We start from the raw sequence: 72089 nt of genomic DNA on the forward strand, positions 1-72089 counted from the left end.
GTAGGGTATATTAGGGACGGCACAAGAGGAAGGCTAGTGGTAGTACCTCGTGCCCCTTCCAACTCCACCAGATAGGGAGCAAATAGAGTATGAAGCATAAGAAAGTAAAAACGAAAAATAAAATCAAAATGTTCATTAATTGGTTAAGGAAAGAAATTAAAAAAATGAGGAAATGAATGACAAACTAAATGAAAGTATATAAGAAAAATCAAGTCAAGTTTTAATCACTTGAAAATACACCTTAAGACTTTGTGATGCTACATGCTTGGATAATTTAATTGAATGTTTGAAATACTACATAAATTTTTTTTTGGTATTATTAAAAAGAAACTTCAGATTTATCGTTCACGATCATCTTTGAAATCTGAAAGTTAAATAGATTTATAAAAAGAAGAAGAGAAGGATATTTCTATTTAGGCAAAATAAATTGATCTTGAACTATCTTTCTACTTGCCTAACTTTGTTACATAATGTTCTAATACTCGTTAAAATATCCTCCAATTTGTATCAAAACTCAATATTAAACATAAAGATTCTGAATATGCTCTAATGTTATTGAAATATGTGTTTTCAATCTTAGTGATTTAAGATGAGCTACAATGTAGAAGATACATATCTCAAATTATAATTTTAAAGTTTTCCTGAAAATTCTTATAAAATTCAGAATCTGATTTTGTATAAAAGCTTAAACTTAATTAAAAAATGCTTATATCATTGCATCTTTGTAACTTTAGTTATATGCTTCAAAAATTGCATCATTCAGGAGAATAACTCAATATGATTCCTAGATGAAAATTATAACTTTAAAAAAAACAAAATTAATTTTGATGTTTTGGTTGATTGCTCTGATACGCATCTGAAACATATCATTTCTTATCTTTAAAGTGTATTAATATTGGTCTAAATGATGTGTCTTTCAATGATCTAGATTGCAAACAAATGTTTCTAAATATACGATTTCATTTTGATGCTAAGAATAATTATTGTGTTTCATATACACATTGCTGTGAATCTATGAGTAAGAAGTTAAATTCTATAAACATTCATTTAAATGATCTTCTATATGCCTTTCTGCATGATTGTTGCTTCCATCACTAAAAGAAAAAGCTATTTTAAAAGAGTGAATGATCTTGAAGCTAGAAACATTTCAGCTCACTCAAATAACTCTTAAAAGAAAGAAAATGTAATTGCTTTTGAAAGAAATTGAGCTTCAAATGAATTATTTTCTGATTAATATTTCAGTACATTTTCTCAAAGATTAAGAGGAAGCATAACTTGTTCTTGAAAGATGAAAAAGAGTGATTGCTATAAATTTGGAAAAACTCTAGATCACTTTACATTCTTGATATCATAGAATTTCAGTTTTATTCATGCTTATCATTAAAATCTGAAATTCAACAAAAAGAAAAGAATGATTAAAAATAGAATGATCAATTAAGGGGGAGAATAATGTGTTGAATTTTCTTGAGTATCTCTTATGAACATAAATTTAAAAGTAGCTGCTACATATAATAGATCTATAAATTTTAAAATGCACCTAATCGGCAAATCAGCTGTTCTGAAAATTATTTGAATACGAATTCCATCTGTCTTTATTAGAAAATCTATTTTGGAATTCACTAATGAGTTCTTCTTGGCTTGTTCTTTAGAACTTCAATTTTGTGCCAATTCATTTTTATATGTATCAAAATGTGCTTCTTTTTAAAGGAATAAAAGAAAGTCTTTCAAAGAGCTCTAAAAGAACTTTCAAAGCTTTAAATATTATGTATGCTCTAAGATTTATCATAAAGTGCATGAATTCATGTTTTTGTATTTGTGCCCGAATGCTTTTATTATCATACAAGAACTTTGAAGCCATTAAGAATTAATGATCCAACATGAGAGCAATTTAATTAATTTTTAGAGTAAAAAAAAATATAACATCATTCGTGCAAAAGATCTTAAATGAACAAACTTTCATACTTGTTATTAAAGAGCTTTCAAAAAAAAAAATAGATTTCCATTCGTGCTTTCTTTGAATGTCATTCTTGATACTTCTTAAATTAATTTGAAAAAGATTCCACCTACACTTGATTTGAAAACTATCTTTGGAATCACATTCGATGTGCTCTCATTATAATTTGCTCTGAAATTGTCTTAATTGGCTCTGATCTATGCTAATTAATCTTATTCTGACATTATTGACTTGAGTTACATGATTCATATTCTTGCAATAATTTGACATGCATTAACTAAAAATCAGAGTACAATAAGAAAAAGAAATATTTGAGTGTCATTATCTTTGTGCTTAATGTTTCATTATCTTGCAACCTTTTTGATGTTGTCAAAAAGGGGAAGAAATAACTGAGTATATGCTCATAATGCTTTATGTGTTGATTATGTTAAGTTGATTAAATCTAAAGCATTGTCATGAAGTATATTTTCAAGATATATGTTTTCTACTCTATGCAACTTAGCTATGCATTAGTTCTAGAGCACAATATATCTTATATTGCACATACTCCAAGTTTTGTCATCATCAAAAAGGAGGAGATTGATGACCCAAAGATTGATTAAAGATTGATTTTGATGATCATAAAGCCTTGAAGTATAATTACTAATGTTTGTGTTGCAAGAAGAAATATAATTTATTTTGCAAGGAACATAGCAAGTTGGAAAAATACAAGAAGGTCTCAAAAGCTCTCAAGAAAAGTTGGAAGAAAGCCACACTTCATTGGCCCAAGGTTCAAGTTCAAAGGATTCAAGTTAGGAGAGCAAACTCCAAAAAAAATTCAAAAGAACAGTCCTCGAGTCGACTCTTGGAAGTTCAGAGTCGACTCTGGCACTCTAAAGTTTCAAGGAACAATGCTCGAATCGACTCCTACTATTCACGAGCCGACTCCCGCAGAAAAGACAGAAAGATAGAATGATGGAATTGAGACCCTATTAGCGAGTCGACTCCAAAAGGTCGCGAGTCGACTCCGATGCTTGGCGAGTCGACTCCTAGAGAAAAACAGTCTGAAAGGCAGAGAATCAGTTTCGGAGACCCTGTGAACGAGTCGACTCCAGATGTTTCAGAGTTGTCCCCTAAGTTATCCGAGTCGACTCCTAGTTTGGCCGAGTCGACTCATGAGAGAAATACAGAAAGTTGGGTTTCTGTAACCCTGCGAACGAGCCGACTCCTAAGTTTCTGAGTCGTCTCCAGCTGTTGGCGAGTCAACTCTAGTTGAGCCCGAGTCGACCCCAGGACAAGACATGCACTTTAATTCAAATTTGGAATAGTGGCCAAGTCATCTCCAGTGAAGCACGAGTTGACTCCAGTAACAACCGAGTCGACTCCAGATCGCGTGAGCCAACTCCGATCCCAACGGATACATTGTCAGAATGTGCAGACGGGTCATAACGGCTCTATTTTTGTCTCTAACGGCTAGATCTTTGTTCCCACGCCATCCAAAGCTATAAAATCAATAAGAGAGCTAGGGAAGAAGTTAAGGAAGTGGAAGAGAACACATAGGGAAGAGATTCAAAGAGATTTCAAGAGAAACCTCCCAAAAGCACAAAAGGGCCATTTAAAGCAAAAGAGAGAAAAGAAGAGCATCCGAGTGAATCCCAAAGCTTCATCTCTAATTGTGTGCTGCCTCAGTGATCTTCTACCTCGTGCGAAATTAGAAGAGGGTCAAGTAAAGAAGAAGCCGAGTTTCCTCATCTACAAAACTTGTTTGAGGGCTTCTCTTTACTCTATTTGTTTACATTGTTATATCTGCTTGTTTAAGAAGCTTTGATTTGTTTTAAACTCTTGTTCTAATATCTTGTAACTTAATTCAATCAAGGGATTGAATCAAGGGGTTAAGGTTTGTTAGTGAGCCAAAGGAAAAACCAACAGTATAAGGTTTGTTAGTGAGCCACAGAAAAAACCAACAGTGTAAGGTTTGTTGCTTAGCTTCCACTCCATTCCTACCATTCATATAGATTAAAATTGATCATACAACTATAAATTAATTTTAGATCAATTGCACCCTAAAGCCATAGTACGATTCTCTAGCTTAATTTTCCACAACTTTACTTGTAATTGCCTAGAGCTTAAGTAAGTAGCATCTTATCATCCCGCTGCATTCAATTCAAAGCAAAAATTAGAAAACATAATTTTTAGAAAACCCAATTCACCCCCCCCCCCCCTCTTGGGTTGTCATCTTGGGCAACAGAGGCTAAAACAGGGGAAGTTTGGGCACGTGGAAAGAAAGAGTCTTGTTCTGATGGATGAATGCGTGAAGAAAAGGAAGGCTGGGATGGGATGCACTGGGTCTTGGAGGAGAGCTTTTGGAGTCGACTCCGGAAGATGTAAAGTTGACTCTGATTGGTTGTGGACTTATGAAATGGTGCAGTGTGGCTTTAGGCATCATCCAATTGAGTTTGACTCGACCTACATACATTAGGCTCTAAATAATTCAATCAAACTCGAATTGCCTTTAATAATTTATTATAATGCAATGATGAAGGGGAACATATTTTCTCATGTTTAAATTTAAAGTATGTGCATAAAAATAATAATAAGTGCTATGTAAAATAGATTAATTTATACATTCTTTAGCACTTATCACTCGGCCGGGGCAGTATGCAAAGTGAGAAAGGAGTTTTCCACTCTCGAACTAAAGTCGAATAAATCTTGACATATGACAGACAATGGGGTTTGATGAGTTATCCATGACCTCCATCTTGTAGGGATCTACGATAGAAGAACTGTATCATACAATAACTGCACCTAGAGGTTCATTCATTCCATTCTGCTGGGTTGCCACTATATGCTGCTAGGTCTCACTGGTGGATGTGAGACTCAGAGAAATTATCTTGATGGTCAATGATCCTTGGTGAGATGAGTTAGAATTGTTCCAATCCATTGAAAGAAGTTTTCAATGATATTATGATAAGAATCACAATATGTCTCACTACCACACAGAATAGAACCTATGGGGTCACACACATTAGAGGTTTTGACCGATTCGATGGTTGGATTGTGATTTGGAATTACAATAGTTTATGATTGTCAATTTGATTGATAATTGGTTTAACCCACTAAAAGTTAATGAGTTGAAAAAGGAATAATTGCAATTGAAGTGCAATTTGATTAAATCAATTAGACTTAATTAAATTGGGCTTGACCTTATTAGAAGGTTTAAGGGTTCTGCTTGGAGTAGGACTCGTAGAGTCCTAATTAGATTAGGACTGCAAATTACAAGAGTCCTACTTGGAGTAGGACTCCTAGAGTTCTAATTAGTTAGAACTGAAAATCTTAATTGAAGAATCCTAATTGCAATAGGACTTCTTATTAGATAAGGATGAAGAATTCTAATTGCAATAGAACTCCTTATTAGATAAGGATTAAGAGTTCTAGAGCCCGTGATTGAGTCATGAGTGGATTAGGCCACTTAATCCTCCTTGGAGGAGGATTCACGCAAAAATAAAAGGAGGGGCGTGTGCCCCTCATTTATTTTATTTATTTATGGATTTTTTTTGGGGGAGTGCGTGAGAGGAATTCCCAGGGGGCTTTGGGGGCAAATCTAGACCGTTGAAAGGAGAAAGAAAAAAAAGGGGTCGTAGGCCTCATATTTTTCTTCTCTTACGGCCGAACTCTCTCTCACTTTTTCTCTTGGGCGTGGCCTCCTCTTCTTCCCTCTCTCCTTCTTCTTCCTCTTGAGAGCAATCAAGAGTTGATTGTTCAAGAGAAATTCAACCATCAAAAGTAATCTCTGCAAGGAATCTAGCACCCCGGTAAGATCTAGGCACTTGGATCGGTTCTCTTTCTCGTATGGATATCTATAGAGGCCGGACATGTGTGCGGCTTCAAGCTAGCCTTTCAAGATTAACACGATCATTAGATTGCGGTGAAGATCTATCCACACAAGGTAAAGATACGATCTTTTCCCTCTAAAGTTTTAATCTTAATCTATCTACGAACGGTTTTAAAATACATTCATGCGATGAACAGAACCGTGTATGCGTGTATCTACAACAAACACCTTCAGTATGGTGTACCTCATCTCGTTCTTTTCACTGCCTCTAAGTTTTCTTTTCCGTGTATCTACAACCCTCAAGATTTGCATCTCGTCAATAGCTGGAGGCCAACCAAAGCCACCAACCCACTTATTCTGCTTTACTCTGGCTACGCCTGCATGCATGTGTCAAAATTTAAGAAAAATGTTTGAATTTTGGGGTCCATTATAAAGTCTTGAAGTCAGGACATTTCAACCAATGAGATGAAGGTTGATCCTGGCCTAGCTAATTGACCCTCCCTACCTTGTTCATCCTATATTCACTTCTTAAAGAAGAAGAGTAATCCTAGCCTTCTCTTGGGAAAGGCTACCCGTGGCATGGCAAGTCAACGTGTTATCCATCAGCATGCTCCAGCCAGGGAAATATTTGTTGTGTAAATCCTGATGAAATGTTGGCAGATGTGGTGATGCTTCACATAGCACTACAAGAAAAAGGAGCTTTGGCGATGCTTTTTGAGGCTTTTACCGACGCTTATAAGCGTCGGTAATTTTCTTCCCGACGCTTTTCAAAGCGTCACCAAAGCGTCGGCTATGTCAGAGTGGAAAAAAATTGCTGACGCATTTGAAAAGCGTCGCTAAAGTTATTTTTAGCGACGCTTTTAAGCGTCGCTAAAGTTATTTTTAGCGACGCTTTTAAGCGTCGCTAAAATTCCTTCAATTAGCGACGCTTTAAAGCGTCGTCATAAATTTTTTTTACAGAAAAAAAATATAAAAATACCCAAGAAAACCGCCGCCAAAGCCATCGCCGTGGCCGCCGTCGCCTCCTCATGATCCCCGCCATCTCCGCCTCTGCCGCTTCTGGATTGTCCGCCGCTTTTGGTTCCATTCGAATCTGGGGTGTTCCCAGTTGGGCTTCAAGATTTCCACCATTTTGACGATGCTTTTGATCATGTCTTGGCAGTGGCAGACGGGTACCCTTCCGGCTTCGACCTCAAGGCCTTGTCGTCACCACCACCCGGCCTCCAGACCGGGATGCCCGTCGAGGGCCTCCAGGGCAGGGCCGGTGTATCATTAGGCTATCCGCAGAGAAGCCTCAGCGGCCGCACGGGGCCGGGTCCCAGCCAGTCCTCCATGGTTCTCAATGTCGAGCCTCTCATGGCTTTCGGGCCTCCTGACGAGCTCTCGTGCGTGACAGGCGATAACAGATCGTGCAGGGGAAGAGTCGAGATGAACAGCAAGTGCCCGCCTGTGAAGAAAAGCAGCGGCTGTAGTGAAGGGGCAGTGGACCCTCGAAGAAAAGCAGCGGCCTGCACTCTTTCCCCTGATGCATTCCTTTTTTCTTGCATCCTCGATCCGATGTCATTCTAGATCATCATGTACCAAAAGATTATATCAACCTCATGAAACCATTAATTAATTAACCAATTGATTTTCATCGATCGGGGGAATTAATAAACATTCGTCGATTGATTCCACCCATTTTTTTTCTCCGAGAGAGAGAAGAATTAATTCTACAGAATTTGACCTACTGATGGATATGTGTGGGATCTTCATGTAGATTGTTAGTGAACTGAGGAAGTGGTCGCATAATTAATGAGACTCTTCTTCCCATCTCTTCCCCGCCCTGTTGCTGCTGCTGCTGCTTCTTCTCCCACTTCGACTTCCTACAGAGAGAGAGAGAGAGAGAGAGGCGATTGGTACCTTGGCGGGGGAGAAGGAGGAGGGATCGGGGGCTTGGGTGGCCTGAGAAGGCATGAAGCCGACGCCGGAGAAGAGGGAGGAGCTCCATCGAACTCCATCGACGCCGGAGAAGAGGGATCGGGGGCCTGGGTGGCCGCTCTCTTTCTCTCTCTCTCGCTTCTTGGAAGGAACCTAATCAAGAATCGGGAGGGGGTTAGAGATTTGTAAGGGAGGGGGTTTGAGGGATCGGGAGAGGGGAGGGGATTTGTAGAGAGGAGGGGGGAGGGGGCCAGCGGCGGAGAGAGAAGGGGAGGGGGGCGGCTGGATGGGTTAGGGATCGGGAGGAGGGGAGGGGGGGATAATGGCCTCCGACGACGCTTTCTAAAGCGTCGTTGGGAGGGAAAAAAAAAAAAGGATTTTTGCTTCCGCCGACGCTTAAAAGCGTCGGCCCAAGCTACAGGGTGCGACGACGCTTATAAGCGTCGGCGGAAGCCAGACTTCCTAAAAAATTACCAACGCTTCTACTTAGCGTCGGCAGATAAAAGTTGGGAAAGATAGTTTTTCTTGTAGTGTAGGGTGTGTTTCCGAAACATTATGCATCTTCTAATCTCTCTTCTTTCTCACTGGTACTTTGTCTTCCAAGAATTTCTTCCATCTTCTACTCTTCAACAGTGCCCACAACAAGGGTACGTGTATAGTAGTGGTGTTGCACTCTATTTACAGATGCCTTCATGAATTGATATAGCATGCCTCTATTGTTGATATGAAGACTTAATCCCGCATTGCTGAAGATAGCAAAATGATGGGAATCAATTAACAGCTGCCAGACACGTAATGGGCGACACAGTTGGAAACTGTCTCTTTTTGAGTAAAGCTTTACTTATGATGAGGATATTAAACTGTGAATTTTACCGTGGCAGGTGGCCTAATTGGTGTGCTGCTCTCTCACAAGATAGGTGTGAAGGCTTTAGAACCTGGCTTGGCTTCGCTTGGCTTGGCTTGGCTTAGCTTTTAAGTAATGCCCATGGACCAACCACTCTAAATTCTATCCATGATAGAAGAGAGAGAATTCATAACAAGTCGATCACAAGACGCTCTGATCTGAGGTCGATTTTGTCCTGTAGAGTCTTTATGACTGTTTCATAAACAGGATTTACATGTTTTCTCCTGACAAATTGTCACAATTTCCATGATGTGTAATTAAGGTATGAAACCTACATGATTAAGACCAGCTTTTCTTGTTTAACACGTGTTTATCACACAGTCACTTGCTACAGTTATTGGTCATGCTCAAACTGGATGACTTGGTCCAATCAAAACCTGAAAACAACTCATGCTTGCATGGCTTTAGTGAAGCAAAGGGATGGATGAGCATACTAATTCTTTAAAGAGGAAATTAATGTCCCACCCTCCAAAAGACTCTGGTATAATAAAAAGTCTCCGTTGTCCTAAAATCTTCGGTCCAATAACTTTATTAAATTTAATTCCCAATCTTTGAGCCCTTTTTATTTAAAAAAAATACCAAAAATACCTCCGCCTCTCCTGATCTCCCATTCCCACCGAAGAAAGAGAAGAAAAAGGTCAAGTCGGTCGCAATGGCCAGCCGCGGCTGCCACTGACCACGGCCCGCCCCCTCCCGAGCCCCCTCCCGTGGGCACAGCCGGTCCCGGTCTGCCCCCTCCCGAGCCCCCTCTCACGGTTGCGCTGCCGGGAATGCCCCCGCCCCCACCCTCACCCCCACAGTGGGGAGGTGCCCAAGAAGAGGAAGAAGGGCGCCCTCCAGCGTCCTGCACCCGTCGCCGGCCATAACCTGCATTCCTTCCGTGTCCGCCGCGGCTCGGCCCCTTTCTAGCATCGCCGGCCTCGCGGGAGGAAAAGAATTTTTCGTTGGCCAGCTGCGGCTACCGCAACAGCCGCCGATGGTGGCCCGACCCCCTTCCACAGTCCTCTCCTGTGCCCGCCACGGCCTGCCCCCTTCTAGCGCCGGCGGCCTCGCAGGAGGAGAAGAAAGAAGAAAGAAGAAGGCAAGGAGAGAAGAAAAAAAAAAAGAAAAGAAGGAAAAGAAGAAAAAGAAAGAAAAAGAAGAAAAGAAAAGAAAAAAAGAAGAAGAAAATAAAAGAAAAGAAAAATAAATAAATGCATAAATAATTATTTTATATATATATATATGAATGAACGAATAAATAAAAAAGTAAATAATATATTATAATGAAATAAAATAATTATAAATAAATAAATAAAACTGTTGCGGCCGCCACTGTCCGCGTCCGGGCCTCCTCTTGCGGCCGCCATGGACCGGCCCCCTTCTGGCGCCACCGACCTCATGGGAGGAGAAAGTAGAAGAAAAAAAAAGAAAGAAGAAAAGAAAAAAAAGAAGAAAAGGAAAGAAAAAGAAGAAAAGAAAATAAAATAAAAAAGATAAGAAGAAAGAAAAGAAAAATAAATAAATATATACATATATATATATATATATGAATGAATGAGTAAATAAATAAATAAATAAGATAATAAATAAATATATTGTAATGAAATAAAATAATAAATAAATCAATAAATAAGATCCACCGTGGCTGCCACCGGCCGTGGCCGGGCCCCCTCCCACGGCGCCATGGCACGACCCCTTTCTGGCACAGCCAGCCTCACAGGAGGAGAAAATAGAAGGAAAAAAAAGAAGAATGAGTGAATGGCTGATCTTTATGATATTGATAGGTACCGTGAGTTTGTCACCATTGCAATTAGTTAAGTAAGCTTGGAACTCAATTCATATAGCCTCGAATATAGTTAACTCACCATTGCAATTAGGTTAGTAAGCTTCGCATATAGGTAATATAGCATGACACATATTTAAGTAAGCTTGGCACGCAGTTAATCAATATTTGAATACTTAATCTAGTCTGACATATAGTTAAATCTTCTCGGCACGCAGTCAAATAAGCTTGGAACACACTTAATCTAGCCTGGCATACAGTTAAATCATCTTGAAACACAGTTAAGTCTTCTCTGTACATAATTAAATCTTCTCTGCACACAGTTAAATCTTTTTGCACACAGTTAAGAGTTAACTGCTCAAAAAAGAGTTAATTGATTTCAAAGTTTTTGCAACATTGAGCCTTCTTAACTTAACTGTGTGCAGAGAAGATTTAACTGTGTTCCAAGATGATTTAACTATATGCCAGTTTAGATTAAGTATGCTCCAAGCTTATTTAACTATGTACCGAAAAGATTTAACTGTATGCCATGCTAGATTAAGTGTTCGAATATTGATTAACTATGTGTCAAAGTTACTTAAATATATGCCATGCTATATTATCTATATACCAAGCTTACTAACCTAATTGCAATGGTGAGTTAACAGTGTTTGAGACTATATGAATTGAGTTCCAAGCTTACTTAACTAATTGCAATGGTGACAAATCCACCGTACCTATCAATATCATAAAGATCAGATTATTTGCCACTTACTCATTATTTTCTTTTCTTTTCTTTTCTTTTCTTTTTCTTTTCTTCTATTTTCTCCTTTCATAATGTTGGTGGTGCCAGAAGGGGACTGAGCCATGGCGGTCGCAGGAGGGGGCCCGACGGAGGCCGGCAGCAGCGGCCGGCGGTGGCTTTTATTTATTTATTTATTAATTTATTTCATTACAATATATTTAATTATTATCTTATTTATTTATTTATTTATTCGGTCATTCACATATATATATGTATTTATTTATTTATTTTCTTTTTTTCTTTTCTTTTTTATTTTATTTTCTTTTCTTCTATTTTCTCCTCCTATGAGGCCAGTGGCGCTAGAAGGGGGCCAGGCCGTGGTGGTCGTGAGAGGAGGCACCGCGGCCAGCAGCCGTCATGGCGACTATGGAGTGATTGATTATAACCCTATTTGATTTTGATGAGCTCAAAGTAATTGAGTATATCTGATGTTATACTAATGAATTCAATCTAGTGTTTCAGCCAAATATTTGTGAATTTATGCTTAAGTGTCTCTAGCTTTGGTTCAATACATTTTGGCTAAGTTTGGAACTCAGTTTGAACCAAAGTCTGAAGCTCGAGTCGACTCCGGAGAATTTCGAGTCGACTCCAAGTATTTCAGATGTTCTGGCACAGGCTCGAGTCGACTCCGGCACACTGCGAGTCGACTCCGACTGAGAATAGAGCAGGACAGAAAGATGAATCTCAGACCCTGTTACCGAGTCGACTCCTGAAGAATTCGAGTCGACTCCAATGGTTGCCGAGTCGACCCCCGATAGTTCCGAGTCGACTCCAAGGAGTAACAGACAGAAAGACATAGAAGTTGTTTTCAGGCTCTAAGAGCCGAGTCGACTCCAGCAAAGTCCGAGTCGACTCCGAGGCAGTTCAACTCCAACGACAGAAGAGCAGTTTTTTGGTCTCTGAGAGCCGAGTCGACTCCAGCAAAGTCCGAGTCGACTCCGAGGCAATTCAACTCCAAAGACAGAAGACCAGTTTTTAAGGCTCTGAGAGCCGAGTCGACTCCAAGAGAATCCGAGTCGACTCGAAGAAGTAAACCCGAAAGAAAGATCTTTGGATTCCTGAAAAACGAGTCGTCTCCAGAAGGCAGAGTCATCACCGGATATTGGCGTGTCGACTTCAAGTTTGGCCGAGTCGACTCCAGAACGGGACAGCACTTTATTTCAAATTTTGAACAGTGGGCGAGTCGTCTCCAGTAAAGCATGAGTCGACTCCTGCAACAGCCGAGTCGACTCCAGATCGAGCGAGTCGACTCCGATCCCAACGGATACACTATCAGGAGTTGCAGATTGTGCAGAACGACCATAAAAAGGTGTCTAACGGCTAGTTTTCGATGAGGATTGCTTAAATAGCCAGAGTGAACAGTAATAGACACTAAGAGAACTATTCCACTCAAACAAACAAGGATTTCCACCTACCAAAGGCTCTCAAGAGTAAATACAAGAGAAAGAAGGAAAGAACGCATAGAACTTCATCCAACAAAGGTTTCCTTCGCATTCAAGGCTCTCCTCTGACATCAGATCTTCAGTCCATTCAAAGAGGAGACTCAGAGTTCGAGAAGCCACTACGTCCTCTTCCAAAATCTGTTTGAGGGCTTCTAACTCTACATTATTTATATTGTTCATATTTGCTTTTTAAGAAGCTTTCCCTAGACTCTTTAAAAAAACTGTTTTCTTGTTACTTGATTCAATCAGGGGATTGAATTAAGATTGTTGAGGTTTGTTGCTGAGCCAAAGTTAAAACCAACGGTGTAAAGGTTCGATTGTAATCCCGGAAAAACAATCGGGTGGTTCTAATCGGTGAGCCAGTGAAAACCGACCGAGTTCGTTGTGATCTCGTAAAACAACAAATTGGGTTGTGAGCTTGTAAAACAACCGGCTGTAATCCATGGGATTATAGTGAACTCCCAAGTGAAGCTTGGGGAGTGGACGTAGGAGCAAGGGTTAGCTCCGAACCACTATAAAATCTCTTGTGTTTGTGATTGTTTCATTGTCTCTTCCATTCCCTTCATTCACTGTAAAAAGTAAACTAATTAATCCACTTGCAATAAGGTTTAATTAGTTACTCATTAAGTTTTTATTTGCAATAATTACCTAAAACCCAATTCACCCCCCCTCTTGGGTTGTCTTTTTGGGCAACAGCGACTTTATTTATTTATTTATGATTATTTTATTTTATTACAATATATTATTTATTTATTTATTCATTCATTCATATATATATATATATAAATATTTATTTATTTATTTTTTCTTCTTTTCTTTTCTTCTTTTTTTTTCTTTTTCTTTTTTTTTTTGGTCTTCTTCCCTTCTTCTTTCTTATTATTTCTCCTCCCGCGAGGCTGCCGGCGCCGGAATGGGGTTGGGTCGTGGCAGCCGCAAGAGAGGGCCGCGGAAGGGGGCCGAGCCGCCGCCACCGGCGGCCGCGGCTGCCTCTAGTCAGTAGAGAATTCTTCTCTTTCCGCGAGGCCGATAGTGCCAGAAAGGGGCCGGGCCACGGCGGACGTGAGAGGAGGACGGGTCGTGGCCGGCGATGGCCATAGGACGCGGGAGGGCGCCCTTCTTCCTCTTTTTCGGCACCTCTCCACCGTGGAGGCGGAGGCGGGGGCAGGTGCATTTCTGGTGGCGCGGCTGCAGAAGGGGGCTCGGGAGACGACGGTCCAGGGTCGGGAGGGGGCGGGCCGTGGCCGGCAGCGGCCGCGGCCGGCCCGACCCCCTTTTTCTTCCTCTTCTTTGGTGGGGATGGGAGATTAGTAAGGATGGGGTTATTTTCGTCTCATAATGGAATATTGAAATATGGTTGGACCAGTTGTTAAACAACCCGTCAACAGGGATCAAATGTTAGAGACCGGTCAAAAATGAACTGGCCATTAGTTTCCCCTTCTTTAAAACCACCATAGGCTCAACTGGAACCACCTTAACAGAGAAGACATGCCATGGTTATTTTGTTTAATTAGAAGCACTGACATGCGAAATGGAAGCTGAATGAGTAGTAATATCTGTTGAAAGCCAAATATCGTATGTTTTAGACAAACATAATATTGTTAAGGGGAATGAATGAGAAGGGAAACTACACGGATAAACTAGATATTTTTGCAATGCCTACTGGGTTTCGGTCATTTACGCCACGTTTCCCAACGGTTTGCCTTGTTATTATTTATAATGTTAGATTACTGTCCGGTAGCCGTGAACGGGTGGCTTGGCTTAAGCCTTTTTTTGTGATGCACTTGGTAACTACTCACAATAGGCATGCGTTCTACCTCTGTATGAAATGCCTACAAAACCAGTTACCATGACTCCATTCTCCAAACTCTTGGACTCCTACATGCCTATGTCCTCTCCTGTGGCAACTGCTTGTCATGGAGGGGAAGAGAGGCGCAGCATTGCCTGCGAATTTGAGGGTGCCCTCCTCATCTCAAGGAGACTCTTTGCCTACTTCATGCTTGTTGCTCTTGAAGCTGGTGGCCCCATCAGGGCTCTTACACTGCTCCTAGTCTTCCCTCTCCTATGGTTGCTCGAGCTCGTCGGCCTTGAGAGGATGGCTCTTCAACTGATGATCTTTGTATCCACGGCTGGTCTTAGGGTCGATGATCTGAAGGCTGTGGCAAAGGCCACCCTGCCCAGATTTTATTTGGAAGACCTTAGGCAGAGAGCATATCAGGTTTTCTCGAGCTATGAGGGGAAGAAATTTGTGGTTACTTGTATCCCCACGATCATGGTTGAGCCCTTCCTGAAGGAGTTCTTGGATGTGGATCATGTGATTGGCGCCGAACTGAAGATGTTCAAAGATTGCTCTGTAGGCTTGGTGGCATCACCAGGAGTCATGTTAGGTGCCCGTCGGCTCCAAGCAGATAAGAGATTGGGCAGTGGGCTAAGAGATAAGACATTCATGTTGCTGTGCAGGGTACTCTCTCTCTCTCTCTCTCTCTCTCTCTCTCTCTCTCTCTCAATGTAAATTTCTTATTACGTAGCATGAAGTTTTTCTCCTGTTGAATTGGTGCATGGCCCATGCTCTATAATTCTACAGGAATATCCCTTCAAGCACAGCTTTTGATGCACACAAATGATCACAAATTTATTTAACTCTATTAACAAGAAATTTAGGAGAAGTGGGTTGTCCAGCACTCCAACTCATTAAGAATTTTACTGCACATTAAAGTCTTTCGCATGCCTCTAAGTCTTGCTCAATAATGCATGATTAGTGCCAAATCAGTTTTGGCTCAGCTGGTTGGCATTCCTCAAGATTTGAATACCTGTGCTATTCTCGAATGTTAAATTATATGTACATGTTGATTAGCTACTGGTTGCCACAGTTTTCGTCCCTGCTAGAAATTTGCTATACACAGTAAAATCACATTACCCAAAATAAAAAAGTCAAAAAGATACATATGCTCGGTTTATGAGTTCTTGTTGCCCTGCTTGATTGAAACTGATATGTGATATATGTGATATATCGGCTTGATACAATACTAATTATTGCTTAAGATTTTTATCTTGTCATCGGATTTCTAATCCCAGTTCAAAGAAACCTTTTAATCAAAAAGTAACAGAAGATTTTTTCTCTCTCTCCATTACAATATATCATACGGTTTCGAATCACCGTTCAAGGAAACCTTTTAATCAAAATGTCTTGGCTTTATTGGATGACCAATTTTTTTTTACTCTCAGTCAATATGTTGATATTGTATGTCATATGTCACATCTAAGAAATCATCCTAAAAATTATTCATCCTCTTCTTGACCGAGATTGACCACAGTACCAATCACTAACCATATCCACTGTACGAAGCGGGAAACGTTTTTCTCACTCTACTTCTTTTCCAATTTCTGTTTGGTGAGCCCAGAGTGGGTGGAAATGAGCCACTTCTTGGCTTGCAAGTAGGTTGAAACCAGACCAGCTTGACCCTAATCCAAGCAAACTATCTTTTGGACTATAAGATCTAGACTTAGGTCCAACTCGTCACTTATCTTGGTCAGATTAGGCTCCCTAAAATTTGGTTTTGGTGGGTCTCAGTTTTGGAACTCGATGTGGATATTGAATTAATTGTTGTTGGGTTGGACATGGATCTATGGAGTCCAACTGGGTTGATACGATTTTGTGAGATCCATATGCAATCTAATTGATGATTAGGCTCTTAGACTAGAATCTTGCCCCACCATGGATCAAATTAGACTTACCTAAACCACTAGCATCCAAAGTTCACCACTGGTGTGCATCGCGTCTCATACTGGGCATAGAATAACATATTGGTACTGAACCAAGACTCGATAAAAAAAGCTTGCCGAGTCTATGTATACTGAATCGATCTCCAAACTGGATGTACCAACACCATAAAAGCTTGACATTAGCACAGATTCTAATACCGAGATTGCAAACCTTACTTGCATCTAACCATTCCAATTAGAGCTAACCCCCTACTCCCAAATGATGTCATGATGTTGGCGCAAAAGACCAAACCACTCATTAGGTCAAGATTTAATACATTGTTACCTGAATTATTTTCAGTACTACAAAGAACCAGAACATACATCTTGGTTGACTTGTATGGTATAAACTGAAGGGTTTTAGCATGTTATAATGCGCAGCGGACGCTAGGAATTTTAAAAATTTCTTAATAAAGTTCCTATGCATGAAACCCTTTTAAGCCTAGATCATCTTAATGATTACAATCAAATGATATAAAATAAATGCAGAATTAGTAGAATACCTCAAACGCTAATCCAAAGTGTACAATCTCCACGAGGCGTCCAAGTGTCCGCCCTCCAATGGTGATCCACACGAAAACTTGATCAAGACTTTAGCTCCAAAGACTTTTGATCCTTAATGCAGAATTCTTCTAAAGAACTCTAATGGCTTGCTTTCCTTCCTTTCTATTTTTCTTTAGCCTTCTAAAATCACTTCTAATCCTTTTTGTCCTAAAGAAGACCACCTTGTCTTGGCTTAGGACACACTAGAAGCAATGCTAGAAAGAAAGAAACTAATGTAAGAAAGAAAGAAGAGAGGAGTGGGGTGGAATTGGAATGATGAAACCCATGGAGTGCTAACCTATTTATAATAGGTGTAGGGATGCATCTCCAAGGGATGCATCCCATCCACACATTCTCTCATGAAAGGGCATTATCTAAAGGGCCATATCAAATAAGAGGAGGTGCAGATCAAGTGAGGAGGTGTATCAAATGATATGTCCTTTCATGTGGTGCCATATTTTGACCAAGTCAACATCACATGCTAATCACATGTCCATCACGCCTCACCTCTTGATCTTTCATGATGATGATCCAAGGGCTCCAATGCAAGGCGCCATTCACTTGACCCATTATGTCTTCATCCAATGGTGGGATTAAGATCCAATGGTCAATTATGGTAGCCATCCTCTAACCCAATCCAATTAGGTTAAACCAACTCTCCATTATGTCTTCATCCAACGGTAGATCAAGATCTAACGATCTAGATTGAATGATTTATTAAATCTAATCCAATTAGACTCAAACCAAGCCAATTAGGTGCCAACTCTTGGCTAACCCATATTAGAATATGATCTAATCAAATTAGATCAATTAAGAATCAGATTCGAATCCAATTCGAATCAGATTCGAATCCAATTCGAATTAGGAGCTAAGGTTTGCAACACCTGCTAGGATGTTTATCTTGCAAACATGATCTAATCCAATTAGACCCTTGATAAGTTTCTTTGTGTGTGACCCATTGGGTTCCATACTTAGCCAGCAATAGGTGTGAGTGCGAGTTGACCCAACTTGATTAGAACTCTTCTAATCGATTTAAGTCCAAACTGTGCGAACCCGAACTTAACAATTAGAATCCTTTCTAATTGGTGATCGAATTAAACTCTTTAATTTGATCAAACCTATAAAACAAGATTGACGTCTAGCAACGTGTCATGTCTATCCGGAAAATATGGAATTTAGTTAAAAATACCCTTCAGTGGCAAGTTACCATGCAATTCAATCCTTTAATCAAACTGCATCCCAAATATGTATATGAGTATGAATATATGTCAAACTCAATTTCATATTCATATTTTTCTCTATCTTTTAATGATAATTCAAATAATGAAATATTAGAAACTCTTTCTAATTTTCATTCTGCTTTGATCAAAGGCTTCCTGAATTATCATATGATTAGAATAAATAGAATGCTATCTTCTCTTACTAGAAGTGATTAATTCCTTGTTGACCTACTCATAATCTTCGTACACAATTCACCATATCTAGAAGACCTCGTACATAACTTATTGTCATGAATGAGTGTAAACCAAAATATGGGTTCATGTGCACAAGATACCATGGTGATCTCAGGTCATAGGATTAGTTGCACAACTCCCACTAAGAGAATCATCTTTTGACATGTAAGTAAGACTTCATAAGATTTCTCTTTGTAGGTCAATTCAGTGAACTCATTCCTCTAATGAGCACCCACATCTTTGTATTAGTGTCTCCACACAAATGATTGTGAGATCAATCATCCTCTGCATCGAGCATACATAAGACATGCCAGTCTTTCCGGTAATCATTGATTCCCGACTCAATGTACCAATGACTGGAAATATTTAAGATTAGGATTTTAGAATTTTAAGTCTCACTAGTATGATCTCATCATAGTCTTAAAACCATTGCCCTAATCTCAGGAGTTTATCATAAATATAATCAACAGCATATGATAAAACATAACGCCTTTATTCATATTTAAATGTCATGTACATGATTTGGACAAATCAAAAGAAAAAACCTTTCGCAATACATATTGCGATTGGCTTGTAGGGCATCTACTCTTTCAATCTCCCACTTGCACTAAAGCCAATCGCTCTTATATTTTATCCCCATACAATCGAGGTGGCGATCGAACTGCTGTTGTGGTAGAGCTTTAGTGAACGGGTCTGCTAAATTGTTCTTTGTGTCTACTCGTTCAATGACTATGTCTTGTCTCTCGACGATCTCTCAAACGAGGTAGAAACGTCTTAGAATGTGCTTGAATTTGTGATGAGATCTTGGTTCCTTTGCTTGAGCAACAGCTCCAGTGTTGTCACAATAAACTGAAACTGGTCCAGCAATCTCAGGAACTACTTCCAACTTAGCGATGAACTTCTTCATCCAGACAGCTTCCTTAGCGGCTTCACTTACAGCGATGTATTCTGCCTCAGTAGTTGAGTCAGCTACAGTTTGCTGCTTGGAACTCTTCCAGCTCACTGCACCACCATTTAGGGTAAAGACATATCCTGAAGTGGACTTGCTATCATCTGGATCTGATTGAAAACTAGAATCAGAAAATCGTTCTAGTTTCAACTCAGATCCTCCATAAACTAGAAAAATATCTTTAGTCCTTCTTAAGTACTTAAGAATATTTTTCACAACTATCCAATGATTTTCTCCTGGATCAGCCTGGAATCTGCTTGTTATGCCTAAGGCATAAGCAACATCAGGCCTAGTATATAGCATAGCATACATAATTGATCCTACTGCCGAAGCATAGGGAATAGAATTCATTCTATTCCTCTCTTCAGATGTCTTAGGAGACATCTTCTTAGAGATACGTATGCCATGACTCATAGGTAAGTAACCTCTTTTACTTCCTTCCATGCTGAATCTTTTCAGCACACGATCTATGTACTTAGACTGGGACAAGCCTAGCATCCTTTTAGATCTATCCCTATAGATCTTTATACCAAGTATATAGGATGCTTCTCCCAAGTCTTTCGTGGAAAAGCTTTTTGATAGCCAAGTCTTGACCGATTGTAACATTAGAATATCATTTCCAATGATTAGTATGTCATCTACATACAATATTAAGAAGACAACGGCACTCCCACTAGTCTTCTTGTACACACATGGTTCATCCATATTTTTGATAAAACCAAACTCTTTGACTGTTGTATCAAAACGGATGTTCCAACTCCTCGATGCTTGCTTTAATCCATAAATGGATCTCTTAAGCTTGCATACTTGATTTGCTCTCCCACTTGAGACAAATCCTTCTGGCTGTGTCATGTAAACCTCTTCCTCAAGATAACCATTAAGGAAGGCGGTTTTGACATCCATCTGCCAAATTTCATAATCATAGTATGCAGCTATTGCAAGCAAAATCCGAATAGATTTAAGCATGGCAACTGGTGAAAAAGTTTCATCATAGTCAATTCCTTGCTTTTGCTTGAAACCTTTTGCCACCAATCTAGCCTTGTAGGTTTCTACTTGGCCATCTGCTCCAATCTTCTTCTTATAGACCCATTTGCAACCTATAGGGTTTATACCTTCTGGTGCATCAACCAAAGTCCATACTTGGTTGGTATACATAGAGTCTATTTCGGATTTCATAGCTTCTAACCATTTGTTAGAGTCATTACCCATGATAGCTTCCGAATAGGTCAGAGGATCATCATTTTCGACGATGTGGGCTTCATCATTCTCAATGATAAATCCATACCTCTTAGGTGCATTTCGCACTCTATCTGACCTTTGGAGAGGAGATGTGTGTTGTAGTTGTACTTCATCAATGGGTACATCTGGTTGAAGAAGTTCTTGTGTTTCTATTTGTAGGTCTTGAACTTCATTAAGTTCAATTCTTCTTTCACTGCCCTTTTCTAAGATAAACTCTTTTTCTAAGAAAGTGGCATGCCTACTAACAAATACTTTTTGTTCAGTAGGGTGATAGAAGAGATATCCAATACTTTCTTTGGAATAACCTATAAATGTACATTTATCTGATCTAGCACTTAGCTTATGTCCAAAATTTCTTTTGACATATGCTTGGCAGCCCCATATTTTAAAATATTTAAGATTGGGCTTTCTACCTCTCCATATCTCATATGGAGTACCAGATACAGATTTTGAAGGTATCCTGTTTAGCACATATGTAGCAGTTTCTAAGGCATAACCCCAGAAGGAAATAGGAAGATCTGTAAAGCACATCGTGGACCTTACCATATCTAATAGAGTACGATTCCTCCGTTCAGCTACACCATTTAGTTGTGGCATATACGGAGGTGTCCATTCAGAGAGAATGCCCTTTTCTTTAAGATGATTTAAAAATTTACTAGAAAGGTATTCACCTCCTCGATCAGATCGAAGGATTTTAATACACTTTCCGGTTTGTTTTTCAACCATACTTTGATACTCTTTAAACTTATCAAAGGCTTCGGATTTATGTTTCATAAGATACACAAATCCGAACCTTGATAAATCATCAGTGAATGTGATGAAGTAAGAGTATCCACCTCTAGCTGGAGCTGTCATAGGACCACATACTACATCTGTATGTATAAGTCCTAATAACTCACTTGCCCTTTCTCCATGTCCAGTGAATGGAGACTTGGTCATTTTTTCCATAAGACAAGATTCACAAGTTCCTAATGATTCATAATCATAAGGATCAAAGAACTCTTCTTTGTATAACTTGTTGATTCTTGATTCACTTATGTGACCAAGTCGGCAATGCCAAAGGAGGGTATTATTCACTTCCTCTCTCTTTCTTTTATTGCTTTTATTAATATGAAAGACATTGTCATTAAGTAATAAAACTAGAAGACCATTTTCCATAATGCCATTGCAAAGATGCTTATTAGAAAAATAAATAGAGCAACCATTGCCCTTTCCATTAATTTCAAAACCTTTTTTTAACAACAAAGGAATGGAAATTACATTTCTAATAATTTTGGGCATATAATAACAATCTTCTAATTGTAGGAGCTTTCCCGAAGGCAATTCCAAGTTGTAAGTTCCAACAGTTTCAGCCTGGATGGACTCTCCTCCAGCGCCATACAGTTCGAAGTCACCTTTCTTCAAAATTTTAATTTTCTGTAGTCCATGCAAAGATTTGCAAATGTGAAAACCACAGCCGGTATCCAATACCCATGAATTTGAATTTGAAGAACTTAATGACAAGTTGGCATGTAACATAAACATACCTTTTGATGCAACTCTTGCATCGGTCTTCATACTTGCAAGAAAACTCTTGCAATTCCTTTTTCAGTGGCCAGCTTTGCCGCAATGAAAACAGGTACTTGATCCGGAGTTTTTCTTTCCTTTTTTCTTTTTGATGCTACTCTTGGGGTTCAATGGTTTCTTAGAACCCTTATTTTCCGATTTTCTCATAGAGGTGCTATTTATAAGAAGGAGTGGACCTTTATCCTTCTTAATATGCCCTTCAGCTGTTTTGAGCATATTTAACAGCTCGGGCAGGGAGGTGTTCAGCTTGTTCATGTGAAAGTTCACAACAAACTGAGAGAATGAATCAGGCAGTGATTGCAGGATCAAATCCTGACTGAGCTCACTATCCATAGCAAAACCTAATTGACTTAATCTGGTGATCAAGTCTATAACCATAAGAACATGGTTTTGCACTGGAGTTCCTTCATTCATTCTAGCACGGAACAACTGCTTAGATATCTCATACCTAGCAGTCCTGCTTTGTTCTCCATACAACTCTTTTAAATTGAGAAGTATGGATTGAGTGTCCATGCCTTCATGTTGCCTCTATAATTTATTGCTCATAGAGGCAAGTATGATACATTTGACAGTCACACTGTCATTTTTCCACATCTTATATGTGGCAACCTCCTCTTCTGTAGCATCATCCCCTAGATCTCCAAGATCAGGGGTTTCAAGTATATAGGAAATTTTCTCCTGAGTGAGTACTATCTTTAAATTCCTCAACCAGTCCACATAGTTTGGTCCGGTCAACTTGTTGGCATCTAAGATGCCTCTTAGTGAAAGTGAAGAAGTCATGTAATAATTCTACATATGCAAGAACAAAACTAATATAAGCAGACCAATCATGATGACATGTTTGCAACTAGATAAGGACTTTAATCTAATTTGTCTCCTACTATTTTTATCGAATATCATAGCCCTCTCCTATGATAAATGTGAAAATATAATTTTTCTTAGTAGGGTTGAGATCCTAATTCATCATAAAAAGCCTTGTGTTTACACAACAAACTCTTATGAGTTCAAAGGTAGGAAACTCTTTCCAATTGCATCTCATGCAATTCTCAACTTTATCTTGTCCTCTTAAAATACTTATTGCCTTGTGTTAGCACAACAAACAATAATATTTTAGTTAAGTCAAACTCTTCATTTCCATATAGTCATATTCGAATAATATTGCCCTTGTGGTTGCACAACAAGGCAATATATTAAAATATGCCATAAGCATCTTAATGCACCAAGACAGTATAACATCAGTCCCCATTGCAAGTCTTGTGTTAGCACAACAAACTAGCATGGATCTTGACATAATAATATCGAGGCATGAAGGAAGGCTATCAATAGTGTTATATCAATATTAAGCTTATCCATAATAGGCAATCAAACAATTGGCCAGGTAAGCAGGTGGGAGGCTCCCCTTATTCAGAGAGTAAGGTCCTAATTAGAGAACCACCTTTAGTGCTTTCCTTAGACACCAATTAGATCAATTGTTCTAATATGTGTTAGCCCAAAGTTTTTCAACACTATGACTTAATATAATTTTTATTGAGGGCTTACTAGTCTCTAGCACATTCTTTAATTGTAACATATATTTAATATGTCTAAAATAAACTATTATGCATCATGGCTATCTCATAGCATGTATAAATCATAAGCAATTAATTAACATGCTTCAACATATTTTCATATGAAAAATTTTATATCATGATATTTTATTACATAACATATCATATATGAATCATACATTTCAGCATTTCTCTAAGCATATGACATTACTACCTTATAGTAAATTAATAATCATACATCATACATAATTATTTGATTGAACCAATTAAGGATGGCTCTGATACCACTGAAGGGTTTTAGCATGTTATAATGCGCAGCGGATGCTAGGGATTATAAAAATTTCTTAATAAAGTCCCTATGCATGAAACCATTTTAAGCCTAGATCATCTTAATGATTACAATCAAATGATATAAATTAAATGCAGAATTAGTAGAATACCTCAAACGCTAATCCAAAGTGTACAATCTCCACGAGGCGTCCAAGTGTCCGCCCTCCAATGGTGATCCACACGAAAACTTGATCAAGACTTTAGCTCCAAAGACTTTTGATCCTTAATGCAAAATTCTTCTAAAGAACTCTAATGACTTGCTTTCCTTCCTTTCTATTTTCCTTTAGCCTTCTAAAATCACTTCTAATCCTTTTTGTCCTAAAGAAGACCACCTTGTCTTGGCTTAGGACACACTAGAAGCAATGCTAGAAAGAAAGAAACTAATGTAAGAAAGAAAGAAGAGAGGAGTGGGGTGGAATTGGAATGATGAAACCCATGGAGTGCTAACCTATTTATAATAGGTGTAGGGATGCATCTCCAAGGGATGCATCCCATCCACACATCCTCTCATGAAAGGGCATTATCTAAAGGGCCATATCAAATAAGAGGAGGTGCAGATCAAGTGAGGAGGTGTATCAAATGATATGTCCTTTCATGTGGTGCCATATTTTGATCAAGTCAACATCACATGCTAATCACATGTCCATCACGCCTCACCTCTTGATCTTTCATGATGATGATCCAAGGGCTCCAATGCAAGGCGCCATTCACTTGACCCATTATGTCTTCATCCAATGGTGGGATTAAGATCCAATGGTCAATTATGGTAGCCATCCTCTAACCCAATCCAATTGGGTTAAATCAACTCTCCATTATGTCCTCATCCAACGGTAGATCAAGATCTAACGATCTAGATTGAATGATTTATTAAATCTAATCCAATTAGACTCAAACCAAGCCAATTAGGTGCCAACTCTTGGCTAACCCATATTAGAATATCTAATTAAGAATCAGATTCGAATCCAATTCGAATCAGATTCGAATCCAATTCGAATTAGGAGCTAAGGTTTGCAACACCGGCTAGGATGTTTATCTTGCAAACATGATCTAATTCAATTAGACCCTTGATAAGTTTCCTTGTGTGTGACCCATTGGGTTCCATACTTAGCCAGCAATAGGTGTGAGTGCGAATTGACCCAACTTGATTAGAACTCTTCTAATCGATTTAAGTCCAAACTGTGCGAACCCGAACTTAACAATTAGAATCCTTTCTAATTGGTGATCGAATTAAACTCTTTAATTTGATGAAACCTATAAAACAAGATTGACGTCTAGCAACGTGTCATGTCTACCCGGAAAATATGGAATTTGGTGGAAATACCAAAATACCCTTCAGTGGCAAGTTACCATGCAATTCAATCCTTTAATCAAACTGCATCCCAAATATGTATATGAGTATGAATATATGTCAAACTCAATTTCATATTCATATTTTTCTCAATCTTTTAATGATAATTCAAATAATGAAACTTTAGAAACTCTTTCTTATTTTCATTCTGCTTTGATCAAAGGCTTTCTGAATTATCATATGATTAGAATAAATAGGATGCTATCTTCTCTTACTAGAAGTGATTAATTCCTTGTTGACCTACTCATAATCTTCATACACAATTCACCATATCCAGAAGACCTCGTACATAACTTATTGTCATGAATGAGTGTAAACCAAAATATGGGTTCATGTGCACAAGATACCATGGTGATCTCAGGTTATAGGATCAGTTGCACAACTCCCACTAAGAGAATCATCTTTTGACATGTAAGTAAGACTTCATAAGATTTCTCTTTGTAGGTCAATTCAGTGAACTCATTCCTCTAATGAGCACCCACATCTTTGTACTAGTGTCTCCACACAAAGGATTGTGAGATCAATCATCCTCTGCATCGAGCATACATAAGACATGCCAGTCTTTCCGGTAATCATTGATTTCCGACTCAATGTACCAATGACTGGGAATATTTAAGATTAGAATTTTAGAATTTTAAGTCTCACTAGTATGATCTTATCATAGTCTTAAAACCATTGCCCTAATCTCAGGAGTTTATCATAAATATAATCAACAGCATATGATAAAACATAACGCCTTTATTCATATTTAAATGTCATGTACATGATTTGGACAAATCAAAAGAAAAAACCTTTCGCAATACATATTGCGTTAAATGTCATGTACATGATTTGGACAAATCAAAAGAAAAAACCTTTCGCAATACATATTGCGATTGGCTTGTATGGCATCTACTCTTTCATAAACAGCAAGTTCACTGAATATTTATATTGGGTTTTGATATATAATTTAAAGCTTTGATCTAGAAACATGAAATTAGAATATTTATAAATAAATTGTTTAAATATTCAGTTTGTTGTGCATATGAAAAGAAATTTATCTTTTCATCTGTCTGTAAATCGGCAGGAACACCACCCGATTCCGCCAGAAGAGACTTCCTCACCCTTGCGAAGAAATAATTATCCTAAGCCATTGATCTTCCATGATGGTCGTCTCATGGCTCATCCCACGCCATTGGCTTTCCTAGCTGTTATCCTCTGGCTGCCCCTTGGCGCTCTCTTGGCCATTTACCGGATACTTGTGGGTGTCCTACTACCGTACAAGATAGGCCTTGTGGGATCTGCAGTAACGGGCTTTCGCATTAGGGCCCAGTTTCCAAAAGCCCAACATTCTCTCAATACACCTGCAGCCGTGGGTGCGCCAAACAGGACGGGCACACTATATGTCTGCAATCATCGGACACTTCTCGACCCAGTGATCGTATCAACAGCGATCCAACGAAAGGTGACTGCCGTTACATATAGTTTAAGCAGATTCTCAGAGGTGATTTCTCCAATCTCAACCATCCGATTGACCAGGGATCGCTTCAAGGATGGCGCTGTGATGCGATCACTGCTCAATCATGGTGATCTGGTAGTCTGCCCAGAGGGAACCACCTGCCGGGAGCCATACCTCCTCCGATTCAGCCCCTTGTTTGCGGAGATCGCCGACAACATCGTTCCAGTCGCTGTTACAGCTGAGGGTAGCATGTTCTATGGAACCACAGTCAGGGGGCACAAATGGTTGGATTCACTCTTCTTCCTAATGAATCCTAGGCCTTGCTATCAGTTGCACTTCCTTGAAAGTATAACAAGGGATCAAAGATCAAGCTATGAAATTGCAAATGGCATCCAACGGTTGATTGGAGAAGCAGTTGGGTTCGAGTGCACCAATTTCACGCGGAAGGACAAATATCAGATGCTTGCTGGCCATGATGGTGCGGACACCAGGAGATGATGGTGGAGTCGTGTGCTGCGTTTGGTTAGAAAGCTGCACATTAATCAGTGCAAAATAATTACCCCTAATAGTTTAGCAAGACTAGAAATCAAAAGCATTTGTCCGCTCATACTCCATTGTCGGGCTTATTAATGTTGTAAATTCGTAATTGCAGAGCTCATCCAGCTTCGAAAACTACCTGAAATGTGCTTTCCAGTTTAGGGTCATTTGCTTGCAGTAGTTCAGAATAGCTGAAAGCATTGAATTTATTGTAATTTCAACTCAATGCTGCTTCCAGTTGCTCAGCATTTCACTAACTAAATATAAGATGCCCAAGTTCATTTCCAGGAAACCTACTGCAGCAAAATATACCTAAAAGTAGCATGCTCTGCTCCTCACTGCCATTTTGGGCAGCTGATACACAGAAGAGACATGTTCACTCAGTTGCACAGCTATGATAGGTAATCTTGAAGGCAAAAAGCAAGAAGGAAAAAAAGGACATGTGCTGATCATAATAAGCACTACAACTAAAAATATTATTTAAGTATAAAAATAAAATAATTTATAAATGTGGCATAAATCTGGCAGCAAAAGTTTTACAAGCAGCAAGACTGCAATGGACTTGAAGAAACTCCATCCATCTTGCTTAACAGAAATTGGCATCAAATCATGCCACGCCAAGTAGAATAGTATAAATATTGGATCCCATTTAATTAGAACCCACATTTGACAAGTGTTCCTTTAATTTCGTAAATTCTGATGATCTTAAGGGCATTAGGGTAATTTCACAGCAGAGAAGGGTTATCTTGATGGGGGATGACTCTTGATGGGTGTAACCACCGGTTCCAGTCGCTGTTACAGCTGAGGGTAGTATGTTCTATGGAACCACAGTCAGGGGGCACAAATGGTTGGATTCACTCTTCTTCCTAATGAATCCTAGGCCTTGCTGTCAGTTGCACTTCCTTGAAAGTATAACAAGGGATCAAAGATCAAGCTATGAAATTGCAAATGGCATCCAACGGTTGATTGGAGAAGCAGTTGGGTTCGAGTGCACCAATTTCTCGCGGAACGACAAATATCAGATGCTTGCTGGCCATGATGGTGCGGACACCAGGAGATGATGGTGGAGTCGTGTGCTGCGTTTGGTTAGAAAGCTGCACATTAATCAGTCCAAAATAATTACCCCTAATAGTTTAGCAAGACTAGAAATCAAAAGCATTTGTCCGCTCATACTCCATTGTCGGGCTTATTAATGTTGTAAATTCGTAATTGCAGAGCCCCAGTTGACTCCAGCATCCAGCTTCGAAAACTACCTGAAATGTGCTTTCCAGTTTAGGGTCATTTGCTTGCAGTAGTTCAGAATAGCTGAAAGCATTGAATTTATTGTAATTTCAACTCAATGCTGCTTCTAGTTGCTCAGCATTTCACTAACTAAATATAAGATGCCCAAGTTCATTTCCAGGAAACCTACTGCAGCAAAATATACCTAAAAGTAGCATGCTCTGCTCCTCACTGCCATTTTGGGCAGCTGATACACAGAAGAGACATGTTCACTCAGTTGCACAGCTATGATAGGTAATCTTGAAGGCAAAAAGCAAGAAGGAAAAAAAGGACATGTGCTGATCATAATAAGCACTACAACTAAGAATATTATTTAAGTATAAAAATAAAATAATTTATAAATGTGGCATAAATCTGGCAGCAAAAGTTTTACAAGCAGCAAGACTGCAATGGACTTGAAGAAACTCCATCCATCTTGCTTAACAGAAATTGGCATCAAATCATGCCACGCCAAGTAGAATAGTATAAATATTGGATCCCGTTTAATTACAACCCACATTTGACAAGTGTTCCTTTAATTTCGTAAATTCTGATGATCTTAAGGGCATTAGGGTAATTTCACAGCAGAGAAGGGATTACCATGATGGGGGATGACTCTTGATGGGTGTAACCACCGGTTCCAATCGCTGTTACAGTTGAGGGTAGCATGTTCTATGGAACCACAGCCAGGGGGCACAAATGGTTGGATTCACTCTTCTTCCTAATGAATCCTAGGCCTTGCTATCAGTTGCACTTCCTTGAAAGTATGACAAGGGATCAAAGATCAAGCTTTGAAATTGCAAATGGCATCCAACGGTTGATTGGAGAAGCAGTTGGGTTCGAGTGCACCAATTTCACGCGGAATGACAAATATCAGATGCTTGCTGGCCATGATGGTGCGGACACCAGGAGGTGATGGTGGATCGTGTGCTGCGTTTGGTTAGCAAGCTGCAACATTAATCAGTCCAAAATAATTACCCCTAATAGTTTAGCAAGACTAGAAATCAAAAGCATTTGTCCGCTCATACTCCATTGTCGGGCTTATTAATGTTGTAAATTTGTAATTGCAGAGCCCCAGTTGATTCCAGCATCCAGCTTCCAAAACTACCTGAAATGTGCTTTCCAGTTTAGGGTCATTTGCTTGCAGTAGTTCAGAATAGCTGAAAGCATTGAATTTATTGTAATTTCAACTCAATGCTGCTTCCAGTTGCTCAGCATTTCACTAACTAAATATTGTGTGAAAAATTAAATGCACACGCGGCCAAGGTTCGGTCCGCGTGCGCGTTTGGATTTGGAAACGATCGGGCGCCTTAAGGAAAAATCTAAATGCGCACGCGGCCGAGTCTCGGACCGCATGTACGTTTGAAAATTAAAACGTCTGTTGGGCATTTTTGGTATTGAGCCAGTGCCCGCATGCGCTTAATTACCGCGTGAAGAACGCGGACGCGTCCGCGGAATGCGCCCGCGCGTCCGAAAAATTACCAAAATTCCCCGTTAAAAATCCCTATATAAACTCCTATATTTCATTTTTTTAACACAAAAAATTACAAAAAAATAGTAGAAAAACTCTGGAGAAATTCTTCCTCCTCTTAGCCACTTTTGGTTTTTATTTTTATATATTTATTCAGTTTATTTTATTCTTTTCATTCCTCTCTTTGCTGGATCTACAAGTCCGATCGAGTTCGCTTTGACTTCTTCCAAGACGTGCCGAAGAAGAAGTTGTAGGGTCGTCGTATCTCAGAGAAGGATTGCCGGAAGACTCGTACGTGGGGGCAAATACTTCTTTGGGACAACGTCTACGCGCTTCGACTTGCCTTCAATCAGGCTACTTTCTTCTACCTTAATTTTTAATTTAATATTAGTATATTTGTAGGATTTAAAATTCTATAATATAAATTTATTAAATATATAGATTTATTTTGTGCTAGGATAGTTTTATTTTGCATTAAAATAGAATTATTTGGATGCCAAATAATATACATGTATATTATTCCCTTTAAGATTTTTCATTGATTGAATTTATAGATTTATTTGTTTATTTAGATGATATATTGCTAACAATCCAAAGAAGTATTTAATTTTTTTTTTTGTTAGTGATATATAAATCATTAAATTCTTTATTGTAATTATGGAATATTATTTTTAATTAAAATAATCATTTTTGCTAGTACATAATTAATAATATATTATTCTGAACAAATAATAATTTGTTTAACCTCTAAGAGGTTTATTATACCTCCATTTGGACTCCTCAAGGAGTAATTTCCAGATCTCATTCAAACAAAAAATTCAGAAATTGGTTGAATTGACTTATTAGATCTCAATCAATTATTCTAATAGAGAAATAAATCTTATAATTCATTGAATTGACTTATTAGATCTCAATTAATTATTCTAATAAAAAAATAAATCTTTTAATTCATTGAATTGACATCTTAATTACAATAATTGATTTGATACCATAAAATTACTAATCAATTATTCTAATACGAAAATAAATCAATTATAATATATATATAATTCATTGAATTGACAAATTAGATTTCAATTACAATAATTATTTTGCTAGCATTAAATTTAGTGATCAATTGTTACTAATTTAGAAAATTCAAATGAAAAGTTCAAAAATTAGTTAATCAATTTAAATTTGCACTTAGGTTATTCTAAATATTTAATTTGTGTGATTTCTAGCGATTATATCTACTAACTAATAGTGTCTAAGAAAAGCTTGTCAAAAAGTCATACGTGCCTCAGAAAGGCTGGTACTTAAGTAAGCCTAGTGCTCCACTACCAATCTGGAGCTGATCTGGCTATTATTTTTTTGGATATATCAATTAGACATCCAAAGTTCAACATAAATACTAGTGCAATCTTTTGACATAGACTTTTTTTACTTCAATCAGGTTTCTATCTCTATTCTGTAACCCTGATCCTATGTGAGGATGATAGTGGTATTTTGATGATTAATACAATAATCAAGAGTATGTTACAAGTTAATTCGATACATCATTTATAAGTCTGTTACTCTCAGTACAATTCGTATAATAAGATAAAGATGCATTTCATTGTTTATATGGATGAATCTAACCTTGAGTTGCAGCAAAGTGTGGATTGAGTCGACCCCAAGGTTGATTGGGTCGACCCCGGCACATCAAGAAAGCATCTGGCATACTTCTGCAAAAATGGCACGGATGAACAGTAGTTGGGTCGACCCAAGGAAAGGATGAGTCGACCCAAACCTCAAGCCTCTCAAGCCTCAAGAAAACAGTTATCTGGAAACACTGAGAGGGTCGACCCAAGAGGAAGTTGAGTCGACCCAAACTTGAGTCGACCCAAACACTGAGAGGGTCGACCCAAAGGCAATGACATTCAAAATAGGTTCTCTGGAAACCCTGAGAGGGTCGACCCAAGTGGAAGTTGAGTCGACCCAACTGAACCTTGAGTCGACCCAAAAAAATGTTGAGTCGACCCAAGTGAAGGAAGGCTGAAATGCAAGGTTCTGTGGTTCTGAGAGGGTCGACCCAAGGAAAGGTTGAGTCGACCCAAGTGAAAGTTGGGTCGACCCCAGTAAAAGTTGGGTCGACCCCAGTAAAAGTTGAGTCGACCCAAGCACGGACAGAAGCATAACGGCTAGTTCTGCAGAAGTACTTTTTGACCTTCCAACAGTGAGTAACGACTAGTTTTTGAATTCTAACCATTGGGGCTTGTCCAATGGATGAAGGAAACTATTTAAAGTGGCACTATTCATCAGAGAAATTATCTGTTGCCCAGATAGACAACCCAAGAGGGGGGGTGAATTGGATTTTTAAAATAATTTGCAACTAAAATATTTGTGGATGACTAATTAAGACTTTAGCAAGATGATTAGTTAGTTGCTATGTGCTGTGAGTGAGATGAGAGTAAGAGAAAGGGACAAACAATCACAAACACAAGGTTTTTATAGTGGTTCGGAGCTAACCCTTGCTCCTACGTCCACTCCCCAAGTCTCACTTGGGAATTCACTATAACCCCCTGGATTACAGTCGGTTGTTTTACAAGCTCACAACCAAACTTGTTGTTTTACGAGCTCACAACGAACTCGGTCGGTTTTCCCTGGCTCACCGACTAGAACCACCCCGATTGTTTTTCCCGGGATCACAATCGAACCCTTACACGTTGGTTTTAACCTAGGCTCACCAACCAACCTCTACACCCTTGATTCAATCCCCCGATTGAACTAAGCTAAGACAATATGCTAATAATGAGGACAAACAGAAAAACAGAGCTTCTCAAAAGCAAATATACAGCAATATTAATAAAAGCAAAGTTAAGAGCCCTCAAACGCGTTTAAGTTGGAGAAGAGAAAGGGCTTCTTGAACTTCGGGTCTCCTCTTGAAATTCTGGACGACTTGAAGGCAGGAGGAGATCTCTTTCAATGTTGGGAAGATGTGGTTGGAAGGAGTTAATGGCGCTCTTCCCTCTTTTCGTTGAAAAACCACTTGCAGAGAATGAATGCTTGATCTTTTTGAATGGAATGGTAGTTCTCTGCCTTGCTACAGTCCTCTGTGGCTATTTAACCCATCCCCCACGGAAACTAGCCGTTAGACACCTTTTTCTGCCCGTTCTGCACACTCTGCCCAACCTGACAATATGTCCGTTGGGGGTCGGAGTCGACTCGCGCGATCTGGAGTCGACTCGGCTGTAGCGGGAGTCGACTCATGCTTTTCTGGAGTCGGCTCGACAACTGTTCCGGATTTGAATTAAAGTGACCTCCTCGACTGGGAGTCGACTCGACTTAACCCGGAGTCGACTCGCCAACTTCTGGAGCTGACTTGGCATTCTCGGAGTCGGCTCATCCCATGAAGTCCATGGAACTAATTTTCAACTTGGCCCACTCGAGTCGACTCGACAATCCTGGGAGTCGACTCGGCGCTCAGAGCCCGAACTCCCGATCTTCTGTCATTTGTCTCGTCCAGTCTTGGAGTCGACTCGGACTGTTCCGGAGTCGACTCGGCTCTCAGTTTCCGAAACATACCCTTCTGCCTTGGAGTCGACTCGAGCTGTCTGGGAGTCGACTCGGCTCTCAGAGACAATAATTTGGTCTTCTGTCTTTTTGGGATCGCGCTGTCTCGGAGTCGACTCGCGCATTGCGGGAGTCGACTCGAATCTCAGAGTCCGAAAACTGCTCTCTGACTTTTGCCTTGTGAACCACTGAGAGTCGACTCTCGCTTTCTTTGGAGTCGACCTGCCAACCATCGGAGTCGACTCGCGTTCCATAGGAGTCGACTCGAATCTCAGGGTCGAAAATCGCTCTCTGACTTTTCTGTCTGTAACTCCTTGGAGTCGACTCATATTACTCCGGAGTTGACTCGGTAAGCATCGGAGTCGACTCGCGCACTTCAGGAGTCGACTTGCTGACAGGTTTTGAGTTGATGCTTTCTGTTCGTCTGTCTGTTCTCAGTCGGAGTCGACTCGTAATGATCCGGAGTCGACTCGAGCCCATGACAGTGATTCTGATACGCTTGGAGTCGACTCGTAATATTCTGAAGTCGACTCGAGTCTCAGACTTTGGTTCAAACTGACTTCTTAACTTATCCAAACTGTCTTGAATCAAATCTAGAGACACTTAGACAAGATTTTTACTGAAACACTCAATTGAATTCCTTAGTAAACAAAAGATATACTCGCTTTGAGCTCATCAAAATCAAATAGGGTTTTAATCAATCACTCCACAATCTCCCCCTTTTTGATGATGACAAAACATTGAGTATATGTAAAGTGAATTGCTCAATAAACAGGAAAATAAAATCCATAAATGAATTCAAGTGTCTGGTTATTTAATTTATCCAAGCTTGAAAGGTGTGAAACAATAAATTTTGGAGTTAAAGCTCCCCCTTTCATTTAGAATTATATAAGCCTTCATGTCATGCATTCAATTGTTTGGCTTATATATATTTAATGATTTAGCTTTCTTAAAAATTCAGATTCTCCCCCTCAACATATGCATTCTACTTTGTTTTGATTCTCTGAATTTCCTTTTAATGCATTGAAGTTTTTGAACTGAAATTTTTGGTTTTTAGAGGGAAAATCTGTCAATTTGTTCTTGAGTTGGATTCAACTAATCTCCGAATATTCCTTGAATAGATTCTGGAGATTACTCCATTAGGAGCCCCAACAGAGAGATAATGAGCCTCGAGGTACCAAATCCACTAAGAACAAATTATGTTTTAATTTTCATTTTGATTCCTTTTATGTTGATTCCATTTACATATCTATTAAGTATTTCTCCCCCTTTTTGTCATCGTATCAAAAAGGAGGTAAGCAGAACACACAATCAATTATAGATCAAATTGCACAGAATTGAAGAGAATATGTCTACTCATTGTATTGATTTGTATGTAAATACATTTTAGAATACAATAAGTAAAACAAAAAAAAATACATGTCAAAATAACACAAAATGATCTAAGGCTTCCTCGAGGAGGATGCGGCTCCCCGAGGCATGCGCTCTGCAAGTAGTGTGACTGCATTGGTGACGTGCTCGAGCTGTCGGATAATGGCCGAGGTGGCCCTGCTATGTGTCGTATCGAGCTCGGTCACCGACTTCTGAAGTGTGTCCAGCTTGTCGATGAGCACATTCGCCAAGCGCTCGGCCCCCTGGGTAGTGGTGCCCATATCCTGTCGGACGTTATCGCGTATCTTCCGAGTGGTGCTCGAGACTTCGCTCATGCTATGGAACTGGGCTTGGACCAGGAACTTTACATTGTCGATCTCTTCCCGCACATGGGCCGTCATCTCAGCCACGGCGGATAGGGAAGGGACCAACGCTGAAGAAGGTGCAGGAGAAGGAGCAGGCACTGAACCCTGGAGCTCCCTAAGCAGGTCATCCCGGAGATCTCTAACTATCTCCTGCCGCAACTCCCGGAGCTGCTCAGGAGCGATCCGGACCTCCATGGACTGAGTATGTGGAGCTGAGGAGGAGGGTCCGGCTGAGGTGGTGGGAGCAGAGGTGGAGGGAAAGTCAGGATAATCTGAGTCTGGGTCAGGACTAAGGGAATGTCTGGTGGTATGTGTGGAGGTGGAAGACTTCTTAACCCAGGCCCCTCTACCTTTCGAAACCCCATCCTGTGTAGGGTTCCTGCTCGCATGCGATCTGTCCATCGCAATGCGCGAGAGGGCTCCCCCTCAGGAATAGGAATCTCGGCCTCCCTAAACAAAAGAGTGAACATCATACCATAGGGGAGGGTGAGCCTAGGTCTATCTAGTGGCTCACAAAGATATCGATACATAAGTTTCGGAAAGTTGATTGGGGTGTCCTGGAGGATGGAGAACATAAGGGCTAGGTCTCTCTCAGATACAAAATCGAAGCGGCCAGTCTTCGGGAAGAGGGACCTAGAAAGGATGCTCAGGAGGAGCCGCAACTCAACTGGAAGTGAGCTAGCAGACACCTCATCCAAGGGGGACTGGGGTGGATGCCCTAGAATGGCCGTAAGGGCCTCAGTCCTATCCTCAGGGTGTGCGGGTGCCACCCCAACTTGGGGAAGATGGAGGACCTGAGCAATGATATCCTCCGAAATGAATAATGGGACACCGGCTACCGTGCCCTCTATACCCCCATCTCCCCTATGGACGGTACCATAAAACTCTCTAACTAGTCCAGGGTATGTGGGGAGATCTAGGGTAAGGAAATACTCTAGTCCCTGGACTCGCAACCTCTCTCCTATCGTAAAGCCCTCCCGGGAGAGATAGTCGAAATCGACGTATCTCCCGGTGGAGACCGCCTTCCCGGCACACGGCCTCGAGGGAATGGCCCTCGGCGGGGAACGAGCCGGAGGTTGTGGCCTCACGGGGTCGTTCCGGGCCTTGGAACGCCGCTCGGCACCGGTCGCGGAATGGGGCCTCTTCCGGCTTGGGACAGTGGTTTTGCGAGGCATGGTTGACCTAGAACGGGATGAAAACCTAATGGACGATGAAAAATCGACGGGAAAAGGACCTAGAGGCGGCCGGAGACGTTCTAGGAGTCGACTCTAGGGTTTTGAACAGTGGCGACGGTGAAAAGATGTGTTTTCTAAACGATGGAGTTAGGGTTAAAAAGTCGGATCCCGACTGCGAGTCGACTCGACCTCGAGTCGACTCCAAAATATGCGCGAGTCGACTCTCCTTATGCGCTTGTTTATCTTGAGTCGACTCCCGACTGTATGCGAGTCGACTCCCCCTCTGCTGCCATCGTTCTCGAGTCGACTCCCGTAAATGTGCGAGTCGACTCCCCCTTACGAGGCGACTCTGAAACTTGCTCGAGTCGTCTCGAACTCTGGCACGCACCTAAAAATCATGCTATGTTCGTGCCGAATGAGGGAAAATCACTAAGTTATGATCTGATTTGATGATCATTGTAAAGAAACTCTAAATTAACCATGATCTAATCATCAAAATCAATGAACTAGTGAAAAATACCACTAGGATGGATCAATCACTCCTAATCCCCTCCTAAGCACACTAAATCTCTCTTCACTTAGGGGTTTTGTAAAAATGTCAGCTAATTGATCATCAGTGCAAACAAATTGTAGTGTCACATCACCATTCAGTACATGATCTCTTATGAAGTGATGTCTTATCTCAATATGTTTAGTTCTTGAATGCTGAATTGGATTTTTAGTTAGATTAATGGCACTTGTATTATCACAATTAATGGGTATTTTATCTTGTTTAATGCCATAATCTTCTAATTGTTGTTTGATCCACAAGATTTGAGCACAACAACTCCCGGCTGCAACATATTCAGCTTCAGCAGTAGATAATGCAACCGAGTTTTGTTTCTTGCTAAACCATGATATTAAGTTTTCTCCTAGGAATTGACATGACCCGCTGGTGCTTTTTCTATCATGTTTACTGTTGGAAATTGTATCCTAAATGTCAATCGTCAGCATATTGATGATTGAATATTGTAAATAAATTGACAAATTAATAAAGTATTATTTGGCATTATTCATCATTTCATCTTCAAATGAACTCTTATATGATGAAGTCCTTAGGACTTATGTTATGATAAAGGAGGATTTATCTTTGAGTCCTTAAACTTGTTCGCGACCAAATGATATGTTGTTACTAGGACGACAACATTATCGAGATTAGGTCGTTGTGTGACATATACGTTGGTTGTCCTCTTAACCAAGGAGTGTGGAGACACTGGTATGCCATACAGGTGAAGTGTAGGAGTACATTTCACTGAATGTGACCAATTCCGAAACGCTCTACTGTCGAGAGATGTTCCGAGTGGATATGGGTATAAGTTTGGCCCTCTGACCTGAGACCGCAACCTGTGACTAGCAAGCAACTCATTGTACTTTGGTACCGGACTACCTGAATTTCTAATTCAGTGACGGAAGGTCACTGGGTGCAGTCAAGTACTTGCGTAGTCAGTTATGAGTCAAGATGGAATTGACCCCTCCTGCAAACAGGAGATAATGTCTTGTGACTAATTTAGCAAAACCTTGGCCAGGGTAATCTCAGTGAGGAGTCACGGGATATCTAAAGTTAATCACATAATGGATGTACTAATTATAGGGTTGACAGTGAGCTCTAAGTCATCCTGGCATTAAGAGTCAAAGGGATTGAATTATACAGTAACCATAGTTCAGGGTTCCAGAATATTTGCTTCGCATATATTCGGCCTATTCGGACGTCGGGTACCATTGCTAGATGGTCACATCGATTAGTGTAGGAAGTCGTTCCTATACTACCGGCTTAGGTTCGAACCTATGAGGTCACACGCATAGAAGATTCCTGATTGATCAAGAAGGCTGATGAATGATTAAGAATCATTCAGGGGTAATTTGGTCAATTCGATTGGCAAATTATCTTATAAAATAATTAAAGTAATTATCGGAGGATTAATTAGTAATTAGATTGCTAATGAACTCAATTGGATTGAGTAATTAGACTAAGGATGAGCCAAATTGAATTAGATTCAATTCTGGGCTCAATCAGGATTTTTGACCTGATTGGATTAGGTCTGAATCAAGAGGACTTAGGTTGACCAAATTAAATTAGATTAAATTTGTGCTTAATCAGGGATTGACCTAATTGGAATAGGTTCAACCCATGGTAATTGAATCATTCTAATTGTTAGGATTTAATTAAATTAAATGGGTTTGATCTGAAACTATTCGGATCTTGAAATCCACTTGTCACATATCCATGCATGGCGCCATAAATTAATTTTTAATATGATTAAAAATTAATTTAATTTATTTAATGGTGCCATGGGACACTTGGCAACATCAGGGACCTCTTTCATCATTAGATGGGTCGAAATGGAGAGATAAATTCATGAAAAGAATTGGATAAGATCAAATTCTCTCTCTTCATGACATATGCCATCCTTATCTTTATCTCACTTCTAATTAAGGTTGAATTTCGAATTTAATCACCACAAAATCACCACGTGACCCTCTAATCTGATTAGGGGCATGGGAATTTCGAAATTGAAAGAGGGAAGTGGCAACATGATGAATGGTTTAGATTAGATCAAGCTTCATCATGTAATGGCACATGAACTTGAATTTGAATTCAAAATTCAAAACCCCACAAAATCCTCCACAAATATGGGATGGTTGGCATGAAGTTAGGTAGGAGAGCAACATTAAAAGGACCTCCATCATCTGGTGGTCGAATTCAAGGAAAAAAGAGAGAAAAAGAAGAAGAAAAAAGGGAAAAGAAAAGAGAGGAACCCTAGTTCATGCATGGAAAAATTCTGCATTCAATCTAGCTGACTTCTTCCTCCTCTAAGTCCATCGCGCCATTAGTGTTAGGGGTCCCTGATAAGAGTCTTTAGATCAGATCTAAGTCCTCTTCAATTCCTTTAAACCTTTCCTCCAAGTTCTTCCAAGAAGGCGGATCAAAAGTTGATAGTGTTTGGAAGATCAAATTTCAGCCTCAAGAAATTCTGCGCAAGCTAGCACTTCCGCAGGATTGGATCTCTTCAGGAACTTCGCGTGGACTTCTCGTAGAGGCCATTCGTGTGCGTGGCTGCGAAGTCGAGGATCAGATCCACAAGTTTCATCCATCATAAAAGGTATTAATCCTACATTAATCTTTTACCACCGAACCTTCTTTATCATGATCCGACCCACACCTAAGACCCAAGATCGAGCACCAGAGCTGCTCATAGCAACGTACCAAAAATCAGAATGTTTTGAGTTCATATTCTCCGATTCGACTATAAACCAGGTAGTGAGGATGAAAAATCTACAACTGAAAGACTGACGTCTTCCTCTACTCGATCCTTAGTTAGACTATCTCCCTCCACCTCGATTCAGCCGGATCAGCCAGACGAAGCAAGAAGAGTGCCGGATCATCCGGGCACAGAAACTCAACCAACTGTAGATGCAATCTTAGATGCATTCTGGGATGAAGGAATAACCGATCTTCCCCACCTCGACTCTCACTCAACCGGTAGTTTTTTTTGGAGAAGCTCACCATCAACAAATTTCCTATCGAGCTTGGTTCTCTTTCAATGCTGAGTTCTAGCGTATTCGACATGGTTGTGTGCTACAAGGTCCCCATCAAGGCTTTAACAAAAACATGCTAAGGAGGAGAGCTTGGTATTTCACTCTTTTTCGAAGAGGAGTCAGATATTTTCGATGGAGCAATACCCCTTTTGGCTTTTTCAACCATTTACCAGACAAGGATCTTCTTTATAGCCAATATAGATAAGATAGGGATTGGGGGCTCTTGAACTGCTTATCAGCCCGAAGCAACACTACTCTTTTCCCTTGGGCCTGATCCGACAACTTTATGGTGTCAAGATCTAGGTCTGATTCCCCGAGGATTTACCCTCTTTTGGGGCTCCTCACGGAGATATCTCCAGAATCCATTCAATGGATATTCGGAGATTAATCGGAATAGAGTTCTTAAGTTTCAGATCTGATAGTTAATCATGCATGAAAGTTTTAGCATAATTGTTTAAACGATTCCGGCATAATCCTATGTGTTCTTAAGGTGCTGATTTCTAGATTTGATCTTGTAAGCATGCATGAATTAAATTGTTTGATTCGATTTTTTCGCTGCATTTTAAAACTTAAAAAGAACTACGTATGGCTTGATCCCCCTTATGAAGGGGTACGTAGGCAACCCGATCAGGTTCAGCCATGGTTTTAAAAAAAAAAAAAAATCCACATGCTTAACACCGAAGAACCTAGGATTCACTTTCAGTGGTATCAGAGCCAGGTTCATGTTTAAACTTTTATGTTTTAATTCTTGTAATTAAATCTGAAATCATGAGCATGCTTAGATTAGATCTAAAGTATTTTTTATGATTGATTTAATTGCTGATTATGCATGATTAACTAGATCTGAAATTTTGAATGCATATGATGCATGTTTGTGTTAAGATTTGTCACATAAATAAATCTGAAATCATAATATTGTTTAGATTAGATCTAAATAAAATTTATGATTCATATGATCTCTGATTTTAATGAACAAATCAGATCTGAAAATAAAAGTGAAAAAACAAATACATAAGATGTATGTTGTTTGTATTAATTCATGTTGTTATGTATATATGATGCATGAACATTAAATATAATGACTTAAACATGAATTTAATCTGATTACATGTGATTAATTACAAAAACTCAGATCTGAAAATATGTTTTAAGAATTGAAAGATTGTAATTAATATGTAATTAAAAAGAAATATGCAATGATCAAAACTTTCATAAGTCTAAACTTAATTGAGAATTAAGTGTTATGAAATAGAATTGTAACTCAATTAATTGACATTGCATAATTCTTTGGGCATATGGGTTAGCTTGAATCAAGTTTCTAGGATTGGGTTAGACCTAAGGTTAGAATCATACATGGACAAATAGAATTAATTGATCAAATCTAATTAAGTAGTAACTAGATTAGGTTAAGAAAATTCTAGATCAATTTACAATAGTTGTAGATGGATCAAGTCCATGTCTTTGATTAGACCAAGATGGAACTTGATTTAGGCTCAGAGGTGTAGCCCGAGTCATTTGAGTAATCAAATCGAAATTGATTAACCAGTCGGTGTCTAAGGTAAGTTTTGGCAGTTTTGACCGGTGGTTTTTAATTGGGAGCTACTCGCACTGATTCGTCTTTGCCGAGTTAATGGCATATCCCTTCCACCGATCTCACTTACCTGGCCGACATGGTCAATCACATTTTGATTGGATCACTTAATGATTCGAGTTAGCCCATGCCTATAAGGAAAATCAGTTTGACTGATTTAGGTGTCTCCTTAACCGGTTTGAGTCTAATCTGATTTGGTGAAGTCAGTGGGAGAAATTAGACTAACCGGATCTTCTCATCTATCCTAATTATGAAATCCTCTAAAATTATTAGGTCCTTAAAATGAAATGGTTATGGGGATAACTAGGTCATAGCCTCCCATTAAGTTGGGTGATAATGGGTCCAATGTTTTGATAATTATTGGAGGCGCGACATGCCTGGTACTTATCAAGCATTGGAATTATCATTCAATATATGATGAGTTAAGTGTATCTTCAATAGGCGGTCAGGTGAGCCGAGCCACACTCGGGCTTGGTCGTCTATTAGTTGATTAGACTTAACCCTATCATTTAATGGTTGGACCTGACTAGGGTATTCGGTGGAGGCGCCACACGCCTGCCGAAGAACCTAGGGCAAAATTATCACTAGAAGTTGCTTGGTGAAGCAACTGGTTTAGAACCTACCAATAGGTGCATCTGGGTTAGCCGAGCCACACTCGGGCCTATATGCGATCTATTGGGTTCTAGTGCCCACTAAAGAATTAGGAGTAATTTTTCGAATTGGAGGTAGAGGCTACCAATTTGTATAAAATAGTGGGAGTATCTTTAGACTAAAGTCCAAGTCTACTGTGTTTAGTCAATTCATATACTAATAGCCAAATTTTCTTTTATGTAGAAATGGCCACAAGTTTGTCACTTCGCTCATTATTGGATAATGACAAGTTGACTAGTCCCAACTTCAATAATTGGTATAGAAAGCTGAAAACTCAGCATAGTCAGACCAAAAGGATTAAGGATGACCAAAGTCAGGCAGAATGCTTCTATTGTAAGAAGCAGGGGCATTGGAAGAGGAATTGTCCTCAGTACCTTACCTCACTTGACCCGAACAGGCTAAGCAAGAGAAAAGGGCAATCAGTTGCTGATCAAGGTATTTATATGATAACACCTTGTAATTTCTCTATATGTGATAATTCAACCTGGGTATTAGATACTGGAAGTCCGTTTAATATATGCAATTCATTGCAAGGACTTCAGGTCAATGAGAGATTTGAAAACAGCGAGAGATTCCTGAATGTTGGAGATGGAAGATCTGTTCCAGTTCTAGCTTTAGGAAATCTCAAACTTGTTTTCAATTCTCATGTAGTTGTCTTGAGTGATTGTCACTATTGTCCTGCATTCTTATTGAATGTAATTTCCGTAGGCCTTTTGGCCATGAACGGTTATGAAATTTCAATAAAGAAATATTCTTGTGATATCATTATGAATGGTGTTACTGTAATGAATGGACAATTGAGCAATGGCATCTACTTGTTATCACAACCTGTTAATGTAATGTACACGTCAAGTAAGCGTCCTAGAATAGATAATGTCACGGATGTCTACCTTTGGCATCATAGGCTAGGTCATATTAACAAGAACAGGATGAACAGGTTAAGTAAAGAGGGAATCCTCAATGTTAATGATTGTGAATCATTGACAACCTGTGAGTCATGTCTTCTTGGTAAGATGACCAAATCACCTTTTACCGGAAAAGGTGAACGAGCCAGTGATTTATTGACCCTTGTACATTCTGATGTATGTGGGCCAATAAGCACAGATGCTAGAGGTGGGTATTCATATTTCATTACGTTTACAGACGACCTTTCTAGGTATGGTTATGTCTATTTAATGAGACATAAATCTGAAGCATTTGAAATGTTCAAATTGTATCGTAATGAAGTAGAAAAACAAACTGGAAAGAGTATTAAAACTCTTCGATCAGATCGAGGAGGCGAATACCTTTCCAATGAGTTTTTGACATATTTAGGAGAGAATGGGATTCTCTCCCAATGGACTCCTCCTGGTACACCACAGTATAACGGTGTATCAGAAAGAAGAAATCGAACTCTGTTAGACATGGTTCGATCCATGATGGGGTTTGCAAGTCTGCCCATATCCTTTTGGGGATATGCACTTGAGTCAGCCTGCTACATTCTAAATAAGGTTCCAAGTAAGTCTGTAAATAAAACACCACATGAGATGTGGACTGGACGTAAGCCAATGCTGTCTCACCTTAGGGTTTGGGGGTGTCCAGCATATGTCAAACGTTTGAAGACAGACAAACTTGAACCCAAGTCTGACAAATGTTTCTTTGTTGGTTATCCTAAAGAAATTAAAGGATATTACTTCTACTTTGCTGAAGAACAAAAGTTATTCGTAAGCAATAGAGCTGTTTTCTTAGAGAAAGAATTCCTTAGTGAAGGAACTAAAAGCTCTAATGTTGAGCTTAGCGAAGTTCAACATGTAGAAGATCCGACACCATCTACTGAACTAGTTGAGTCAGATTTGATTAGATCAGATCCAGAACCCATCTTAGATTCACCATTAAGGCGATCAGGTAGAGTACCACGTCAGCCGGACAGATACTACGGTTTCTTGGTCCAGGACGGGGATCCTGTCGAACTTGATGAAAACAATGAGGATCCGATCACCTATATGGATGCTATGCAGAGGCATGACTCTGATGCATGGCTTGGAGCCATGCAATCCGAAATGGAATCCATGAAGGTCAATGATGTATGGACATTAGTTGACCCACCCGAAGGGATTAAACCCATAGGGTGTAAGTGGATTTTCAAAAGAAAACGGGGCGCAGACGGAAAAGTAGAGACCTATAAAGCCCGTCTGGTTGCCAAGGGATATCGTCAACGTTATGGTATTGACTATGACGAGACGTTTTCTCCTGTGGCAATGCTCAAATCCATTCGGATTATGCTTGCGATAGCAGCACACTTAGATTATGAAATCTGGCAGATGGATGTTAAAACCGCTTTTCTAAATGGAGATTTAGAAGAAGAGGTGTATATGATGCAACCTGAAGGTTTTATATCTGCAGATGAGTCTAAGGTGTGCAAGCTTCAAAAATCCATTTATGGATTAAAGCAAGCTTCACGGAGTTGGAACATACGATTTGATAAGGTGATCAAATCATATGGCTTCATTAAGAATGAAGAGGAACCTTGCATTTATAAATGGGCAAATGGTTCAGTTATTATATTTCTTGTTTTGTATGTGGATGACATTCTTTTAATCGGGAATGACATTCCTGCATTACAAGGAATAAAGGTTTGGCTATCATCTCAATTTGCCATGAAGGATTTGGGAGAAGCATCTTACATCCTAGGGATGAAGATCTATAGAGATAGATCTAGAAGATTGCTTGGATTATCCCAATCCACATACATTGATACTATACTGAAAAGGTTCAGTATGATTAATTCCAAGAAAGGCTATCTTCCAATGGGCCATGGAATTAACCTCTCTAAAGGGATTGTCCGACAACCTCTCAAGAAAGAGAGACTATGGATAGAATTCCATATGCTTCGGCAGTGGGATCTATAATGTATGCCATGACATGTACTAGACCAGACGTGGCATACTCACTAGGAGTATTGAGTAGATACCAGTCTGATCCAGGTAGCAACCACTGGAAGGTTGTCAAAACCATCCTTAAGTATTTGAGAAATACTAAAGATCAGTGGCTTGTCTACGGTGATTCTGACTTAAAACTTGAGGGATATACCGATTCAAGTTTTCAGTCAGATCAAGATGATAGCAAGAGCGTGTCGGGATATATCTTCACTCTTAAGGGTGGGGCCATCTGCTGGAAGAGTTCCAAGCAGCATACAGTGGCAGATTCTACATGTGAAGCAGAATACATTGCAGCATCTGATGCAGCCAAGGAAGCCGTATGGTTGCGCAAGTTCATCACCGAGCTGGGAGTGGCACCTTCCATTGATGGTCCAGTTCCTATATTTTGTGATAACACTGGAGCCATAGCTCAGGCAAAGGAACCTAAAGCACATCAGCGGACCAAGCATATTCTGCGACGTTATCACCTGGTTCGAGAGATTATAGAACGAGGTGATATTGATCTTCAGAAGATTGACACAAAAGAAAATCTGGCTGACCCATTTACCAAAGTCCTCGGCATCAAAGAGTTCAACGAACTCAAGTCGAAGATGGGTATTAGATATTGTGCCGATTGGCTTTAGGCTAAGTGGGAGTTGTTGGGAATTGTATCCTAAATGTCAATCGTCAGCATATTGATGATTGAATATTGTAAATAAATTGACAAATTAATAAAGTATTATTTGGCATTATTCATCATTTCATCTTCAAATGAACTCTTATATGATGAAGTCCTTAGGACTTATGTTATGATAAAGGAGGATTTATCTTTGAGTCTTTAAACTTGTTCGCGACCAAATGATATATTGTTACTAGGACGACAACATTATCGAGATTAGGTCGTTGTGTGACATATACGTTGGTTGTCCTCTTAACCAAGGAGTGTGGAGACACTGGTATGCCATACAGGTGAAGTGTAGGAGTACATTTCACTGAACGTGACCAATTCCGGAACGCTCTACTGTCGAGAGATGTTCCGAGTGGATATGGGTATAAGTTTGGCCCTCTGACCTGAGACCGCAACCTGTGACTAGCAAGCAACTCACTGTACTTTGGTACCGGACTACCTGAATTTCTAATTCAGTGACGGAAGGTCACTGGGTGCAGTCAAGTACTTGCGTAGTCAGTTATGAGTCAAGATGGAATTGACCCCTCCTGCAAACAGGAGATAATGTCTTGTGACTAATTTAGCAAAACCTTGGCCAGGGTAATCTCAGTGAGGAGTCACGGGATATCTAAAGTTAATCACATAATGGATGTACTAATTATAGGGTTGACAGTGAGCTCTAAGTCATCCTGGCATTAAGAGTCAAAGGGATTGAATTATACAGTAACCATAGTTCAGGGTTCCAGAATATTTGCTTCGCATATATTCGGCCTATTCGGACGTCGGGTACCATTGCTAGATGGTCACATCGATTAGTGTAGGAAGTCGATCCTATACTACCGGCTTAGGTTCGAACCTATGAGGTCACACGCATAGAAGATTCCTGATTGATCAAGAAGGCTGATGAATGATTAAGAATCATTCAGGGGTAATTTGGTCAATTCGATTGGCAAATTATCTTATAAAATAATTAAAGTAATTATCGGAGGATTAATTAGTAATTAGATTGCTAATGAACTCAATTGGATTGAGTAATTAGACTAAGGATGAGCCAAATTGAATTAGATTCAATTCTGGGCTCAATCAGGGTTTTTGACCTGATTGGATTAGGTCTGAATCAAGAGGACTTAGGTTGACCAAATTAAATTAGATTAAATTTGTGCTTAATTAAGGATTGACCTAATTGGATTAGGTTCAACCCATGGTAATTGAATCATTCTAATTGTTAGGATTTAATTAAATTAAATGGGTTTGATCTGAAACTATTCGGATCTTGAAATCCACTTGTCACATATCCATGCATGGTGCCATAAATTGATTTTTAATATGATTAAAAATTAATTTAATTTATTTAATGGTGCCATGGGACACTTGGCAACATCAGGGACCTCTTTCATCATTAGATGGGTCGAAATGGAGAGATAAATTTATGAAAAGAATTGGATAAGATCAAATTCTCTCTCTTCATGACATATGCCATCCTTATCTTTATCTCACTTCTAATTAAAGTTGAATTTCGAATTTAATCACCACAAAATCACCACGTGACCCTCTAATCTGATTAGGGGCATGGGAATTTTGAAATTGAAAGAGGGAAGTGGCAACATGATGAATGGTTTAGATTAGATCAAGCTTCATCATGTAATGGCACATGAACTTGAATTTTGAATTCAAAATTCAAAACCCCACAAAATCCTCCACAAATATGGGATGGTTGGCATGAAGTTAGGTAGGAGAGCAACATTAAAAGGACCTCCATCATCTGGTGGTCGAATTCAAGGAAAAAAGAGAGAAAAAGAAGAAGAAAAAAGGGAAAAGAAAAGAGAGGAACCCTAGTTCATGCATGGAAAAATTCTGCATTCAATCTAGCTGACTTCTTCCTCCTCTAAGTCCATCGCGCCATTAGTGTTAGGGGTCCCTGATAAGAGTCTTTAGATCAGATCTAAGTCCTCTTCAATCCCTTTAAACCTTTCCTCCAAGTTCTTCCAAGAAGGCGGATCAAAAGTTGATAGTGTTTGGAAGATCAAATTTCAGCCTCAAGAAATTCTACGCAAGCTAGCACTTCCGCAGGATTGGATCTCTTCAGGAACTTCGCGTGGACTTCTCGTAGAGGCCATTCGTGTGCGTGGCTGCGAAGTCGAGGATCAGATCCACAAGTTTCATCCATCATAAAAGGTATTAATCCTACATTAATCTTTTATTATGGTGTCAAGATCTAGGTCTGATTCCCCAAGGTTTTACCCTCTTTTGGGGCTCCTCACGGAGATATCTCCAGAATCCATTCAATGGATATTCGGAGATTAATCGGAATAGAGTTCTTAAGTTTCAGATCTGATAGTTAATCATGCATGAAAGTTTTAGCATAATTGTTTAAACGATTCCGGCATAATCCTATGTGTTCTTAAGGTGCTGATTTCTAGATTTGATCTTGTAAGCATGCATGAATTAAATTGTTTGATTCAATTTTTCCGCTGCGTTTTAAAACTTAAAAAGAACTACGTATGGCTTGATCCCCCTTATGAAGGGGTACGTAGGCAACCCGATCAGGTTCAGCCATGGTTTTAAAAAAAAAAAAAATCCGCATGCTTAACACCGAAGAACCTAGGATTCACTTTCATTTACATCCAGCAAAGTCTGAATCTGTATATCCTATTAAGTTCAGGCTAGATTCTTTAGAATACCATAAACCTATATTCTTAGTTCCTATTAGGTATTTAAAGATTCTCTTAACTGCAATTAGATGTGATTTCTTAGGATTAGACTGATATCTAGCACACATGCAAACACTAAACATGATATCAGGTCTACTTGCAGTAAGATACAATAAAGATCCTATCATACCTCTATATAGTTTCTGATCTACAGATTTACCTGATTCATCTTGGTCTAATTTGCATGATGAGCTCATGGGGGTGCTGATTGACTTGTTCCCCTCCATATCAAACTTTTTAAGTATCTCCTTGATATATTTGGCTTGATTGATGAAGATGCCTCCTTCAGATTGTTTGATTTGAAGCCCGAGGAAGTAGTTCAGCTCTTCCATCATGCTCATCTCAAATTCACTCTGCATCAAATCAGCAAATTCTTCGCAGAAGCGATTATTAGTAGCACCGAAAATAATATCATCAACGTAAATCTGCACTAATAACATATCTTTGTTTTGCTTTTTCAGAAATAGTGTTGTATCTACATTACCCCTAGAGAACTCATGTTCTAATAGGAATTTGCTAAGCCTCTCATACCATGCTCTAGGTGCTTGTTTCAAACCATAAAGTGCTTTGTTCAATTTATATACATGATTAGGGTATTGATGATTTTCAAAACCAGGAGGTTGTTCTACATATACCTCCTCATTAATATACCCATTTAAAAATGCACTTTTTACATCCATTTGAAATAGTTTGAAGTCCTTAGAGCATGCATATGCTAATAATAATCTAATAGCCTCAAGTCTAGCTACAGGAGCAAAGGTTTCATCAAAATCTATACCTTCTTCTTGATTATAGCCCTTTGCTACTAGTCTAGCCTTATTCCTTATGACAATTCCATTTTCATCAAGTTTATTTTTATAAATCCATTTGGTACCTATAATTGGATATTCAGAAGGTCTTTCAACTAGATTCCATACTTTGTTTCTAGTAAATTGGTTTAATTCTTCTTGCATTGCATTTATCCAATTTATATCTTTTTCAGTTTCTTCTGTGCGTTTAGGCTCAAAATGTGAAACGAAAGCTAGATGATTGTTTAAGTTCCTAAGGGATGCTCTAGTCCTAATAGGTTGAGACGGATCATCTAGAATTAATTCCTTTTGGATGCCCGTGAGCATACCTCCAAGCTTTAGTTAGCCCATGATCTACTATAGTCTCTTGGCTTGATGATGCATCTTCAATTAATTTTTGACTGTTATCTTGTAATGTCATCTCGTCAATCTTTTCTTCAAGAATTTTCGTATCATCATCAAAATTAACCCTCTTACTAGAAGAGATATCACTAGAATCATCGAAGACAACATGTATGGATTCTTCTATAACTAGGGTTCTTTTATTAAAGACTCTATATGCTTTACTAGTTGTAGAGTACCCTAAGAATATGCCCTCATCAGATTTAGAATCAAATTTTTCTAGATTATCTTTCCCATTATTATGAACAAAACACCTACATCCAAAGATATGAAAATAGTTTACCTTTGGTTTTCTGTTTTTCCAAAGTTCATAAGGTGTTTCCTTTATAATAGGTCTCTATAAAACTCTATTTAATATATGACAAGAGGTATTAATGGCTTCTCCCCAAAAGTACTTAGGGAGGTTACTTTCACATAACATAGTTCTAGCCATTTTCTCTAGAGTTCTATTTTTCCTCTCCACAACTCCATTTTGTTGTGGTGTCCTAGGTGCAGAAAAATTGTGTGTTATCCCCTTTTTACTACAAAACTCATCAAATAAATGATTTTCAAATTCGGTACCATGGTCACTTCTAATAGCTACTACTGAAGTATCTCTAGCATTGGTTACATCTTTATGAAATTTCTTGAAATTGAAAAAGCTTGATCCTTATGAGCTAAGAACATGACCCAAGTGTATCTAGAATAATCATCTACAATAACTAGACCATATTTATTTCCACCTAGGCTTGTTGTTCTAGTTGGTCTGAATAGGTCCATGTGTAGTAGTTTTAGAGGTCTAGAGGTAGAGACACAATTTATAGATTTAAAGGAGTTCCTTGATTGTTTGCCAAATTGACATGCTTCACATATTTTATTCTTTTCAAACTTTAATTTTGGCAAACCTATCACAGAATCTCTTTTAACTAGTTTAGATATTGTGTCCATGCTTGCATGACCTAACTTACGGTGCCATAACCAACTAGCATCATTATCCTTAGTTTCATTAACAACTAAACACGGGTTGTGTTTGGCAATATCCTCAAGGTCTACAACATACACATTTCCACGTCTTATTCTTTTAAAAACTAAGCTATTGTCATTTGAGTTTGTTATGATGCATAGTGATGGTTTAAACATAACATTATAACCTCTATCACATAATTGACTAATGCTTAATAAATTATGCTTAAGACCATCAACATATCGAACATTATCAATAAAAGTAGAAGGGGTAATTTAAACTTTACCTATACCAATGATGTGACCTTGGTTATTGTCTCCAAAAGTCACAGCACCTCCCTCCTTAGCTTCAAGGGTGAAGAATTGATCCTTGTCACCCGTCATGTGTCTTGAGCAGCCACTATCCAAGTACCAGCAATTTTTGTTGACCTTGGCTGCAAGACACTCCTACACAAGCAAATCATATAATCTTAGGTACCCAAGTTTTCTTGGGTCCTTCATGGTTAGTCATGTTGGTTCCTTTTGGAACCCATACCCTTTTAATTTTTCTTTTTGTTTTTTCTTTTCTATAATTGCACACATTTGCTTTATGTCCTAAAGTTCCACAACAAAAATAGGTTATTTTCTTAGTTTTGCTTTCTCCTGCTTTAACAAAGAAGTTACTAAGAAGTTTTTGCTTATTTTTAGGTTTATATCCTAAACCTGCTCTATTGAATACCGCTCGTTGACTATTAAGTATCATATTCAATTTTTCTGAACTATATGTAAATTTTTCAACCAAGGGTTTGTATTTTTCAAGTTCTTTAGTTAGTGTTTGTTTTTCTGCTTTTAGATCATTTAGTTCTTTTGTGATACTCTCATTTATATGTTTATTATTTTTGGGTTCTAATGTTTCTTTGTTCAACCTTTCATTTTCTTTAGTTAAGGTATTATTCTTTTGTACCAAGATTTGGTTGCTTGTTTTAAGTTCTGCATTCTCTTTGATAAGAACATCTTTATCCTTAACTAATGAATCATACTTACGAAGATGAGTTTGGTTAGTTACTTTTAGTTCTTTGTTTTTAACGTTTATTATTTTGTATTCATCCATTAATTCATTGAAAGCATCATATAGTTCATCGAAAGTAAAATCTAAATGTGGTGCAGATGTTACCTCATTGTCATTGGCCATGAAGCAGAAATTGGCCTTTTCTTCTAGTTCCTCATCCGATGATGACGATGATGCGTCGGAGTCCGATAGGGTGGTGACAAGAGCTTTCTTCTTCTTGTACTTGCTCTCCTTCTTCAGTAGGGGACACTCAGCTCTGATGTGCCCCGGCTTCTTGCACTCATAACACCCAATCCCCTCATTTTCCCTTTCCTTACCTTTATCCTTGCGATAGGAATTTGAGGGGCCTCTCCTTTGATGAAATGTCTTCTTTTGGTTGATGAATTTTCTGAACTTGCGCACGAGAAGAGCCTCATCATCATCCCCTCATGATCCTCTTCTTCACTGCTGCTACTGCAAGACAAGTCTTTATTAGTTGAAGTAGATTTAAGAGCTATTACCTTTTTTTTATGGGAGGACTCTTCTTCGTTGTGTTGCTTCATGGTTAGCTCGTGCGTCATTAGAGATCCAAGAAGCTCCTCAAGAGGAAGCTTGTTCAAATCCTTTGCTTCTTGGATTGCCGTCACTTTGACTTCCCATGACCTTGGTAAGCAGCGAAGAATCTTCCTGACAAGATCACTGTTAGTATAGTTTTTGCCAAGGCTTTTTAGGCCATTAACAATGTCAGTAAATCTAGTGAACATGCATGTGATTATTTCATTAGAATCCATCTTAAATAGTTCATACTTATGAACCAATATATTTATTTTGGATTCTTTGACTTGATTTGTGCCCTCATGGGTCACTTCAAGCCTATCCCAAATCTCTTTTGCAGAATTGCAAGTAGAGACTCTATTGAATTCATTCCTATCTAGTCAACAATAGAGCACATTCATTGCTTTGGCATTGAGTTGTGCCTTCCTAAAGTCATGGTTATCCCAATCCTTTTCTAGTTTGGGTACTGTGACACCCTCTACATGGATGGATGGGATGTATGGTCCATTCAATATGATGGTCCACATCTCATAATCTTGGGCTTGGATAAATATCCTCATTCTGGCCTTCCAATATGAGTAGTCGGATCCATTAAAGAATGGGGGCCTTTGGGTGGACTGACCCTCGATGTGGGAAGATCCAAATGGGGTTGTCATTTTGATCTTTGACTCTTAGGGTAGAAGAGTTTAGGCTCTGATACCACTTGTTGCCCAGATAGACAACCCAAGAGGGGGGGTGAATTGGGTTTTTAAAATAATTTGCAACTAAAATATTTGTGGATGACTAATTAAGACTTTAGCAAGATGATTAGTTAGTTGCTATGTGCTGTGAGTGAGATGAGAGTAAGAGAAAGGGACAAACAATCACAAACACAAGGTTTTTATAGTGGTTCGGAGCTAACCCTTGCTCCTACGTCCACTCCCCAAGTCTCACTTAGGAATTCACTATAACTCCCTGGATTACAGTCGGTTGTTTTACAAGCTCACAACCAAACTTGTTGTTTTACAAGCTCACAACGAACTCGGTCGGTTTTTCCTGGCTCACCGACTAGAACCACCCCGATTGTTTTTCCGGGATCACAATCGAACCCTTACACGTTGGTTTTAACCTAGGCTCACCAACCAACCTCTACACCCTTGATTCAATCCCCCGATTGAACCAAGCTAAGACAATATGCTAATAATGAGGACAAACAGAAAAACAGAGCTTCTCAAAAGCAAATATACAGCAATATTAATAAAAGCAAAGTTAAGAGCCCTCAAACGCGTTTAAGTTGGAGAAGAGAAAGGGCTTCTTGAACTTCGGGTCTCCTCTTGAAATTCTGGACGACTTGAAGGCAGGAGGAGATCTCTTTCAATGTTGGGAAGATGTGGTTGGAAGGAGTTAATGGCGCTCTTCCCTCTTTTCGTTGAAAAACCACTTGCAGAGAATGAATGCTTGATCTTTTTGAATGGAATGGTAGTTCTCTGCCTTGCTACAGTCCTCTGTGGCTATTTAACCCATCCCCCACGGAAACTAGCCGTTAGACACCTTTTTCTGCCCGTTCTGCACACTCTGCACAACCTGACAATATGTCCGTTGGGGGTCGGAGTCGACTCACGCGATCTGGAGTCGACTCGGCTGTAGCGGGAGTCGACTCATGCTTTTCTGGAGTCGGCTCGGCAACTGTTCCGGATTTGAATTAAAGTGACCTTCTCGACTGGGAGTCGACTCGACTTAACCCGGAGTCGACTCGCCAACTTCTGGAGCTGACTTGGCATTCTCGGAGTCGGCTCATCCCATGAAGTCCATGGAACTAATTTTCAACTTGGCCCACTCGAGTCGACTCGACAATCCTGGGAGTCGACTCGGCGCTCAGAGCCCGAACTCCCGATCTTCTGTCATTTGTCTCGTCCAGTCTTGGAGTCGACTCGGACTGTTCCGGAGTCGACTCGGCTCTCAGTTTCCGAAACATACCCTTCTGCCTTGGAGTCGACTCGAGCTGTCTGGGAGTCGACTCGGCTCTCAGAGACAATAATTTGGTCTTCTGTCTTTTTGGGATCGCGCTGTCTCGGAGTCGACTCGGGCATTGCGGGAGTCGACTCGAATCTCAGAGTCTGAAAACTGCTCTCTGACTTTTGCCTTGTGAACCACTGAGAGTCGACTCTCGCTTTCTTTGGAGTCGACCTGCCAACCATCGGAGTCGACTCGCGTTCCACAGGAGTCGACTCGAATCTCAGGGTCGAAAATCGCTCTCTGACTTTTCTGTCTGTAACTCCTTGGAGTCGACTCATATTACTCCGGAGTCGACTCGGTAAGCATCGGAGTCGACTCGCGCACTTCAGGAGTCGACTTGCTGACAGGTTTTGAGTTGATGCTTTCTGTTCGTCTGTCTGTTCTCAGTCGGAGTCGACTCGTAATGATCCGGAGTCGACTCGAGCCCGTGCCAGTGATTCTGATACGCTTGGAGTCGACTCGTAATATTCTGGAGTCGACTCGAGTCTCAGACTTTGGTTCAAACTGACTTCTTAACTTATCCAAACTGTCTTGAACCAAATCTAGAGACACTTAGACAAGATTTTCACTGAAACACTCAATTGAATTCATTAGTAAACAAAAGATATACTCAAATGCTTTGAGCTCATCAAAATCAAATAGGGTTTTAATCAATCACTCCACATTATCCTTTTGCAAAATATCAAAGAGTATACAAGAAAGACAAGTGCCCTAATCTTCTTCATCCAAGTGCTTCATTCAAGAGTCAAAAGAAAGTGGTTGAGCAGATTTCAAGAGTCATTAAGAGCTCCATCCACCCTTGAAGAGTGAAGCATCCTTGACAAAGAAGAGAGAAGTCTCATCAAGCGATAACTATTCTCTAAACTCTTCTTTGTAGATTATAATTGTTATATTTGCTCATCTAGGAGCTGAAATCTTCTTACTTCTTTTATTAATCACCTTGTAAAGGTTTGTTGGTAAGCCCGCAAAACCAACGGTGTAGGTTTATTGGTGAACCCGTAAAACCAATTGTAAAGGTTCGTTGGTGAGCCCGGAAAACCAACATAGGTTCGTTGGTGAGCCCGTAAAACCAACATAGGTTTTTGGTGATCCCGGAAAACCAAAGTGTAAAGGTTTTTGGATTGTGAGCCTGGAAAACAATCCAACTGTAATCCGCGGAATTATAGTGAATTCCCAAAGGGTCGCTTGGGGAGTGGACGTAGGTGCTTAGGAGAGCACCGAACTACTATACTTCTTGTGTGTTTGTATTGTGCTTTGTTAAATTTCACTAACTCATCAATTGACATAAGTAAGATAGTAAAAATAAAGAGAAACCAATTCACCCCCCCTCTTGGCTTGTTACCTTGGGCAACAAGTGGTATCAGAGCAAGGTGCTCCTATAGTATTTGTTGATCTCACAATCAAGAGTTAAAGATCATGACAACCCAAATGGGATGTTCTATGAGTGAGGGGCAATCCACAAATAGACCTCCTCTATTTAACGGCACAAATTACACATACTGGAAAGCTAGGATGAGGATATTCATTCAAGCTCTAGACTATTAATTGTGGTATATTATAACTAGAGGACCTCACACACCCACAATTAGTATAGAGGGCACTATCATACCCAAACCAGAAATGGATTGGAATGAAAGTGATAGAAAATTAGCACAATTAAATGCTAAAGCAATTAATGTACTTTACTGTTCATTAGATGTAAGTGAATTCAATAGAATATCTACATGCATCTCTGCAAAAAAAATTTGGGATAAACTTGAGGTCACACATGAAGGAACTAATCAAGTTAAGGAGTCAAAAATAAACATATTAGTACATAAGTATGAATTGTTTAAAATGAAATCCACTGAGTCCATTACTGATATGTTTACTCATTTTACTAAAATTATAAATGGGCTAAAGAGTTTAGGAAAGTCTTATACTAACTCTGAATTGGTGCGAAAAATTCTCAGGTCTCTACCAAGAGTTTGGGAGGCCAAGGTAACCGTAATTCAGGAAGCAAAGGACCTCAATACACTGCAATTAGAGAAACTTCTAGAATCACTCATGACCCATGAGTTGACTATGAGGCAAAATTCAGAAGATGAGGTCAAGAGAAGAAAGACCATTGCCCTAAAGTCTACCACTCCAAAACAAGAAACTGAGTCGGAAGAATCTGATGATGATGATGAATTTGATGAAGAAGGAATGGCTATGCTTGGAAGAAAATTCAGAAAATTTATGAGAGGTAAGAAGAGATTTCATAAAAAGAAACCCTTCTTCAAAGGTAGCTCAAGCAAAGAAAAGGGTAAGGACAAAGAAAAGAAAAAAGAAACACCTATTTGTTATGAGTGTAACAAGCCCGGGCATTATAAGATAGATTGCCCGGAATTAAAGTGGATGGCAAGAAAACTTAAAAAGAAGAACTTCATGGCTGAATGGAGTGAAAGTGAGGAGTCAAGTTCGGAAGAGGAAGATCATCAAGAGACGGCCCAAATATGCCATATGGCCAATGACGATGAGGTAGATTCTGAACTTGAATGTGATTTTACTGTTGATGAATTACATGATGCATTTTTAGAACTCATGGAAGAACATAAAAAACTAATCAATAAAAATAAAGTTCTAAAAGAAAAAAATCAATCTCTTATCAAAGATAAGTTGAAACTATCTCATAACTATGAAACATTAAGTAGGAAACTCACAAATAAAACCAAGAATCTAATTGCTGAAAATGTCAAGTTAAAAGAAGATGCTGAAAAATATAAATCCTTAGTAGATAGGTTTACACTTAGTTCAACCAAATTAAATATGATTCTTGATAGTCAAAAAGCTGTATATGATAAAGCTGGATTAGGATATAAAACAAATAGAAAACAAAAATACTTAAAGAACATTTTTGTAAAAGCTAAAAATGAAAACATTACTTGTCATAGCTGCAATAAATTAGGACATAAAGCATATGAATGTAACTATAGAAAGTCCAGCCAAAACAAATTGAGTAATAATCATAAGCTTAAATTCAAGAAAGTGTGGGTTCCAAAAGGAACATCAAGTACTAACCCTAAAGGACCCAACATAGTTTGGGTACCTAAAGCTCATTCTTGATCTTGATTGCAGGGGTGTCTTGCAGCTAATAAAGTGGATAAACGATGGTATCTAGATAGCGGCTGTTCAAGACACATGACCGGTGACGTAGACCAATTTGTCACCTTGGAATCTAAGAAGGGTGGAGTAGTAACCTATGGAGACAATGGAAAAGGATATATCATTGGAAAGGATAAAATTTTCATTACTCCATCTACCTTCATAGAAAATATCTTATTAGTTAATGGTTTGAAACATAACCTACTTAGCATAAGTCAATTTTGTGATAAAGGGTTTAAAGTCACATTTGAAGCATCAGTATGCATAATCACAAATCCTAAAGATAATAGCATTGTACTTATAGGACAAAGGTAAAGAAATATTTACATGGTAGATCTTCATGAATTAGGCAAGAAAAATGGATTATGTTTAATTACTAATGAAGAAAAGAAAAATGAAACAAGTTGGCTTTGGCATCGTAGACTAGGACATGCTAGTATGGAATTAATATCAAAACTAGTCAAGAAGGAATTAATATTAGATGTGCCAAAATTGATCTTTGAAAAGGACAAAATTTGTGGACCATGCTCATTAGGAAAACAAACAACTAGGCCTTTTGAACTCATACATATGGATCTATTTGGACCCACTAGAACTGCAAGTCTAGGAGGGAAGAAGTATGGACTAGTTATAGTAGATGATTTTTCAAGATATACATGGGTTTCATTTTTGGCACATAAGAATGAAGCATTTTCAGAATTCTTGAAACATTATAATTATATCATAAATGAAAAGAAGCTCACCTTAATAGCAATTCGAAGTGATCATGGAACTGAATTTGAAAATCAACACTTTGAAGAATTTTGTAATGAAAATGGTATCTCACATCAATTTTCAGCACCTAGAACGCCTCAATAAAATGGGCTTGTTGAAAGGAAAAACAGGACCTTGGCAGAAATGGCACGCACGATGTTGTGCGAGTCAAATCTTCCAAAGTACTTTTGGGCTGAAGCTATAAGCACTGCTTGCCATATTCTAAATCGGGTTTTAATACGACCTATAACCAAGAAAACTCTTTATGAACTTTGGAAGAATAAGAAACCAACCGCTAAATATCTTAGAGTATTTGGATGTAGATGTTTCATTTTAAACAATGGCAAGAAGGATCTAAGTAAATTTGATGCCAAGTCAGATGAAGGTATCTTCTTAGGATACTCCACATCTAGCAGGGCATACAGAGTGTTCAATAAAAGAACTCTTGTAGTCGAAGAGTCAGTTAATATCATATTTGATGAGTCTGATAGTGAGTCTGCTAGGAAAGAAAATATTCTTGATGATGATGCAGGAATTATTAACTTTGAAAAGTTAAATCTTGATGACGTGCCAATTCAAGATAAGGGAAATGATTGCGTGTCGCCACAATCTCAAAACTTGCGAAAGGAATGGAGGTATGCATATGGACACCCTAAAGACTTAATCATTGGTGATCTATCTCAAGGGGTAAGAACTCGATCCTCTCTTAGAAATTTAAATAATTATCTTGCTTTTGTTTCACAGTTAGAACCTAAGACTTATGAAGAAGCTGAAAAAGATACCAATTGGATAAATGCCATGCAAGAAGAATTAAATCAATTCAAAAGAAGTAATGTATGGACATTAACTGAAAGACCAAAGCATAACTCTGTAATTGGAACAAAATGGATCTTTAGAAATAAATTAGATGAAAATGGGTTAGTTATAAGAAATAAAGCTAGACTTGTAGCTAAGGAATACAATCAAGAAGAAGGGATAGATTTTGATGAAACATTTGCTCCTATAGCTAGATTAGAGGCTATTAGATTACTTCTAGCTTTTGCATGTTCATGGATTTCAAATTGTATCAAATGGATGTAAAAAGTGCATTCTTAAACGATTTTATAGAGGAAGAAGTATATGTAGAGCAACCTCCTGGTTTTGAGAATCATGAATTGCCAAATCATGTGTTTAGACTACATAAGGCATTATATGGATTGAAGCAAGCACCTAGGGCTTGGTATGATCGATTAAGCAAATTTCTACTAAATAATGACTTCAGTAGAGGAAATGTAGATAAAACACTTTTTCTCAAAAGAAAGGACGAAAATCTGCTAGTGGTACAAATATATGTAGATGACATAATCTTTGGTGCCACAAATGATAATCTTTGCAAAGAGTTTGCTGATTTAATACACGGAGAATTCGAGATGAGTTTGATGGGAGAACTAAGTTTCTTTCTAGGATTACAAATCAAACAAATTAAAGAAGGTATCTTCATTCATCAAACTAAGTATACAAAGGAAATACTAAAGAAGTTTGGAAATGAAAATCACAAGGGAGTAGGCACTCCAATGAATCCTACTAGTGAGCTAGACAAAGATGAGAAAGGAAAGAGTATTGATATTAAGCTTTATAGAGGATTAATTGGATCCTTGCTCTACCTTACTGCTAGTAGACCAGACATCGTGTTTAGTGTAGGAATATGTGCTAGATACCAATCAGATCCTAAGGAGTCACATTTAAGTGCTGTTAAAAGAATCCTTAGATATTTAAGAGGAACTACAAACATAGGATTATGGTACTCGAGAGACTCCTGTCTAGATTTGCTTGCATACTCAGATGCTGATTTTGCTGGATGCAAATTAGATAGGAAGAGCACTAGTGGAACATGTCAATTTTTAGGAAATAACTTAGTATCATGGTTTAGCAAAAAGCAGAATTCAGTGGCACTGTCGACAGCTGAAGCTGAATATATAGCTGCCGACAGTTGTTGTGCTCAAGTACTATGGCTTAAGCAACAACTAGAGGACTATGGAGTTAAGCTAGATAACATTCCTATAAAGTGTGATAATACTAGTGCCATCAACCTTACTAAAAATCCGGTTCAACATTCTAAAGCCAAACACATTGAGATAAGATATCATTTTATTAGAGATCATGTGCAAAATGGAAACATATGTATTGAGCATGTATGTACTGAGAAATAATTAGTTGACATATTCACAAAACCCTTAAGTGAAGATAGATTTTGCACACTTAGGAGGGAATTAGGCATATGTGATCCTTTTTATTGAAGAGATATAAAAAAAAAGGGGAGCAAGCAGTCTCATGATACACTCCTTCCATTTCTAAAAACCTATGAAACATGAGTCAAACTTGTCATCTATAGATTCCTTACTCATGTATCATTGTCCCAGAAAGAATTTGTAAGGATTGGAAGCAAGAAAAATTTTTAGAAGGGAAAAGAAAGAGAAAGAAAAATTTCTGAACTTGGGTCGACCCAACCCAGAATAGGGTCGACCCAATGTTGAGTCGACCCAAGAAAAATCTTGAGTCGACCCAATGTCGGGACCCCACTGCTAAAAAGGGGACCCGTGAGCTATCTAGGGCACTGTTTTCACTTTGTCCTCTTCCGAAAACTCTATTCCCCACTCTCAAATCTCCTCCAATCATCTCCAAACAGTAGATTACATCGAGATCTTGGAGAAATGGGACCCAAGAGAGCCGTAGCCAAGCGATCCGGGAGAGTTTCACGGATCACACGTGCGGATAGGGAAGCTACAGAGCCATCTACAGTGTCTCCACAAGGTGAGACACGTGTAGAGCCACCTCCTCCTCCCCCCCTTCAGTACAACTTGCAAAATTTGCGGGGAGACCGGTTACAATGGGGAGAAGGATCCATTCCGAGTTTTTGGATCAAGAAGGGTTCTGTTTCGGGGAATGGATCCGAAGGCAAGGATGGGAGTATCTTTACTCCCTAGATGTGGTGATCTACCCGGGATTAGTCCGTGAGTTCTATGCCTTCCTCAAAACTGGGATGGGAGGGCTTATATCGGAAGTTCGAGGAGTTAGGATTCGAGTTTTCGAAGAGAGTTTGAGTGAGTTGCTTCATCTCCCCTGCGAAGGAGCAACTCCAGAAAAGCCTGAAAACAAATTGAGAGCCTTGCAATTGATTCTTGAGAATGAAGACTTCGACTACTCAGAAAATGTGATAGCAAGCTCTCTTTCTGCATAAATGAGGTTGTTGCACAACTTCATTGGTCGGATTTTGTTTCCGAAGAGTGGGAGATTTGATCTCATTTCAGAGCGAGATCTGGTTGTGATGGAGCATATTATTCAGGGTATTCTCCTGAATCTCTCGGCTATGATACTGAGGCAGATGAGGAAGGTGATATGCAACTCTAGAGTCTCCCTGCCTTATGGTATGATACTCACCTTGATCTTCCGACAGCACGATATATCTATAGAGGGAGAGATCTCCAGGCATCTACTTTTCACCGACACATACACTGCACGATCCCTTGTTCGCATGGGCTATGAGAAGGTGAACGGGCAGTAGGTACGTGCTGGAGCAGGGATTCAGGGTGATGCACCAGAAGGTGATGCACCAGATATTGGAGACCCTATCCCTGAGGATGAGGAGCATACGGATCATCCTACTGCACCTTCAGAGGCTGGACCTTCGTCATCTGTTCCTGCGGGAGACACAGATGAGTTTTGGAGTAGGATGACTGAGCTTATGTCAGCTCAGGCGAGGACTATCACTGATGGGCTGACGAGCAGACTAGATATCATGACTGCTGAGATCAGTGATCTTAGAGAGCAGATAGGAGCTCTACGGAGAGAGAGAGAGGTTCATGGACCATCTGTGCCACAGGCAGCTGAGTCAGAAATTTCGGCACAGAGTCATCCAGCTCACCGAGCTCCACGCCAGACTCAGTCTCATCAGGCTCGACCTCCCCTTGCCACTTATGCTAGGAGGATGAGGACTAGATCACAGCCATTAGATACCCCCTAGGCTGATATTAGTATTTCTGATTAGAGCCTAGGATATGTATCTAGTTCTCATATGTATTTTGTGTTGATCATGTACTTTGAACTTTGATTGAGGAACATTGTATTTGTTTTTGTTTTGGCATTATTGTACTACAATGTTCCATTTTGATCAATGAAGTTGAAATGTTTGTTAATTATTGGGTCTATTTCCATGCACCTATTTGATGATAACAAAAAGGGGGAGAAGTAAGGAAAGAGAAATAAGTTGAGCAAGAAAAGAGAAATAAGTTGTCAAACAAGTTGAAAATTATAATAGGAAAGCATATACATTTAAGGGGGAGCAATTTGTAACAATGAAAATGATCAAATCTAAAATTTATATTGAATTTCAGAATTTGGCACATAGAATTTCAGAATTTGGCACATACCTTTCACACCTCGATACATAATCTGAAACTCATGCTTTATCTCAAATTTTTGAAGTTTCATCTTTAATGAAATATAAAAGAAAGGGGGAGTAATTCAAAAAGTCAAATTGAAAACATTTGGATGAAATAGGGGGAGACTTCACTCTCAAATTTGAAAAGCTGAAATTCAGCAACTTGAGCCCTTTTAAAACTAATTTTAAGATAAGTATCAATAGGCTCATACTCTATATTTTGTAATCATCAAAAAGGGAGAGATTGAGGATGATAGTGGTATTTTGATGATTAATACAATAATTAAGAGTATGTTACAAGTTAATTCAATATATCATTTATAAGTCTGTTACTCTCAGTACAATTCGTATAATAAGATAAAGATGCATTTCATTGTTTATATGGATGAATCTAACCTTGAGTTGCAGCAAAGTGTGGATTGAGTCGACCCCAAGGTTGATTGGGTCGACCCCGGCACATAAAGAAAGCATCTGGCACACTTCTGCAAAACTGGCACGGATGAACAGTAGTTGGGTCGACCCAAGGAAAGGATGAGTCGACCCAAACCTCAAGCCTCTCAAGCCTCAAGAAAACAGTTATATGGAAACACTGAGAGGGTCGACCCAAGAGGAAGTTGAGTCGACCCAAACTTGAGTCGACCCAAACACTGAGAGGGTCGACCCAAAGGCAATGACATTCAAAATAGGTTCTCTGGAAACCTTGAGAGGGTCGACCCAAGTGGAAGTTGAGTCGACCCAACTGAATCTTGACTCGACCCAAAAAAATGTTGAGTCGACCCAAGTGAAGGAAGGCTGAATTGCAAGGTTCTGTGGTTCTGAGAGGGTCAACCCAAGGAAAGGTTGAGTCGACCCAAGTGAAAGTTGGGTCGACCCCAGTAAAAGTTGAGTCGACCCAAGCACGGGCAGAAGCATAACGGCTAGTTCTGCAGAAGTACTTTCTGACCTTCCAACAGTGAGTAACGGCTAGTTTTTGAATTCTAACCATTGGGGCTTGTTCAATGGATGAAGGAAACTATTTAAAGTGGCACTGTTCATCAGAGAAATCATCCTTTTGCAAAATATCAAAGAGTACACAAGAAAGACAAGTGCCCTAATCTTCTTCATCCAAGTGCTTCATTCAAGAGTCAAAAGAAAGTGGTTGAGCAGATTCCAAGAGTCATTAAGAGCTCCATCCACCCTTGAAGAGTGAAGCATCCTTGACAAAGAAGAGAGAAGTCTCATTAAGCGATAACTATTCTCTAAACTCTTCTTTTGTAGATTATAATTGTTATATTTGCTCATCTAGGAGCTTAAATCTTCTTACTTCTTTTATTAATCACCTTGTAAAGGTTTGTTGGTAAGCCCGCAAAACCAACGGTGTAGGTTTATTGGTGAATCCGTAAAACCAATTGTAAAGGTTCGTTGGTGAGCCCGAAAAACCAACATAGGTTCGTTGGTGAGCCCGTAAAACCAACATAGGTTTTTGGTGATCCCGGAAAACCAAAGTGTAAAGGTTTTTGGATTGTGAGCCCGGAAAACAATCCAACTGTAATCCGCGGAATTATAGTGAATTTCCAAGGGTCGCTTGGAGAGTGGACGTAGGTGCTTAGGAGAGCACCGAACCACTATACTTCTTGTGTGTTTGTATTGTGCTTTGTTAAATTCCATTAACTCATCAATTGACATAAGTAAGATAGTAAAAATAAAGAGAAACTAATTCACCCCCCCCTCTTGGCTTGTTACCTTGGGCAACACTATGGCCTCAAACACTAGTGACCACCTTAGTGCCAAATCTGAAAAATTTGATGGCCATAACTTTAGGAGGTGGCAGAACCAAATGCGGTTCTGGTTCACCACATTAGGGTTAATCTCAGCCATAGGTGAAAGTACTACTGAAATTGATAACGTGTACAACCTAACTACCTCTTCCAACACTGAACATTCTACCTCCACTAGCACACCCTCTAGGACACCTGATGAGATAGATTATCATTGTATCCATAGAATTCTAGGTGCTCTTTCTGAGAGGTTGTATGATATCTATTACACAGCCAAGAGTGCCAAAGAACTCTGGGACACCCTAGATAGCAAATATGATCATGATGATGCTGGGGTAAAGAGGTTCAAGGCCTCCGACTTCAATAATTTTAGGATGGTGGACTCAAAGCCTATGAATGACCAGATCCATGATTTTGAAATCCTGATCCACCAGCTTAGGGTTAATGGAACCAATTTGGAAGAATCATTCCAGGTAGCCCGTCTGATAGATAAATTACCTAATTCCTGGTCTGATTTGCAAAGACCCTGAGCCATACCCAAGGAGTTCTCACCCTAACCCAAGTCTGAACTCCATTAGGATTGAAGAGCATGTTGCCCAGATAGACAACCCAAGAGGGGGGGGGTAAATTGGGTTTTAAACCAATTATTACAATTAAATGTTTTATGAAATACTAATTAACACCTTTTGCAATTTGATTAATTAGATGCTATGTGCTGTGAATGAAATGAAGGTAAGGAACAACAGAGCAATAACAAACACAAGGAATTTATAGTGGTTCGGAGCTAACCCTTGCTCCTACGTCCACTCCCCAAGCCTCACTTGGGAATTCACTATAACCCCTCGGATTACAGCCGGTTGTTTTACAAGCTCACAACCTAACTTGTTGTTTTACGAGGTCATAACGAACTCGGTTGGTTTTTCCAGGCTCACCGACTAGAACCGCCTGATTGTTTTTTCCGGGATCACAATCAAACCCTTACACCGTTGGTTTCAACCTAGGCTCACCAACAAACCTTTACACCCTTGATTCAATCCCCTGATTGAATCAAGTAAGGAACAAACGATTTGAACAAAGACAAACAGAAAAATAGAGCTTCTAAAAAGCAGATATACAGCGATATAAATAAGAGAAAAGTTAAGAGCCCTCAAACAAGTTTATGATGATGTTGAGGAGGGCTTCTTGAACTCTGGGTCTCCTCTTGAATGTCTTGAAGACTTGAAGGTTGAAGGAGACTTCTTTAATGCTGGGAAGAGTTGGTTGAATGGAGTTAATGGCCCTCTTCCTTCTTTTCGTTGAAATCCTTTGGCAGAAGAAGATTATGTGTTTTCTTTGTAAGGAATGTCACTTCTCTACCTTGCTACAATCCTCTGTGACTATTTATGCTATTCCCCACAGAAACTAGCCGTTAGACACAATTTTCTAGCCGTTCTGCACATTCTGCACATCCTGACAATGTTTCCGTTGGGATCGGAGTCGACTCGCGCGATCTGGAGTCGACTCGGCTGCAGCAGGAGTCGACTCATGCTTTTCTGGAGTCGGCTCGGCAACTGTTCCGGATTTTGAATTAAAGTGCTCTTCTCGACTGGGAGTCGACTCGACTTAACCCAGAGTCGACTCTCCAAAGTCTGGAGCTGACCTAGCACTTTTGGAGTCGGCTCATTCCAAGGAATCCATAGATGTATTCTTCAACTTTGCTCACTCGAGTCGACTCGGAAATTCTGGGAGTCGACTCGGCGCTCAGAGTCCGAACTCCCGAGCTTCTGTCTTTTGGCTCGTGCTGTCTTGGAGTCGACTCGGACTGTTTTGGAGTCGACTCGGCTATCAGTATCCGAAAAGCAGTCTTCTGTCTTTTTGGGGTAGCGCTGCCTTGGAGTCGACTCGAACTGTCTTGGAGTCGACTCGCCTCTTAGAGACAAAAATACCGTCTTCTGTCTTTTTGGGGTCGCGCTGTCTCGGAGTCGACTCGGGCTTTGCGGGAGTCGACTCGGCTCTCAGTGTCCGAAAGTTGCTCTCTGACTTTTGCCTTGTATAACACTGAGAGTCGACTCTCGCTTCCTTTGGAGTCGACCTGCCAACCATCGGAGTCGACTCGCATTCCTCAGGAGTCGGCTCGGCTCTCAGGGTCCAAAATGACTTCTCTGTCTTTCTGTCTGTAACTCCCTGGAGTCGACTCATACTACTCCGGAGTCGACTCGGCAAGCATCGGAGTCGACTCGCGCTCTTCAGGAGTCGACTCGCTGACAGGTTTTGAGTTGGGTCTTTCTGTTCGTCTGTCTGTTCTCAGTCAGAGTCGACTCATAATGTTCCGGAGTCGAATCGAGCCTGTGCCAGTGCTTCTGATACGCTTGGAGTCGACTCGTAAAATTCCGGAGTCGACTCGAGTCTCAGACTTTGGTTCAAATTGACTTCTTAACTTATCCAAAATGTCTTGAACCAAATCTAGAGACACTTAACCATAAATTTACAAGATTTTCACTGAAACACTAGATTGAATTCATTAGTAAACATAAGATATACTCAAATGCTTTGAGCTCATTGATGCAGAAATAAAATTGTTCTCCCAAGTGCAGGAGAATCGCACAAGTAGTAAAATCTCGGGAGTCCGAGGTCGAATCCTCAGGGAACGAAATATATATTAGATTATTTAATATAATTTTAGATTAATTAATTCAATAAATTCGTGGATTAAGATGGTGTTTTGATTTTCAGTAATTAAAAACAAAGAATGATATGCAACTAAACAAAGTTCAATGAAATAAAGATGGTAGGGATCTGGAATCCCCCTTGATGATATTGCATCCAAGAAATAAACTCTATGGTTCTTGATTAAAGATTAAATGTAGGATAGATCTAATCATGGTATATGTTTCATGAACATATGAACTCAATTTCTAAGCATTCATCGTGCTTTCTACGTCTACGACGAATCAAATACTAAAGCAATCCATATATCAATAACCATAATCCATTAAAGATCTGTCTATGAAATAACTACGCATGAATCAAGAACATATCAATAAATATAAACCATTGAAAGCAAAAGTTTAGAGTTTACTTCAAAGAGTAATACATCAAAGGTTCCTCCATCACCCTCCCTAAGAAATTAGCCACTCATTTTATACATTAGTCCCCTTTCATTTTCCCCTTTTTTTTTCTTTGTCTTTTCGGAAACAGGGTCTCCCCTGTTTCTTCAATGGGACTCTCCTCTGTTTTTTTTCTTTGAACCCGAGAGAGCCGCCTCCTTCTCACCCAGCCGAGAGGTATATTAAGCTCCTTCCAGCCCTCCTTCCTCGCACGCGGTGAAGATCCGTCGGCTGGATCACAGCTGAGGATGCGGGAGATTCGGACGACGTGGCATGCTGGGGAGAAAGATCCGGGAGCGTGTGATCTTGCTGTGACGCTGGAATGGAGATGCTCGGGATCGGAAGGAATGAGCGTGGATCCGGAAGAGTCGGATGTGGAGGAACTGAGCAGCAGATCTGGAAGACGTGGATGGATCGCGATCTTCGTGGGATGCACGCGGAGGCTGGGAAGATGATCACAGAAGCTGGGATCTCAGGACGTTGGGTGGTCGTTCGAAGCATACATCCCGGCTGAGAGCTGGATCTCCAGACGCGTTGACGCAATCGGGGTGGGCTGCAGATTTTTTTTCTTCTTTGAGGATGGCTGAATCTTTCTTCTCTTTTTTTTTTTTCAAAGCAATGGCAATGGAGGCTAGGGTTCTTTGTGGTGGAAGGAAGGAGGAAGAAGATGGGTTGCTGGTTGGTGAGATTGGGGTTCAAGGAGGGTCAGCCAATGGACCAAAATTAGGCACCAATTTTTGTGGGGGCTGAAATTGGCTAGACCAATTTTTTTGGCTGAATTGGGTTGTGTGGAGTCCTAATGGCAATAGGACTTAGAGGAGGACGTGGGAAAGGAGTCTTGGGCGTGAGGGAGGTGCTGAAATGCTGATGTGGCACTCAAGGAGGGTGCACACAAGAGGTGGAGGCGTGAGAACAAAAGAAGGGATAAGGATAAACTTGAGTTTGTTAGGGAAATCTCATCCAAAACCAACCCAATTTCAAATGGCGTGAAGGGGAGGTGTCCCACCTTCCCTCAGCCCCTTTGGCATCGCACCAGCAAGAGGAGTAGCCTCTCTTCACGCAAACAAACCATAATTTCGAAATCCAAAAGAAAAACTAACTTCATTCATCATACCCTTCTTTATATAGAAAGAAAGGTTGGCACAGAATTTTAAATTGGACTCCTAATTACATGAGGACTCAATTCAAAATTTAAATTTTCTAATTGACCAATCAAAGGCCTTGACACCTAAGTCTAGACACCTAGGAATCCATTCCTTATGGCGTGTGGATTGAAACCCATCAAAAGAAATTCAGCCGCATGCCACGAGTTGGAATCTAGGTGGAACTCCTTCTCGGGTACCAACATCAGCATGAAGTTCGGGAGACTCCTCAAATTTCATCTGATCTCCAAATTTCATGTTCTTATAGTCATTGGAAAGCTACGGATGTCTACTTTCCAACAAAATTTGAATCAACTTAATCAAACTTCTGTAGCTTCCAAAATCTTCAAAATACCACATGGTGTTCAATCTGTCACGGATTTCAACTGGATTTGAACTCTGAATTTCTTCCACATGTGAGAGATCTTCATGGTTGAACTTCTCCACGTGATGAGTGATGATCTTCACGGCATTAAGAATCCTTCTTAATGGCACTCAATTATAAGGACTCAATCTTAAACACATGGACTCAATCCTCTCACATAAGGACTCAATTTCACTCATACGACTAAACTAAATTCTCCACACATGACCCAATATGACTTGACTCAATCCTTGCATAACATGGACTCTTTTGATGCCACTTGGCATTCAATTGCAAACATAAATCAGCAAATTGCAAACCCAAAATAAGAACTCAAATAAACCCAAAATAAAAGGACTCAATGTGACCAAAATAAAATAGACTCAATCCAATTAAATGCTAGAAATTACGAACCCAATGTGTTTTCGGGCACTCCCAAGCAAGAATCCAAACTCGACGTACATCCATTATGATTTGGGCTCGTGCTCCTGCATCAATTCCCCCCTTCTGGAAAAAAGACTCGACTCCGTCGAGTTTCACAACTGATAGAGCTTGTGGAAGTTTGGATTTAGCTGTTGGACTTCCTCCGTCTTTAATCATGAGCGATCTGAATTTAGTCGGTCCTCCAATGAAAAACTTCTGATATCCTCCTCGGTGGGTGGACACCATCTGAACAACTAGGATGTCCTCAATGATGTCCGTCGGGGCTGATCGTCGAAGAAGTGAAGATGGTACAGATGGGATGTCTTCATCTTCAACATAGTGAGCTTCATAGGGCTGCAACTCTTCAACATAGAAGATGGGGCTAACCTGCAAATCATCTGGTAACTCGAGCACAAAGGCCTTGGGTCCCATCCACTTCAGCACCTTGAAGAATTCGACTTGGCAAGATTGAAGCTTCTGAAAATTTCTGCATTCAACACTCAACCACATCAACACAAAGTTTGCTTCCTTGCGCAGGGTCGGCAAATAGAACTTATCCTCCACCATGGTGACTGTTTTGACGTAGCCAAAGTGACCACCAAGGTCTCCGCCATGGACCTCTCGAATAATATGATCACCAAGTGAGGTCTCCGGGACACATAAAAGAAAGCAATCATGGGTCAAAAATTCTGAATGCTGCCACTGATCCACTCCTGAAACTTCTGCATATATGGGCTGAAAATATACTTCAGAGGAGTACAAAAATTTTAGATTGGCAAAACCCATTACCTCAACATTCAAAAGAGTTAGAACATATGAATTTTGACTGAGGGCATCAGCAATAAAATCTTCTGCATGCGGCCCATGCTTCAGGACTTGGCGGTGAAGCTCCTCATGTTCTCTAGGATTCAGCCGGTATGCAGAAAGATTCGGTAGACTTGAACCGGGCACCAAATCTATGGAATGTTGGATGTCCCTCATCGGTGGAAGCTCCTTGGAAAGATCCTCAGGGGTTACATCAGAGAAATCATCCAATATAGACTTGAAATCAGGAGGAACAACTTCTGAAATTTCAGCCCCAACTTCCCTAGCCATTAGTGCATACATGACCCCAATCTCTCGGCTACAAGCTTCAAACTTTCTCATGGTTAAAACCCGTTGGATTATCAGATTTTCAGAGGTAAAATCAGTGATCCTAAGGGGCTTTAACACAACTCTTTTGTTGGCACAATATAGAGAATAACAATTGGATCGACCATCATACTCGACACTACGATCATACAACCAAGGTCTTTCCTAGAAGAAGATGGCACGCTTTCATGGGCAGAACATCGCACCATACTTCATCTCGGAGGTCCTTACCAAGTGAAAAACTGATCAAGCATCTTTGTTTAACAGGGATGGAGGAGTCTTCGATCCAACTTACCCGATACGGCTTTGGATGCGGTACCGATTTCAGATTCAGCTTTTTCAGCACTTCTTCGGAAATGATATTCATGCAGCTTCCATTATCAATGATGAGGTTTAGAGACTTGTTGGCATGCTCGACGCGAGTGTGGAAGATATTGGTGCGCCTCCAATCTTCCTCCACGTTCTCCTCCAGCTTGCAACCCGTAAGAACCCGCCGCACGACGCACACAGGTAGATCTGAAGCTTCTAGCTCCACCGCAGGGGCTTCTTCATCATGTTCTTCGTTTCCTTCATTTCCCTCTTCATCAGTGGGCTGAGAGGGAGGAGTGACTTCAGAGGGTCCTATGATCTCATCCTCCTCGCATACCAATGCAAATCGTTGGTCTCGGGTAGGACAAACAACGGCGAAATGGCCTCGCCCGCCGCACTTGTAGCATTCAACAGGATTCTTCCCTTGCGGTGTGGATTGTGGCATAGGACCTTTACCCTTTTCATTAGCCCTTGGAGCACCCCTTTCCTGATATGTGCTTCTATTTACAGAGGTTTTAGATCTGAAAGCAGGGGCGTTACCTCGAGGAAATGGAACTCCTCGGTTGGTGCTGCGCTCGGGAAATCGTCGTACAACTGGTGCTTGCGCAGGGCGTCTTTGTCGTAGCTGCGATTCAACTCGAATGGCGAGTTGGTATGCCTCCTCTAGGCTGAAGATGCGCGTTGTCATTAGCTCCCTCTTGATGTCATCCCTCAGCCCGGATCGGTACCGAGTTAGGGACTGTCGATCCGTCTCCGTGAGGTTGCTGCGGATCATCAACTCATGGAATCGTGCCGTATACTCCTCTACGGAAGAGCTTCCTTGACGAAGTTTCAGAAGTTCTTCAAAGAGTATCTCCTCATAATCAAGGGGAAGATACTTTTCCTTCAAACGAAGTTTCATCTCCTCCCAATCATTGATAGGGGGCTGTCGGAGTCGATGAAGCTTCTCTTCAACGCTATGCCACCATATGCGTGCTTGGCCCTTGAGCTTCATCTTCACGAATCGCACCTTGGTTTCATTGGGCATGCTGAACCATTCGAAGTAGTCTTCGAGAGACATCAACCAATCCTGAAAGTAGGTTGGGTCCATGCCTCCGCTGTAATCAGCAACTTCTACACGAACCCGCTTCATGACATCGTCGAGATCATGGCGCTCCCGCTGATTTTGATGAACATAGGGGTTCCTGAAATTATTCCCCATACGAGGAATGTTTGGAGGGGGCATCCGCTGATCCCTAGGTGGCTTTTGGGGTGATAGACCCCTGGGGGAGAATGCTTCAACATCGGGGTCTCCTCCAAATGGCACTTCTAAATTT

At 39.9% G+C, this 72089-nt stretch overlaps 1 protein-coding gene across 1 annotated transcript; it reads left to right on the top strand.

The window, feature by feature from the left end:
• Nucleotides 1-14357: 14357 nt before the first annotated feature.
• On the top strand, nucleotides 14358-27251 carry LOC120108105 (glycerol-3-phosphate acyltransferase RAM2-like). The gene is made up of 2 exons (XM_039121660.1): nucleotides 14358-15038; nucleotides 26382-27251. Exons 1-2 carry the CDS (start codon nucleotides 14406-14408, stop codon nucleotides 27249-27251), a joined length of 1503 nt encoding a protein of 500 aa, XP_038977588.1. The 5' UTR covers nucleotides 14358-14405.
• The last annotated feature ends 44838 nt before the right edge of the window (nucleotides 27252-72089 follow it).

This window comes from Phoenix dactylifera, unplaced genomic scaffold (assembly GCF_009389715.1).
Source record: "Phoenix dactylifera cultivar Barhee BC4 unplaced genomic scaffold, palm_55x_up_171113_PBpolish2nd_filt_p 001175F, whole genome shotgun sequence".
Taxonomy (NCBI): Eukaryota; Viridiplantae; Streptophyta; class Magnoliopsida; order Arecales; family Arecaceae; genus Phoenix; species Phoenix dactylifera.

Excerpts from the sequence above, each read along its gene's own strand:
- LOC120108105 (XM_039121660.1), top strand. The coding sequence starts at position 14,406 with ATGCCTACAAAACCAGTTACCATGACTCCATTCTCCAAACTCTTGGAC. Across the intron at positions 15,039-26,381 it reads CATTCATGTTGCTGTGCAGG|GAACACCACCCGATTCCGCC; the intron begins GTACTCTCTCTC and ends GTAAATCGGCAG.